Source organism: Salvelinus namaycush, chromosome 4, assembly GCF_016432855.1.
Source record: "Salvelinus namaycush isolate Seneca chromosome 4, SaNama_1.0, whole genome shotgun sequence".
In the NCBI taxonomy this organism is placed as follows: Eukaryota; Metazoa; Chordata; class Actinopteri; order Salmoniformes; family Salmonidae; genus Salvelinus; species Salvelinus namaycush.
In genome coordinates this window covers 16,109,798-16,181,886 of record NC_052310.1, presented here as the reverse complement: position 1 = coordinate 16,181,886, position 72,089 = coordinate 16,109,798, and the positions used below count along the sequence as shown (strand labels likewise).

The 72,089-nt window shown below is 42.8% G+C and overlaps 2 protein-coding genes across 8 annotated transcripts; one reads left to right on the top strand and one right to left on the bottom strand.

Annotated features, from left to right (window-relative positions):
* Window positions 1–39,808: 39,808 nt before the first annotated feature.
* LOC120046230 (histone acetyltransferase KAT7-like) lies at window positions 39,809–54,263 on the bottom strand. Of its 6 annotated transcripts, XR_005476784.1 has the most exons (15): window positions 51,788–53,217; window positions 51,080–51,230; window positions 50,629–50,877; window positions 50,382–50,464; window positions 50,179–50,259; window positions 49,588–49,686; window positions 49,161–49,271; window positions 48,821–49,024; window positions 46,761–46,850; window positions 46,271–46,411; window positions 46,021–46,114; window positions 45,552–45,698; window positions 44,807–44,913; window positions 40,660–40,826; window positions 39,809–40,607 (listed from the first exon to the last, which is right to left on the bottom strand). XR_005476784.1 is itself a non-coding variant. In XM_038991291.1 (14 exons), the coding sequence occupies exons 2-14, from the start codon at window positions 51,135–51,137 to the stop codon at window positions 40,725–40,727; spliced, it is 1,566 nt and encodes a 521-aa protein (XP_038847219.1). In that variant the 5' UTR covers window positions 51,138–51,230; window positions 53,979–54,263; the 3' UTR covers window positions 39,809–40,724. The 6 variants fall into 6 exon arrangements, 5 of the variants coding, with proteins under 5 accessions (XP_038847219.1, XP_038847213.1, XP_038847217.1 ...); XM_038991291.1 differs by lacking the exon at window positions 51,788–53,217 and adding an exon at window positions 53,979–54,263 and having other exon boundaries at window positions 39,809–40,826; XM_038991285.1 differs by having other exon boundaries at window positions 39,809–40,826; window positions 51,788–53,216.
* A 128-nt stretch (window positions 54,264–54,391) lies between these two features.
* Window positions 54,392–71,672, top strand: LOC120046229 (pleckstrin homology domain-containing family M member 1-like). Of its 2 annotated transcripts, XM_038991283.1 has the most exons (12): window positions 54,396–54,632; window positions 55,618–55,709; window positions 59,183–59,430; window positions 59,848–60,495; window positions 60,823–61,243; window positions 62,086–62,263; window positions 63,616–64,584; window positions 68,049–68,194; window positions 68,447–68,640; window positions 69,215–69,278; window positions 69,441–69,598; window positions 69,691–71,672. In XM_038991283.1, the coding sequence occupies exons 2-12, from the start codon at window positions 55,656–55,658 to the stop codon at window positions 69,797–69,799; spliced, it is 3,189 nt and encodes a 1,062-aa protein (XP_038847211.1). In that variant the 5' UTR covers window positions 54,396–54,632; window positions 55,618–55,655; the 3' UTR covers window positions 69,800–71,672. The 2 variants fall into 2 exon arrangements, with proteins under 2 accessions (XP_038847212.1, XP_038847211.1); XM_038991284.1 differs by lacking the exons at window positions 69,215–69,278; window positions 69,441–69,598; window positions 69,691–71,672 and having other exon boundaries at window positions 54,392–54,632; window positions 68,405–68,521.
* Window positions 71,673–72,089: the final 417 nt, after the last annotated feature.

The window sequence follows — 72,089 nt, the reverse complement described above, 5'->3', positions numbered from 1 at the left end:
TGTATCTAAATAGTGCTCTGGTGGTTCTCCATCTGGGCTTGGGCTTGTTGAGAGATTTCATTCAGCTTCATTGTGATTATAGTCCACCTGTATACAATTAATGAATAATTGCATGTGTAGTATGTATATAAATCCAAAGAAGCTTTCTTTGGCTGACAAGGAGGACACTGACTTACAATAAACCAGCTTGTAGTAACTTATGAGAGCTTACAGTAATGTGCATCTACCATGCCCTATGGGACTGGCTCCCACCATAGCTGGCTTGTTGTGGCTTTATAATTGAAAAATTCTGTCAATGTTACAAAAGTCTTGTTGCCTCACAAAGGATTGGAGTTTTCAGCCGACCCCCACCAAGAATCCACACTGACACACAGACACACTGCCCCACACAGGATGTCCAAGACCAATGGCACTACCCAAATTGCCACAAGCATATGAGAGCACTTACGCAGGGTAGGAACCGCTCGGGGAGACTACCCCACACCTGGCAGATGAAATGGGGGCTAGAGCTAAGGCCTTTTGGGGTTAAATGAACAGACCATGTCCCTCACCCCCAGACACAATCCCAGTTTAGTCGCTGTTATCGCGGTGCCAGCCAAAGGCCATGGAAGAACAGAGCTGACATGACACGCTGACTTATGTTGACTCCTTGCCAGGAACAACAAAGGCAGTCCATCACCATTGCCACGCCCCATACCACACAGGCTGGCGTTGGCAGTTGGCAAATGGCAAGCCTGTTGTGTGCCTGTTGGGGGGGGATGGGCGATGAGAGCTAAAGAAAACCGCTTTTGTCTCCACGTGATTACCCTGAATTGTTGTGGATGTGTTTATTTTCATGGTAACGTTTACATGGGCCTATTGGGATGGGAACTATTGAGCTGAATGTTCACAGCAATATCTGTCTCAAAACTAACCCGAGACAGACTTGGGAGTGAAACTTGGGAATGCTCTGTAAATCAATATTTGGAGATCGGTTGAAAGGGTTACAACAGGCAAAAGGTGTGTGCATGTGTGTGTGTGTGTGTGTGTGCCTCCATGCCTGCGTGTGTTTATGCATAATGTTTGTGTGTGTAACGCATGTGGCATTTGTGTGCGCATAAGTATGTGTGTCACCGCAGCGCTGTTGAAAAGGTTAACGCCTCTCCTATCAGTCAGTCAGCAATGCCCTGCAGCCTGTTCCCAGCCTGTCAGACTGACTGGGGCTGGCTGCCTGTGTGTGTATGCGGCCCTTCATACCCAGGCCCTCCTATCTCCACTCCCTAGCTCCCGCCCAGAGTCACTGGTGTGGCTCTATTCAATCATTTAGTATCTGGGAGTTTCTATCATTTCAACGTTTGAAGAACATTGTGATGACATTGATATCCATTTGGAATTCAAACTCAGGCTTCTGCTATGCAGAGGTGTGTTGTTTCACTCTGCGGACTTGAAAGGATTTTACTTATAATTGAATAGAGACTAGAGAAGTTAGATCCAACTGCAATATCTAGAGGCTACAAATAACCAACATATTAACCAACACAGAACATACATTAAACTACAGTATAAACATCTCCCGACAATATGATGAAATCACATTACACAACACAGTTTATCCAGAGCCTCCTCTGACTCATATACTGTGTATGTGTGTGTGTACCGCGCATATGTGTGTGTCCGCATGCCTGCTCTGATGAGGTTGCGTGACTAGATAGGGAGTGTGAGTACATATTCAAAAGGTTTCTGTCCTGCCTAAGGGAAATAGCAGCAGACTGTGTGCAGGGAGCTAACCTATTTCAACAGCGGAGAACCAGTAAAAAGCCATGTAAAACAGCCCAACCTAAAGGTAGATATACAACTTGGTGGATTACAATGATGGGCAGCCCAGTTCAACACTAGAGTTTACTGGTAAGCTTTTGGGCTGCCGCGGTGTGATATTTCACACATAAATCCCATTGTGTAAAACTTTGAGTATGACAGTTCCCATGTGTGGTTCAAAATTGCCTCACCCTCTTGTCACTTACAGCAACTGATTCGCAGTGCAGTTCAATGGTTGTCAGTCAGTCAGTCAAGTTAGGCTAAACAGCATGGGAGTGCCTCACACCATCATCGTCACATCATCACTGCTGGGTTGAACCGCCCTACTGGACGCTGGTGACTCATATACTGAATGTTGTCTTTAACGACCACAACAGGGTGCCATGGAGAACAGTCCTCAGTAGCCTAGGCTCCGTGCAGAGAAATGGGCCTGAGTAAGGAAAGAAGTTAATCACCTGGGAATTGGAGTCCTGGACCAAACTAGAGTCGGCCATCTTGTTTAAAGGAGAGGTGAGAAGTCAGTATAGGCTGACTTAATTCCCTGCATAGACTATTTATTTTTCTATCTGATAGAGGTCAATAAGGTGAATTAAAAGTCTCATTCCACTCACAATCGTCCTGGATAAGGAATAGATTTAGAGTTTAAAATAGGGAGGCAGAAGGGGTATTATCAAACTGAAGGTTGGGGAGGGAAAGTGGGCGAGAAAGAGAGACCCATCTGGTTCCCAACCCAGTAGTGACAGGTGGAGGAGGGTTGGCTGTGGGTGTGGTGGGGGACAGCATGGGGAGACCAAGGGGAGTGTGCAGCCAGGGGGAACGAGTCTGGCTCCAAGCCCTGTCGGGCCACAGGGACAGTGGGGCTCACCTGTTTCACTCATGTCTGGACAGGTAGCTGCCCACCTACACACACACACAACCACACACACACACACACCAGTACTCTTTCAGCTATACAGGGGCCAACGTCTCCTCACACACAGGAACATGATGGCAGACTTAAAGGTTCCCATCTGCCGGCCTTGACTAGCTGCCAGAGGAGCTGGGAAGTGCTGGAAGAAATACAGGGAATGCATTTAGTACAGAATACAGATGTATTCACACTTCATGGTCTCTCTCTCTCTACACCCACTGTGTGGATTTGAATACTTTTACATTAATTTCAGTGTGGCGAGTGGCGACACTGTACCTTTGCACGTGTCTGAGTATTTATTGATTTTCCTACAGATGTAGGATCTTAATTTGAGCCAGTTTGCTACAGCAGGAAAATAATCATGCAGTAACAGGAAATATTAATTATTATGTGGATTATAATTAATGGACATTTTTGTAGGGTTTGACGCATTTTTTGTAAGGGAAAATCAAGTCTTAAATTTCACAGTGGAAATTACACACTTCTGAAGCCCTTTTAAACCTCAAATACACTACAAGTTTTACATTTCCTGCATTGAAGGAATGTTCTCCTGCAACAGGGTGATCAAATTAAGATCTGTATATTAAAAAAGGGTGTCCTTCCACATAGTACATAGTAATGTGATAATGAACATAGTATATGATCAAAACAGAAATAACTTCGGTTTTGCATGATGCACATACATTGCTAGAAAGCATCCACCTGTATCTTACAGTCCTATGGAAATATTCAGCCAAAAAGGAGACTAAATTCAGCGGAGGTGTCAGAGTGTGCCGGGTGAATGGACCTGTCTTTGTGTTCCTCCGTCCACTCTGCATGCCTGCCTGGTGTGTGGACGTAGCAGTCAAGTGGTGGCCCGATGCCATGACACACACAGGACCTTTGTCTGTGGGAACCGGCCTCAGGTGTGGTTGACCCCTGACCTCTAGAGCCAGCAGGTGGAACAAAGGGCCATTAAGGAAGGAGATGGCATGTCACCACTGCAGGCTGCAGCCGACTGATAGAAGTTTACAGGAAGTGTTCACTGTCCACTTCAGAGGGCTCTTACTTTAAAAAAACCAATGAATGGACATTAACCAAGTGACCTGAATTAAAATATTTTTAGTAGACAAGTTGTGTAAATGAGTATATATGCGTCAAGCATTCATTATCAGCATATTATGACTCCTTCACTCTCATACAGTACTTATGAATGGCAATAACAAAGGGTTGCTCTATTCTTCAGTCACAGACACTACTTCTAACCACTAGGACTGCCCTTCAGAGACATGATGATGTCGACCATCGACACCAGTGAATCCAGACTGGGTCATTCAATGACCATCTGACCGTTCAAACAGGCTTCCACTCGGTTGTCTTGAAAGTGTCCCCCAATGCCGTCACCACTGACAAAGAGGAGAAGTGGCTTCATTTCCCTGGGATGGTGACAGACAGGTGAATCCCCTGGCCACAGCACAGCTGGTCACTGGTCAGGGGACAATGCCTCTAGTCTCTGTGGGTGCTGGGCACTTAGGGAACAATGGGGTCACTCAGGTATAATAGGGGGCAAGGTGGTACGACCCGGGGGGAGGTATTCTGTATTCTTTGAGCGCATTTACACCTAAGATGCAGGTGGTTATTGGGTTAAGAATACATTTTGACCCCAGCGGCATCCTCTTTTGGAAAAACGTAATGTCTACCACTACCAGTATGTAGTGCCTTGAGATTGTCTGGAGAGAAAAAAATACATATAGTTTATGTTTCTTTGTTCAAATATGTGATGGCCCAATTATGTTTGGGCTAGATACAATCTTCTATATGTTGATAATCCACATAGGCATATTCCTCTCCTTTCCTTGTACTTTGCATTACTCGGATCTATCGTCCCGTGTGGCTCAGTTGGTAGAGCATGGCGCTTGCAACGCCAGGGTTGTGGGTTCAATTCCCACGGGGGGACCAGGGTTCAATTCCCACGGGGGGACCAGGATGAATATGTATGAACTTTCCAATTTGTAAGTCGCTCTGGATAAGAGCGTCTGCTAAATGACTTAAATGTAAATGTATCGATACATCCTATACATACTGTAGGTCTTTACTGGCTCAACACTCCCACCAAGTGTTAAAACACTGAACAACATATGGCTGGGAGAGTTGATGCCTGAGGGAGTGTGGCTGTGTTGTGTTAGGTTGACAAGATGAGCTCACTGGAAGAGAAATACACTCTGTAGGACAGCATGGGATTTTCCATTGCAACCTGGAGGGAGTATGCTTAGGCTCTGCTACTCTACCCCGCAAGTTATTAACTAAGTGTCTCTCTCTACATGGTAGAGAAATGGGGCTAGCTTATAGCTAGTATTGCTAACCTAGCCCCATAGATAGGGGATAGCCGATCGAGTCAATGGCATATCCCTCCAAACAAAGAGCTCAAAGTACAGTAAATAGATGCAAAGTGATCAAACGATCAAAGGTGATAGAACGCACGGTAGGAGATGTGTGTAATGTGCGGGTGTCAGTCAGTAAGCGGGGTCAACGAGTCAATTTGCTTCCATGCGCATTTTGTCTCCATTTCCTTAATTATTAAGCCGTGTGCGTGTCTCCTAGCGTCCCGCAGCTAGACTATCTGCTGGTGCATAAATCGTTGTTCCTGGCAGAGATCAGGGGACATGACGTGACAGGACTGGGGAGGGGAGCTACTGATGAATAATAGATGTCCCAGCGGCACCTTAGAGCATGACTAATTCCAGGACGACACATCTTGTCACGAGAGGCCAAGGCTTAGCCCTAGCATTAGCCGTCTGTGTCCTGGCCCTCCCTACTCTACGTAGTAGTAGCTAAATCGGCAAGAAAAGCGCCGGAGGGGAATGTCCTAGGTGTGTGTTTGTGTGTGGGTGCATCACAAATACTTCGTAACTCCCTTGCGTTGTGTTTACCAAAAATGAATGTCCAGCCAGCGTTGCCAGGTGATTGGTGTTTATCCTGACAATAGACACAAGGAAGCACATTAGATATGCAGGACATTTGATTTAACCAGGTGGTTGAACAAGTTACGTTAAGAAAATGTTTGGTAATGACTTGGCAATACAACACACAAAACTCTAGCCTAAAACACCAAACAAGAGAAGAACCCTTAATGAGAACTCAAAGATTCAGAGTAACTCTAAGGACAGGCAAATAGTACAGTATGTTCCCATCCATTCCGTTATTGGCAGCATGGCAAGTGAGGCCTCTTCCTACTGGTCTATGACGCAGGATAGCATTTTTTGTCATGAATCTTGTTCTGGAGGCAGCTCTGCAGAGCGGTCACTAGCTGGCACAGCCACAAAGTCCAAAAATCTGTTTTAAACTATTTTAAGCCGAGCATTAACCCTAACCACACTGATAACCCTAATGCCTAACCCTAACCTTAAATTAAGACCAAAAAGCAAAATTTGGTTTTCATAATTTTTTTACAATATAGACAATTTTGACTTTGCAGCTGGCTTATCCAAGAGGAAATCGCTCAGTGCTGCCTCCAGGACAAGACTCATGACATAAATGTCACACCCGCTCAGACCACAGAAACGCCTTTGGAAATTTGATCATGCATCAGCTATATTTGTGTAAGCGCATATTGTAAACAATCTGCTTGATTCGGTTTAAAGTTTTAATGTCACGTGCACAAGTACAGGGCAATGCCTTTCTTGCAAGCTCTAAACCCAACAATGCACTAATGAATAACAATGTAATACTAAAACTCTGTCAGTTCCATTACCATGCTTGCAATGTGCAGGGATACTGGAGTTATAGAGGTAGACATGTATAGTGCTATGGTGACTAGGCATCAGAATATATGATAAACAGAGTAGCAGCAGCGTATGTGATGATTGAATGTGTGTGGGCGTGCGTGTGTGTAGAGTCAGTATAAATGTATGTGCATATTATGTGTGTGTGTGTGTGAGCAAATTATGAATTCAGTGTTTGTGTGTGTGTTGGAGTGTTAGTGTGCATAAGTGTGTAGGGACCTGTGAGTGTGCATAGAGACAGTGCAAAAATAAAATACAAGGGTCAGTGTAACGGATGTGAAATAGCTAGCTAGTTAGCGGGTACGCGCTAGTAGCATTTCAATCAGTTACGTCACTTGCTCTGAGACCTGAAGTAGGGTTTCCCCTTGCTCTGCAAGGGCCGTGGCCTTTGTGGAGCGATGGGTAACGACGCTTCGTGGGCGACCGTTGTTGATGTGTGCAGAGGGTCCCTGGTTCGAGCCCGGGTATGGGCGAGGGGACGGACTAAAGTTATACTGTTACATTGATGCTGTTGACCCGGATCACTGGTTGCTGCGGAAAAGGAGGAGGTCGAAAGGGGGGTGAGTGTAACGGATGTGAAATGGCTAGCTAGTTAGCGGGTACGCGCTAGTAGCATTTCAATCAGTTACGTCACTTGCTCTGAGACCTGAAGTAGGGTTTCCCCTTGCTCTGCAAGGGCCGCGGCTTTTGTGGAGCGATGGGTAACAACGCTTCGTGGGTGTCAGTTGTTGATGTGTGCAGAGGGTCCCTGGTTCGCGCCCGTGTCGGGGCGAGGGGACGGTTTAAAGTAAAGTTATACTGTTACATCAGTACAGATAGTCCATGAAGCCATTTTGTTAGCTATGTAGTTAGCTATTTAGTTAGCTATGTAGTTAGCTATTTAGCAGTCTTATGGCTTGGGGATATAAGAACATTTGCCTTTTCTTTTAATAGAAAGTTGTCAATCAAAAAAAACGACATCTTACAAAAATCACATGACCTGGTTCACTATCTGTGAGAGGGTTTGGTTGGGGTTGGGAATATCTGTTATTAGCTTAGCCGCGGTTGCTAATAACTAGCTAATGCCATATTAAACGTCATAATATTCAAAACCATTAGCATTAGCTAACGCACTCTGCTAACCACTCAGTGGAATGTAATGAAGCAGGTCTCCTGTCGTTGATAATTGAGGGCAATTAGAGATTCCGTTGCTATCTGCAGTGAGTCCTGAAAGAGCCTGCTATTATTACACAACACCGCTATGTTAGCAGTAGTAGTCACCCCAGGGTGTAGGAGCTACCACCAGCTTATCTTAATGATCATGTCATCTATCACCTCAATTAGCTGAATAGCCTTAGACCATGCCTCTATGGGGCGGCTAATGTAAATTATTGACAAGTGAAAAACAGGTAATTACAAGATAATGACTGCTATTATGAGGTCAATGAATATGCAACCTGTAACCCTTACCACACACACACAAACAAACACACTTTCTTCCTAGTCTATTTCCCTCTGTGGGCTATCTGATTGGCACCTTTTGATAGTAAGGAATGTAAGGATCTCTCTGTTGTAACCCTAGTCAGTGCAACAGTAATGACAAATAAACAGCAGACAGTCAGCCACACAGTGGCTGTTAAGGTGTGTTGGTAAAAATGTGGGTGTAGGTAGGAGTCAACTCTCTGGCTCTGTCTTCATCGATCTTGAGCAACCTTTCATGTTCTGTTTCTTGACAGCCGACGACAATCATGGCCATTGTTTGTCACGCACCGCCAAGGTTCAACGTTACGACCCCTGTACTTTCACACAACCAAACCCTCCTTTTGTCTCGGTGTTGTCACGGAGACCGTGATAAATAATACCTTCAAGTACCCAACCTTGAATTTAGGCCACTAGATAGCTAGTGAAAAGAAGAAAAAAAATGTGTAATGGGAGAGAAAGAGAATTTTGAATGATATAGAAACATTTCAACATGAATAAAAACCAAAAGAAACACAAGTTAAAGTATAGTCTTGTAAGGGAGTGGAAGAAAGTCACTTAATGGGGGTATAAACAACATATGAGGAGAAAAGGAGTCAAAACAATGAGAGATACCATGCACCAAAGCTCTTGTTTTTTGGTACACAGCAGCCGAAGCGACAGACACAGTAAAGTGTTTGTTTTTGGGGCCAGTCCTAAGCCCTCAGTCTATCCTATTTCCCTGACGTCTGCTTTGGTTCTCATGGGTAGGTTGAGAACACACACAAACATCTCACACAAATACGTGTTCCATCCCTATTCACCGCCATGCCACCACCGTCCCGCAGTGGCCACAACAAAAACAGTCATTCTGACTTACACATCGCTCCCCCAACACCAACTGCACACTAAAAGCATCTCCTAATGTGATAGTGTTTCTGGCTGACGCCATACTAAGCCACCCCAGTTCTGCTGAGGAGTATACTTTTGCAAGGCCTGTCGTCTGCGTCTGGCCGTAACAATCATGAGAAAATCACTAGGTGCCTGGATGGGAGAGCTCCCGGGTTACAGGTATGCCTGTTGAAACATGCCAAATCCCTCTCTTTCTTTCTCTGCCGCAGTCAGGTCGGATTCTCGTGAACACAGTGAGACACGGAGAAACGCCCTGTCTCCACCGCAGACATCAGACAAACATGCCGACCAATCCGGAGCAAAGCGAGACTTGTTGGGTCACGTGGTTGGTGGCATCACTTGATTGGAACCTAACGAACAAGCATGAATGTGCGCACAGACACAAACACACCTCTGTTAGTAGAAGTCACACCACCAGTCAGTGAGGCTCTGTGTTGTATTGTGCTGCCCCGGCCTCAGCCATGCCTGCTGTGGGAGAAGAGTGGCTGATGGATGGAGAGAGCAGGAGCATTCCACTGGCAGGTGACTGGAGCAGCAGTCATTTGATCTGCAAAAGAGTGCAGAGAGAGCAGGAAGAGGCTAAGAAAATTCTGTCATGCAGATTTATGTCACAGGTGACAGGCCTGCCTTAAAAAGGATTAGTAGGAGAGAAGTATTGCTTTACAGTAGATACCTAGGCAATAAATAATAACTCTGGACATGACATTGATATGTGTGTAAAAAGTAGCGTAAAGGTTGACCACCATCATAGCTTTTCTTAGTTGTAAGTTGTGTATGGTTGCATCATTGGCACTGACATCGGAACAAATTACTGCCATGTATTTCAGCTGTTTGTCTTTTCAAAACCATATTGTGTCCATTACAATGCACATGAGTGTCAACCAGTCTGAAACCCTGGTACCTTGTATTTAAAAAATAAACAAATGTACCCCCTTTTTCTCCCCAATTTTGTGGTATCCAATTGGTAGTTACAGTCTTGTCCCATCGCTGCAACTCCCGTACGGACTCGGGAGAGGCGAAGGTCGAGAGCCATGCATCCTCCGAAACACAACAATGTGTTGTGCCAAGCCGCACTGCTTCTTGACACACTGCTCACTTAACCCGGAAGCCAGCTGCACCAATGTGTTGGAGGAAACACCGTACACCTGGCAACCGTGTCAACGTGCATGTTCCCAGCCCGCCACAAGAGTCGCCAGAGCGAGATGGGACAAGTACATCCCAGGCCGGCCAAACCCTCCCTTAACCCAAACGACGCTGGGTGCAATTGTGCGTCGCCTCATGGATCTCCCGGTCGCTGCCGGCTGCGACACAGCCCGTTATCGAACAAATCCTGGTACCTTAACAGTGGGTAGAGAAGAGTATGCGGCAGTATCTGTGCGTTAGAGATGTCGACGATGAGTATGACGTGTCTCCTCTCTAACCCCCAGGAATCTCCGATTCAAACTCCCATTAATTAGACAGCTCTGCAAGCATTATAATTTCAAAATACACTACATGCGGACATGTCTTCAAATTAGTGGATTCTGCTATTTCAGCCACACCCGCTGCTGACAGGTATATAAAATCGAGCACACAACCATGCGATCTCCATAGACAAACATTGGCAGTTGAATTGCCTTACTGAAGAGCTCAGTGACTTTCAAAGTGGCACCGTTATAGGATGCCACCTTTCCAGCAAGCCCTGTTAGAGCTGCCCTGGGCAACTGTAAGTGCTGTTATTGTGAAGTGGAAACGTCTAGGAACAACAACGGCTCTGCCGCGAGGTGGTAGGCAACACAAGCTCACAGAATGGGACTGCCGAGTGCTGAAGCGCCTAGCTCGTAAATATCATCTGTCCACGGTTTCAACACTCACTACCGAGTTTCAAACTGTCTCTGGAAGCAACGTCAGCACAAGAACTGTTCATCGGGAGCTTCATGAAATGGGTTTCCATGGCCGAGCACAAGCCTAAGATCACCAATCACCAGCCATCCCCAATGCCAAGCGTTGGCTGGAGTAGTGTAAAGCTCACCGCCATTGGACTTTGGAGCAGTGGAAATGCTTTCTTTGGAGTGATGAATCACGCTTCACCATCTGGCAGTCCGACGGACAAATCTGGGTTTGGCGGATGCCAGGAGAACACTACCTGCCTGAATGCATAGTGCCAACTGTAAAGTTTGGTGGAGGAATAATGGTCTGGGGCTGTTTTTCATCATTTCGGGCTATGCCTCTTAGTTCCAGTGAAGGGAAATCTTAACGCTACAGCATACAATGACATTCTATATGATTCTGTGCTTCCAACTTTGTGGCAACAGTTTGGGGAAGGCCCTTTCCTGTTTCAGCATGGCAATACCCCCATGCACAAAGCAAGGTCCATACAAAAATGGTTTGTTGAGATCGGTGTGGAAGAACTTGACTAGCCTGCACAGAGCTCTGACCTCAACCCCATCAAACACCTTTGGGATGAATTGCAACACAGACTGCGAGCCAGGCCTAATGGCTCAACATCAGCGACGACCTCACTAATGCTCTTGTGGCTGAAGCAAATCCCCGCAGCAATGTCCGAACATCTAGTGGAAAGCCTTCCCAGAAGGCTGTTATAGCAACTAAAGGGCGGACCAACTCCATATTAATGCCCTAGCTTTTGGAATGAGATGCTCAACAAGCAGGTGTCCACATACTTTTGGCCATGCAGTGTACGTTCATTACTCACCAAATATGGAGTATCGCTGAACAACTATCTTGGGAGTTTTTTGCGGTTGCTTGTCATTTTTATTCAGACCAGTTTTTGGAGTGCATACGGACTACTATTTGTTATGCAGCTATGGTGACGGAGTGAGAGTTGATACCTAGGACACATGGACAAGTACAGTCGTGGGTGAAGTAATGAGGAAAAAGGGTTTGCAATTACAAAAGATGTCCTGTAGCACTGTAGTAGTACCAGTGCCAACACAGGTTTTCACCACAGAAGCTATGCCAGACTCTTCATCCTCAGGGGAAGTATGTGAAGTTCCATCAACAACCTTTCTTTTTTGTTTTCAATTGTCAGCTATCTGTCAGACAACCAGTTACACCCCATAAAACATAAGCTATACATTTCCAAGTCAATACTGGAGATATGTTTTATGTAATGTAGCAATATCTAGTCTTAAATATAATTTTCTATGTCTAAATGCAAGTAAACTTCACTGCTGTCGCAGAATGTCACAGTACGCCTGGTAGTTTAGCAGTATGCCTTGTGTTTTTGGACATTGTCAGCGAGGCGTTTAATGAATTCTAGGCTTGTGGCACCGGTCTTTCTGGTAAGCGTGGAATGGCATCACACGCTGTCCTCATAAACAAGGCTGTCTAGTATTTCCTGTTGCTCGGCACGACACCATCCTGTAAGTCCTGATATACTATACCGTTCTGGCTGCAGGGGAGAAGTTGAGATGGATCAGGGTGTGTGGTGTGTGGTGTGCAAGTGTGCAAGTGTATAGCGGGGTGTAGTTGGGAGAACGAGTAGGGTGGTATGTGTGTTAAGGGTGGGGTGGATGTTGGGTTGTGGAGGCAAGGTGGTTCAGCCACCGCCCCTGACTGACTTCCAAGCAGCCCCACATAACCACAAACCCCGGTTCCCCCCTCAACTCGCCTCTGCGACCAGTGCCAGAGTCAACAGAATATCCAAGAAACAAACATAAACTCCCACTGTTCTGTTCTACGTGGCTCACAGAGGTTGTGTACGAAGGGCTTAGAAACCCCTCGTTTATATCCTAACGTCAATATAGATCCATGAAGACGATCTTGAATGCCAACGCTATGTCTACACAAGGAATATACATCAAAACACACAGAACACAACCAAATGAGCCAAAAACGAATAGGCCCAATAGGGCACAACTGCAATATTTCTGCCATCATCTCCTCATAAATTTGTAATTCATCCAAGCATCATTCCAAAACTAAACATCCCTTTGCATGTTCACACAATCTTTTCCCCCTGGGATGTCTATGAGTGTAGGATATGGCGGTGCGTATGAATATTTGGGGAGAGGCATGCCTGTCAGGTTGTTAGTTGCTAGAGGGCTGGTCCCCACTCGGTCCCCCCTCTCTTAAAAACCTCCAGCACACCTCTGAGTCTAGGGAGCCACAGTCTGTAATTGTGGCGAAGCCACAGCACACAGCTCGATATAAATACCCACTTCTCCCAGCCTGGTCAAAGTGAAGCTTATGCATGGAGAGAAGAAATACCCTCTCCTCCACTTTGGTGCCTATTTTTGGCCGGGTTCTACCAATATCCTGAAACAGTGTAGCTTTAAATATGGTATAACTATAGCATGTGTCTATATGCAGTGAATTGGTGAAGGTCTTCAGCCATTTGAGTATTGACATTAGGTTAAGAGAAGTAAAAAAAGATGGAGGACCTCCAACAAACTAGCAAAACAAACAACTAAAAGCAAAGGTAGTTATTCTACTCTTTTATAATATAATAATATGCCATTTAGCACCTTCGATCCAAAGTTACATGCGCACATACATTTTACGTATGGGTGGTCCAGGGAATCGAACCGACTATCCTGACGTTGCATGCGCCATATCTACCAACGTGCAGCGCAATAACATTTACATGATAAATATATTCAAACAATTTCAATATTATTACTCATTTGAAATGAAATGATGCTTTCAAACAATGGAAACCAAACTGACATGGCCACCTGCTGTAGGCCCCATAGTAGTTTCTCAACATGCCTGATTGCAGTTGCCTTTTAACAGTGATAGCAGGTAATTATTTGATTTAACTTAAAGTGCCCCATCGTGGTGGAAATCTAAAAGGTTCCCCATGTCACACTATCATGCTACAAGCTACAAGCCTTCTAACAACAGCAAAGGTTGTTCAACTCTTTTATGCTAACATGTATTCCATGTTTTAGTCTCCATAACGACAGTGGAAAATGCCTTATTGTTTTGTCATGGTGATAGAGGTTTGTAAAGATGACCCTGGGCTGCGTACACACTGGAGCCATTTGACGCACAACCTGCTTTGATCTATGTTATTACCGTGTCCACAGTAACCACGCCTCTAGTTCCCCAGCAGCCCACACACCTGTCAGTGTCTGCAGCATGTCTCGCCTCGAAAACACACACATGACATTCACCCTACAGGGCACCTGCTAGGGAAACGCACACTGTGCCGTTTGAGCAATCAGCCACATATCAAGACACCTCATATCAACATATATCACTTTGTCTTGACATTCCTTACCTTCCTTTGTAGAACTTACCATGACATCCTATTAAAGAAATGCATGTGTGTATCGCCATAGGATTTGGCCCTAGATAGCAAGTACATTAGTCATTAGAGGGTAAACATTCCATGGGAAACTTGTCATGGGAAATATTTGCTTATTGACACGCGGTGCCTCTTTTTCATTCCGCAAACACTCAGCTATCCTACACACCATCAAACACACTCCCTGAGAGAAATCTTGGCCAACAGACGCTTGCACATCAACCAGGGACACAGTATGTTTTGATTAAGCTGGATAGATACTGTCCTGCATCCAAGCCTTACTGTACATTATTTGCATTACCCAACCGCATGCTCATTAACACACACTCTGAGTCTCTCTCACACACACACGCATTCACACACACATTGAGAGCATCTTGACTGGCTGCAGCACTGCTTGGTATGGCAACTGTTTGGCATCTGACCGCAAGGCGCTGTAGCGGGTAGAGCATATGGCCCAGAACATCACTGGGGTCAAGCTCCCTGCCATCCAGGACCTTTATGCCAGGCGGTGTCAGGAAGGCCCTTCTAAACTCCAGCCACCCAAGTCATAGACTGTTCTCTCAGTTACCGCACGACAAGCGGTACCAATGCACCAAGTCTGGAACCAACAGGACCCTGAACAGCTTCTACCCCCGAGCCATAAGACTGCTAAATAGTTAACCAAATAGCAACCAGGACTATCTGAATTGACCCCATTTTGACACATCACATACGCTGCTGCTTATTATCTATCTTGTTGACTAGTCACTTTATCCCTACTTACATGTACATATATAGCCCAATTACCTCGTACCCCTGCACATCGACTCAGTACTGGTACCCTGTGTATATAGCCAAGTTATCATTACTCATTGTGTATTTATTCCTTGTGTTATCTTTCTTTATGCATTGTTGGGAAGGGCTGTAAGTAAGCATTTCTCTGTTAGTCTACACCTGTTGTTTACGAAGCATGTGACAAATTTAAATGTTATGTGACATACACACACACACACACACACACACACACAGGGAAGCCATTGCTCTCTCTCTCTTTTTGCCTATGCAGGGGAGACTCTAGCCTAGTGAGGAGGCAGGAAGCCATGGTAGGAGGGAGGGAGGGGAATTCGAGGAATGCTCCAAACCCCTGGAGTTGGTGTTCTGACTCGTCCCAGACTTCATGCCGTCACCGCTGGGGTCTGTGGCCAGACCTCCCTGTGCCAGACCCACTGGCTCCAACTACCCGCCCAGCCAGGCCAGCAGAGCAAAACTACAGCTACCGACTTAGACCCATAATTAACCAGCACAGTACTGCAAAGAGAGCACAGCTCCAGTCCCCCCTTTCTCCTCTCACTATTCTGCGGGCAAGGGCCCCGGGATGGGAAGCGGAAAGACGGAAAGAGCGTGGCCCACTGTTCATGAGATCGCAATCGCTGATATACAACATTGTTGATATGCCTCCAGGGAACATGATGCATGATTTGTATTATCATTCAACTGTATTGATGATGAATATGTGGGGAGTGGTATAAGCATACGCATCAGCAGCATCGTATGTCAACACACCACGTCTGCTACTTTCAAGTGTAATGAATTGCCGGGTCGTATTTTAGCATGTGACATTAAGTATGTAATTATAGCGAGTGGTGCTTTTTGGGTCGAGATCAAAGGCAGTATAAAACTAAACGTTTTTCTGAGGGACTTTATGAACTCACAAGCATGGATGGGAGAGGAAAGTGTGTGTGTGTGTGTGTGTAGAATTGTGTCCCCCCCACAAGGTTAGCTGTACAAGACTGTGCGTGTTTGTTCGCCGTGCATGCGTTTGTACATGTGTGTGTGTCTGTCTGTGAAGAGGTACAGGCGCTTGTCTGTGTGTATCAAAAGTAATGGCAGGTTTACCTTTGATTCTCCACCACTGGCATAATTATGGCACAGCAGCAGACGTCTGATGCTGTAAACACAGCAGGAGTAAGCAGTGATCATCATCATTCTTTTAAGGCCGTGGTTCCCAAACTTTTTATAGTCCCGTACCCCTTCAAACATTCAACCTCCAGCTGCGTACCCCCCTCTAGCACCAGGGTCAGTGCGCTCTCAAATGTTGTTTTTTGCCATCATTGTAAGCCTGCCACACACACACACACCATACGATACATTTATTAAACATAAGAATGAGTTTTTGTCACAACCCGGCTCGTGGGAAATGGCAAAGAGCTCTTATAGGACCAGGGCACAAATAATAATAATCAATAATTTTGCACTTTATTTAGGCATCTTACATATAAAACCTTATTTGTTCATCAAAAATTGTGAATAACTCACCACAGGTTAATGAGAAGGGTGTGCTTGAAAGGATGCACATAACTCTGCAATGTTGGGTTGTATTGGAGAGAGTCTAAGTCTTAAATCATTTTCCACACACAGTCTGTGCCTGTATATAGTTTTCATGCTAGTGAGGGCTGAAAATCCACTCTCACATAGGTACATGGTTGCAAAGGGCAGCAGTGTCTTGACAGTGTGATTTGCCAAGGCAAGAAACTCTGAGCGCAGCCCTATCCAGAAATCTGACAGTGGCTTCTGATTAAATTCAGATTTCACAGAACCGCTTGTTGAAATTTCAAGGAGGCTCTCTTGTTCAGATATCAGTAAGTGGACTGGAGGTTGGGGCATGAAAGGGATAACGAATCCAGTTGTTTGTTTCGTCCGTTTCGGTAAAGTACCTGCATAATTGCGCACCCAACTCACTCAAGTGCTTCGCTATATCACATTTTACATTGTCCGTAAGCTTGAGTTCATTTGCACACAAAAATCATACAATGATGGAAACACCTGTGTGTTGTCCTTGTTAATGTAGACAGAAAAGAGCTCCAACTTCTTAATCATAGCCTCAATTTTGTCCCGCACATTGAATATAGTTACGGAGAGTCCCTGTAATCCTAGATTCAGATCATTCAGGTGAGAAAAAAACATCACCCAGATATGCCAGTCGTGTGAGAAACTCGTCATCATGCAAGCGGTCAGACAAGAAAATGATGGTCAGTAAAGAAAACTTTATTAAGCTCGTCTCTCACTTAATAAAAACGTGTCAATACTTTGCCCCTTGATAACCAGCGCACTTCTGTATGTTGTAAAAGCATTACATGGTCGCTGCCCATTGTCACAAAGCTGTCCAGTGCTTTAAAAATATCCTCTCATGTTGTCCTGGTTTCCAGAAGAGGATGTCTTCCTTAATTGACCCCCCATAAACGTAACGGACATATACCAGGAGCTGTGCCAGGCCCACCACGTCTGTTGACTCATCCAGCTGTAACGCATATAATTCACTGACCTGTATGCGACGCAGTAATTGTTTCAAAACATCTCCTGCCATGTCGCTGATGCGTCGTGAAACAGTGTTGTTTGATGAAGACATTGTCTGTATAGTTTTTTGGGCCTTTTCCCCCAGCATTGTCCCAGCCAATAGTCAAGCCCCATACAATAGTATGGGGCTTGCCTATCTTAGCCACTCGGTAGCTCACCATATAAGACGCTTCTAGCCCTTTCTTATTAATAGTATCTGTCTTACTACTCGAAAGTCGTCTTTATTCTCGCTCAAAAAACTCCCGTGGTTTATTTTTCAAATTGTCATGTTTCGTTTCTAAATGTCTGCGCAAGAGTGAAGGTTTCCCGCAGAGAGTAATGGTTAATTGAATGTTAATTATTTGACTAGGCTACCTGTATTTGACATTGTGTTGTTATTTCGCTGAACACTAGGTAGTTTAATTTTATTTTTGGCAGCGAAATGAGGCTACTCAGGCGAGAAAGAAAGAAAACTCACCCAAATGTTTAGCCCCGTTGGAAAATAAAAATGGACTGTTTGAAAATGTGAAGAGAAAAAAAATACATTTTTGTGTGAATCACATTTTTAACTGGAGTACCCCCGACGGCATTGTGCGTAGGGGTACGCATACCCCAGTTTGGGAATACCTGGTGTAGATGGAGGAGATAGATGGCATTGTTTTTTTTAAAGGATTTTTAAAACACAATTGAGCCTTAGCTCAGAGGGTGAATGGGCAAGACAAAATATTTAAGTGCCTTTGAATGGGGTATGGTAGTAGGTGCCAGGCGCAATAGTTTGCGTCAAGAAATGCAACGCTGCTGGGTTTTTCACGCTCAACAGTTTACCATGTGTATCAAGAATGGTCCACCGCCCAAAGGACATCCAGCCAACTCGACACAACTGTGGGTAACAATGGAGTCAACATGGACAGCATCCCTGTGGAACGCTTTCGACACCTTGTAGAGTCCATGCCCGGACGAATTGAGGTTTTTCTGAGGGAAAGGGGGGGGCAACTCAATATTAGGAAGTTGTCCTTAATGTTTTTTACACTCAGTGTATAACATTCATTCCACGAAGCAGGTAGCAAGAAAGCTTTATTTGATTCATTGCCAGTTTAGTATAAAATGTTGACATTGCTTTAGTTTTATGTCTATTCAAGGCCCCCTGATAACAAAATCTCAAGCGATTTTAATAGTCTCACTGCACTAATATTGTTTTGAAACTTACGGATACCTGTTCTGTTTGATAACGTCCCTATAACTTCTGAGATCAACCGGTGCCATAAAGCTGAGTAGTTAGTCTTGTCCTGTAAGGGTAACTGCTCTTTCAGACGATAGACCGAGAAGCTCCACGGACATGTCACATCAGCCCTTTGAGAGGAGCGGCACGAGCCCCATCCCATTGATTTGAGGTCAACTATCTGACCAGAGGGCTCATAAATTGAACAGAGCTTCCTCGAGGAATACCTCATCCTTTGAAAATAGAAACAGGAAAATTATACGGTGGAACGGCCCACTTCTGATTTTCTTTTTCTTTTCTCGTCTCTGTGCTGTAATTTTCTTCTGGAGCAAGGCAGGGGTTGCCGAAAATAACCTTAACCTAATATTCACAACCCGGAGAGACTTCTTTGGAGTTGCGGGAGGTCGTACCCACTTGGGTGGTTTGCGTGTTTAAGGTGTAGGCGTTTGGGAGTTTATTTGGTTGCTTTCGTCTTGGATAGGCATTCAGGGGAGGAGGTATTATTTCAGCTAGAGTACTGTAGATGAGTAAAATTACATTTTATTTGCAGTAGCTAATTTACAGTTTAAGTATATTTGGCAGAAAAAAAATCTGTTAAGTGACTGATTGACCAAATATTTAGGATGAGGTCATTATTTCACAGAGTCTGTGCAGGAAGAAACCAGTTGGAAAAAGTTGTAAGGAAGTTAGATCCCCAAATTTTTTTTTCACAAAGTCAAATGAATGTATTGTGTTATAGGTTTCATGATGCTTGTATCTAAACCAAAGTAGGTCGTTTTAAGACTGTGTTATACATCAGTTGGGGTCTCTATAAGCTATAGTATGAGGTCATGCACCTAGCATGAAAGTGCATCCTTGTAGCGGTGTGGGCTAACATAGTCAAAATGGTTGCTTTGTAGTAAATTGTGCCGTTTAGCCAGGGGCAAGTTGAGCCAACGGCTCAACATACCCCATACGAATGATGACTACATGCTGTCAGTTTTATGCATAATATGCATATGAACTCAAGATAGTGCATTTTTATTGTTACAGAGCAGACATCATGCCCCGTGTATACAAACGTAAAACAAGCAGGGGTCTGGCCCACCTTGAAGTTCTTGAAAGAGCAGCCAAGGAAGTGAGAGAAGGGAAGAAATTCATTTGAGCAGCAGCAAGGGATGAAAAACAAAGAAATCAAGACACTGAAGAGGTACATTGACAAAAAAGAAAATAAACATGTACCTGTGCGAAAGAGAGGCTACGATAGAGTAGCAGGGGGAAAAAATTATTGTGATTGTGTTGAACTGTGTTTGTGAAATAAAGATATACATGGTTTTAAAAAGGTGGTGGTAATATTTCATTCAGTACAGAAATGTACCCCAAAGCGGCTCAACTTACCCTGTCTATATAATGCTCAATTTACCCCATACCTAGGTCCATATAAAATCTGTGTTGCCGAGAACGCGGATAGAATCACGGAATCGCGACATTAAAATGTAATTCAACAAAATAAAATAAGTTGAACTTAGTGGGAAATCAACAAAATGTGCTGAACTTATTAGGAAATTCAGGAATTTGCCCGAGTTAATCATAAGACATGAACAAAATGCATCAGCTTTCTGAAACGGCACAGGAATAACCCTCCCTGTCTGTGCATGTGTGCGGTTAGCAAGGATGCTAATGATAACTTTCTGATAGAAACGAAAAGGCTTTCCCAAAAACCTTCTCAATTAAATCTTAAAGACCCAATGCGGCTGTTTTTATCTCAATATCAAATCATCTCTGGGTTACAAATAAGTACCGTACTGTGATTGTTTTCAATTAAAATGGTCGACAAGAAAGAAGCGAAGTGTGGATGATAATGGATGACGTGATAACAAGATAATAGGTCATTCTATGGAACATTCCATTCATTTCAAACATTTACATTATGCACTCAGAGATTGTGCACACAAGTGCATGCGCAAGCACACACACACACACACACACTCCGCCCCCCCCCCCCCCCACCACCACCTCAAACCCCCTTCCCACCACACAACACACACTGGTTCTCATATGGAATATCGTGGGTGGCACTGGACCGGTACAAGGCTCTGTAAATAGCTCAGGAGCAACCCCTCCATTTGAGAAAAGCCAAATCTCCTTTTCTGAGGTGAGAGCCCAGCCTGGATGTTGCTGTGCAGCAAGCATTCAGTCGCCACAGTCGACCGCAGCGGCTACGCTGACAGCACTTCACAGGGACCACGGACAGCGATGGCGGGGTGACCAGATGGCCCTCCCCACTTAGGGAGGACACCGACACTAATGCACACACAAATATAAAACACACACACACACACACACCACCCATATAGACCACGCTTTAGCTTCCATCAAAGACACCAGGATAATGTGTGTGGGGGGGCTGTTTGTGTGTTTGTTTGTATGTGTGTGAGTGAGTGATTGCATTTGAGTGCCATGATGTGTGTGTCTGTGTGTGTTGGGTGGCATTGGAGGTTTTATGTGAGTGTGTGTTTACAGATGTAAGATCTTAGTTTGATCACCCTGTTGTAGGAGAACTTTCCTGCAATGCAGGCAGGACATTTTAGTGTATTTTAGGTTTAAAAAGGATTTTGAAATTTGTAATTTCCACTTTGAAATTTCAGACTTGATTTTCCTTTACCCCTCCAAAAATATCAACCCCTACAAATCCATTAATTCAAATCCACATTTCCTGTTTCTGCAGGATTATTTTCCAAACTGGCTCTAATTAAGATCCTGCATCTGTATATGTGTTTGTTGGAGATAAAGTTCCATAGTAGTGGGATGGAAAAAGATGGCAATGCGGAGACTTTGACTACAGTTCCACCACATTTCAAGTCACTTTCATGGCTAGGCATTACTATTACAGCTAGAGCGTGACAGACCTGACCTCATTATGAATGAAGTTTCTCTTTCCCTATAAATCCACAAATGCAACTACCAGCAGACAAGTGACGATGGAATACAAACACAAGTAAACAAACAACGTATAAAAAAAGTGTCGTTGCAGTAGATACAGTATATGAATCATACACTGTATTCACATTAACTGTTAAATAAAAGAGAAAATGAAAGTGTAACTGTAGCAGAAACAAAAATGAAACTGCACATCTCTTTCTCTCTCTGTCAAAGTCCTTTTGTTTGTAGTGGATGGGGGCTGAATGTTGCCATTCAAGTGGCCATTTTTACCCAGGACAATATTTTCGGAGCTTTCGGAGGGTTCCGGCTTCCCTTTCCTGTGGTTTATGGGGCGACCGAGCAGACGGGAGGAGGGAACAGCCAAACCCAAATGTAGATGCTCAACTTGGCAACGCCACAGCAGAGTATCCTGACCAGACAAAAGAAGAAGAAATACAGCCATTTATTTAGATTTCTGTGGCGGTTTTGCGTGTTTTGAGTTCTAGACTTCCAGACCCCGGGAGGATATTCCGACGGAGGACGAAGACAGATGAACACTGACTGACATACTCATAGAGCTTTCCGGACTAATGTCATATCCATGTGTGTAAACAGTACGACTCAGGGTTTTATGTGTCGTCCCCCTCTACCGATCCGATGTAGGCCCGACATCAATTACAGTTCATTACATCCCACTGGGCTCAAACTGGTTAAATCAACGTTGTTTCCACGTCATTTCAACCAAACCCGCAAAAAAAAATCGATGTGATGACGTTGAATCAACGTGGAAAACTGATTGGTTTCGAAAAAAAGTCATCAACGTAAGGGCATTTTGTCTTTTTTTTCACCAAACTTTTAACCTAAATCCAATGACATGGTGAATTTTATTTTTGATTTCACGTTGAAGTCATGTTAGTTGACAACTAAACCAAATGTAATTCAAGAATAGACGTTGAACTGATGTAGGTGACCAGCGGGAACGTTGCGTTGAAACTATAATGATGGAATTTGGGGACGGCTGTGTCATTGTCACCAGCTCACTATCTATCACCAGTGTAGGCCATTCTTCTCAGAGCTCAAAAACCTAACCACTGTCAGCCAAGGTATGGAACCAATTTAGCAATGCTCCCCCTGTCTTCTACTGTGTGGATTGGTCCAATTCCTGCGGTGCACATCTTGGCCTGCCTCCAGCTCAGTAACAAGCAGACTCCACCATAGGGGTTGGAGGGGGAGAGAGCTTATTACCAAAAAAAACGGACAAAACCGCAAACTACCAAACATGAGACTCTCTGACTCACCTAGGCTCTGAGGAAGAGCTCTACTTGTAGAAGGGTGTTTCTACATCAGCACATGCACACACAAACACACACAAACACATACGCACCTCTTCACAAACTCTCATTCTTTCTTTCCCACACACACAGCGAGTGCCGCCATTGGCTGGACCCCTCTGGTCAGGGTGAGTGCCAAGCCCCAGGCTGAACACTGGAACACTGGCAGCCTTGTGCCTGCTTTTGGAGCCGCTGGATCTCTCAAGCTCGTTTCAAAATACACTGCGGCTTCAAGGAACAGCACTCTCAGCAGTTGGGAGGCCAGCCGCGGAAAATGTAGATGCAACTAGATGAGGGGGGAAAAAACGCTGGTGTAATTTATGTTCTTATTCACGTTTGTTATAGTGAGCATTTTCCTGATGTTTTTAACACGCTTTAGGGAAGAGTTGCTAGGGGCTTCGACATAGAAAAGTGAAGAAAAAACAACATTATTTCAACATTATTTTTAGACAATTCAATACTGTTTCATGTTTCAAAACAAGCGCTGGATTTCTCTGTACGTAGCGAACTATCGGCGCTGCGTGCGCGGCTGTAAGTGTAACATTAACCGTCTCAATACATCTGATGAGAAAGTACCATGAAAAGTCATATTTTGACAGTCTAACATGAAACGCCATTGTGAATTCCCATGAGAATTCAGTCCGAGAACACAAGGCTATCCCCTCTGTGATGAGAGCGCTGGTCTCGGAAAGCCCGGGTCTGACATCTCACCTGACGACTACTGCATAATAACACCTTGTCGCACTAATGGTTTGTGTAATGACTGCTTTACCCTGTAATCTCTCCCCAATGTGTCTGTGGTAACGGCTATCATATCAAACCAGGCTACGATGGTATCAGTGACGCAACAAACCCCACTGTAGGCATGAGATGGGTGGAGAGTCTGGACAGCCACTTCTGGACAGCCACTTCAGTCGATAACTGGTATGATGCATTCTTAGAAAGTCAGGTTCCTAGGTTTCTCTCGAAGCTACCCTTTGATGGCGGCGTGGGAATCGACCTTGTTGGATGTTTTCCCCGGAGAAGGTTTTAGTAAAAGATAGGCAAACCGACACACACTCTCACTCATTCACATACTAATTGCAATGCATCAACACAGACAGTCTGAGTCCTGTTAAGATCTCTCTTTAGTCACTCCGCCAACTGACATTCACCTAATAACAATGGGTAGTGATGTTCTGGATGTTACTTTCCAACGATGGTTTGTAGAGTAACACCCAGGGCAAAACATGACATAACCCACAGTAAAACATCCAGGTAAGGTTGAAGAAGTAACATGAAACAACTGTTCCATCAGAGGCGGCAATCAAAGTAGACCAAACCCTCAACAGACTTTCATTTCCCTTTCATCCTTTTATTTCCATGACTGGGAGATATCAAGGTGTTTCTACTGCCTTTATAGTGTGTAAACTGTTCAAGCCCCCATAATGCTAACAGAGTAGCAATTGTCTGGAGGGTTTGTTGGCCTCTGTAATCCCTACTCTTTTTTAGGCACAACACAGAGATGTAGCCTAATACGGTTTTGCATACATTTTGACAAGCTTGGGTTTCCCCCCCAAAAATGTCAATAGCAAGCTTTTTTTCTCACAGACATTTGTTTTTGATAATTCGTCAACAATGGCCTCAGTGTCAGGTGGTGTGTCCAGCTCCGTACATGACTACAAACACAAACCTGCTCCACTTTTGGAAAAGTACTGTTGATTTCCTCACTCTTCTTCAGGGGTGTGTAATGCCTGAGGATCTGCATTCAACATGTTCGGTCTGTTCTGCTCATTCACACCTGCCCATTCACACACCATTGAGCTATGAGAGACAGGTCGTCACGCCCAGGAGAAAACAGAGGGGGGGGGGGGAAACTACTTTTGCAACCATTCGTCTAAAATCGGATTTCACACACAGTTAAAATGTGGCCCGAATCTGAGAGGGAGAGAGAGGAGAGAGAGAGTATGGTGGGAGGGAAAAGGGGGGAGACCGGAGAAGGAGTGAGAGAACGAGGGAAGGAGGATGAGGTGGGGGGGGGGGGTTCTTCCTGTCGCCATTCCTCACTGCCCACATAGACAGCCAGGGAATCTGGGCGGACTGCAGGCCACATGACATTTCAGTCCCTCTGCTGCAGAGTGATGTGTTCCTCCGCTCTCCCGCCCTCCTCCTGCCCTTCAAAGCTTCCACATGTCATCTCCCACCACAAAAACAGAGGTGGGAAGACTCACTGGCGCTACTGCTGCCTCAGGGTGTCTGGCGCTAAAGCTGCCTGCAAATATAGCAGGGAGAGGAGGGGGAAGGGAAGGAGTGAGAGAAAGAGAGAGACGATGTGTACTAAAGCCAAGGGCATCAACGTGTGTGGATAGAAGCTGTCTGTTATTAAGGTGAGAGCAGAGAGACGAGAGCTGTCTGTTATTAAGGTGAGAGCAGAGAGAAGCGAGACAAGAGCTGTCTGTTATTAAGTTGAGAGCAGAGAGACGAGAGCTGTCTGTTATTAAGGTGAGAGCAGAGAGGAGAGAGACGAGCTGTCTGTTATTAAGGTGAGAGCAGAGAGACGAGAGCTGTCTGTTATTAAGGTGAGAGGAGAGAGACGAGAGCTGTCTGTTATTAAGGTGAGAGGAGAGAGACGAGAGCTGTCTGTTATTAAAGTGAGAGCAGAGAGATGAGAGCTGTCTGTTATTAAGGTGAGAGCAGAGAGGAGAGAGACGAGAGCTGTTTGTTATTAAGGTTAGAGCAGAGAGGAGAGAGACGAGAGCTGTCTGTTATTAAGGTGAGTGCAGAGAGGAGAGAGACGAGAGCTGTTATTAAGTGTCACTGCCCCAACCACACTGCCTGTCTCTCTCTCAAACAGACACGCAGCGGCTGACTGAAGTCAGCTAAGTCTCATACACCCACCCACACACTGGTAAAATGAAGAGACACTAAGACACTGTCTGTGTGGCCCTAGACCCCATCACAACCACAAAGACAAGGATGATACCCATAAAGGTTGAGGAAATGGAATAGATCGCACTGATCCTCCAATGTAGAATTCATGTGACTTAAATCTCTGTCACATTCTGTATCTGTTCCAGTTAGACAGCAATTTTCCCCAAGATACAGAACTTTCTGTGACTTTAAATGCCTACAGTAGATGGCCATTCATGGTGAATTGATGACTCTGGGCCAACTGATTGCTGCTTGAAGACCACTAAATGTGCAGATTGATTTAAGGCGTAATCATGCACTTGGCTTTTAATCTCCTGAGGGTTTCTGAATGAATTTACAAATGAATGAATGAGTAATTGGGTCAGAGACGAGCACATTTTGACCAAATGAAGCTGAGCTATCCGCTGCCTGCGAGACGACGACGCCACGAGATTTGGCAACAAGCACATCTCTGACTGGTCCAATTATGACCTAGCAATGTAAGGACAGACGCTGGAGACGAGAAGCAGGTACAGGGAGTGAACATTTAATAACCACGGACAGGAACATAATACGGACAGCATCCGGACAGGGGAAACGGAAATGACAATAATGGCGACACGGGGAACCAACGGAGGAACAGACAGTTATAGACGGGGCAATCAACAATGGGAAGGAGTCCAGGTGAGTCCAGTGAGCGCTGCTGCGCGTAATGATGGTGACAGGTGTACGTAATGAAGGGCAGCCTGGCGCCCTCGAGCCCCAGAGAGGTAGAGCGGGAGCAGGCGTGACAAGCAATAAGCACATCTCTGACTGGTCCGATTATAGGCCCTGGGGACCAAGTGGTGCTTACCAAGCAATTAGACATACTACTTAAATCAGGCAAAAAGAACATGTACACAGATGACTCAAACAGATGAGAGAGCCGATTAAATAACTAGCTTACAGCTGCTAATATGAAATTGACCTGACTGAACTATTCTGAATCTAGGTTCAAGTTCATGAGTAGAACCGTTTCATACATTGAAGCGCTCCACATTGATATTACCTCAAGTTAAAAATAAATAAATAAGCATTTCCAAGCAACTGTTTGTTGGCTGCCTCTTAAACTCTCACTCCCATGACAGCGTTATGTAGGCCTATGGGCATTCAGTGAGACAAACAAGCCTAAAGCGTCTCCAAATACTTGGACAACTTCAAAGCCTGTAGGTCATCTATACTTCGCTGGCCTCCGACAGAGCTCTCCAAATCAGTCACCGAGGATACTGTTGTGTTAGGAGGGTTTGTTGTGTTTGTGTCGCTCCAATGGAGCTGCACGCACCGTCATACAGCGTAACTGAGGAGATAAGGCGTCCACACGACCAGCTCCTGTCTGAGTGTGTTGCCAGGGGTCACCTTCACCGTCTACTGCTTGGTGATGACAGGTGCTTTCAGTTTGACTGGTTTGGAAGCTGCTAATTGTCTTAGTTGTGCGAAATAGGACCGTAAAGCATAGCGAAAACACCAGTATCTCCTCAAGAGAATCAAATCAACCAAATGATATTAAACAACACGTGTAGACTGACAGTGAAATGCTTATATACTGTACACGGGGTATCAGAACCGAAGTCGATGTGCAGGGGTACAAGGTAATTGACTTAGATATGTACATATGGCAACAGGATAGGTAATAAACAGTAGCAGCAGCGTATGTGATGAGTCAAAAAACGTTAGTGCCATAAGGGTCAATGCAGATAGTTCAATAGTTAACCAAATAGTTAACCCAACAGTCTATGACTTGGGTGGCTGGAGTTTTTGACAATTTTTTGGGCCTTCCTCTGACACCACTTGGTATAGAGGTCCTGGATGGCAGGGAACTCGGTCCCAGTGATGTACAGGGCCATACACACTACCCGAATGCCAAGCAGTTGCCATACCAAACGTGATCCAGCCAGTCAAGATGCACTCAATGGTGCAGCTGTATAACTTTTTGAGGATCTAAGGAACAATGCCAAATCTTTTCAGCCATTGTCGTGCCCTCTTCACAATTGTGTTGGTGTGTGTGGAACACGTTAATTCCTTAGTGATGTGGTCACCTAGGAACTTGAAGTTCTATACTCGCTCCACTACAGCCCCGTCGATGCGTATGGTGGCGTGCGCAGCCGTCCGTTTCCTGTAGTCCACAATCAGCTCCTCTGTCTTGCAGACGTTGAGGGAGAGGTTGTCGTCGCTCTCTGACCTCCTCCCTATAGGCTCTCTAATCGTCGTCGGTGATTAGGCCTACCACCTTTGTGTCATCAGCAAATTTGGTGGTCCTGCGCGGCCACGTAGTTGTCAGTAAACAGGGAGTACAGGAGGGGACTAAGTACTCACGCCTGAGGGGCACCCATGTTGAGGGTCAGCACGGTGGATGTGTAGTTGCCTACCCTTCCCACCTGGGGGCGGCCCGTCAGCAAGCCCAGGATCCAGTTGCAGAAGAAAGTGTTTAGTCTCAGGGTCCTGAGCTTAGTGATGAGATTTGAGGGCGCTACGGTGTTGAACGCTGAGCTGTAGTCAACAAACAGCATTGTCACATAGATTAAGTGTTCCTCTTGTTCATGTGGGAAGTGTGGAGTGCAATAGAGATTGCGTCATCTGTGGATCTGTTGGGGCGGTATGCGAATTGGAATGGGTCCAGGGTGTCTGAGATGTCAACAGAGCAAAGTAAGGCCAACAAAAGTATGTACAGATGTAGGATCTTAATTTGAGCCAATTTGCTACAGCCAAAATATAAATAGCAGAAACAGGAAATGTGAATTATTATGTCGATTATAACTAACGGACATTTTTGTAGGGGTTGAAAATCAAATCTGGAATTTCAAAGTGGAAATTAAAAACTTCAGAAGTGTTTTTAAACCTCAAATACACTACACAATTTATATTTCTCCTGCAACACAGTGATCAACCTAAGATACTACATCTGTAACATGTTGTAATAAACTTGTGAAAATAATACTCTCTCATACACCAACACAGCCATTCCAGAATGTTTTACCAACGGTTCTGTAGCCCTTTCTGTAAGGGTCCTTGCTATCTGGAATCCTTGGGAATTCCCTACCCCCATTGAAAATGAAATATAAACTGGTAAAGGTAAGGGTTAAGATAAAGGTTAGGGTTAGGTAAGAGTTAGGGTTAGGTAAGAGTTATGGTTAGGCTTAGGTTTTACAGTAGGGTCGTCACAAGGATCCCAGATAGCACTAAACTTTCTGTAAGAGCAGTACGCCTGCAGCGGTCAAGTGTCTACTGGTACAGGGTAGAATGAAGTCGTACACAATAGACACTGACCTCAGGCCAGTTTGGCACTTTATATCCTAAAGGCTTTGGGGTGGGTCAACTGATCCTAGTTCTGTACCTAGAACCACAGCTTCCCAGAGCAGTTCCTCCTACGCAACATGGGAGCAGGAGCAATCACAAAGAACCAAATTGGCCCAGCCTGCAGTGTCAGACAGTTGGGCTTTACCCTGACACAGAGAGCCTCAAAGTCCAAATTTATGGCTCTCTGGAGGAACCACACAGAAGTGCCACAGGGCACCAAACGAGAAAAACAACTTGAGGAACAAGAGAGCCGAGTGAGGCATTTAGGCCAACTCCAACAGTGAAAACTAAGATGATCATTTATAGTCAGAAAGCAGACTCATTCCAAAGCCTACCATTGTGAAGGATGAGAGTTTTTCTTGAAAATGTCAGTCTGTGTAAGATTGTTAGACAACAACAAAGCAATGAATGTGTAGTGGCAGCATCAGAGGTAATGCACACCTTTAATTGAGGGCACAGTAAATATTACAAATATATATGTGGTTTGTGTTGTCATAATGCAACAGTCATTAAGTGATTGGAAAAGCAAGAAAAGAGTTCAATTGTCTCCATAAACTTGAATCATGATAGTAGCCATAGTGTTTGAACTTGAGAAATGTCTGTTTTGTAAAGCTCTGAAATAAGAGGCTGATATAAGAAGAGATGGAAATATGCCGACAGTATGATGTCACAGAGATCTCCAAAAAGGGTCACAACCACAAACAAACAAAAGTAATAATACATGCCTCATTCTTACTCATCTCTCCTTCCTATTCAAAGTTTAGCCACATACAGAAGAAAGTTTCAAATTGGTTTGTAGCCTGTATGGGAATAATGTTGAGTTCAATTTTTAAGAATACATGACAATGAATGAAAGCCACACAGACTAAGACCTATTTAAACAACTACCGTCAAGACAAACAGGCTTGTTTTAGAAGTATGAATTCAAATGTCGGGTCGTAGTATTTTATAGGTTTAAATGTTAGACAAGACTGCCCTCTTCTGGAGAACTGAAGAAATACAAATTAATGGAAAGACTGGCCAACAAGCTCAATCTAAACACACATTCAAAGTGTTGTTGGACCATGAATTGTCCGTCACTTACATTTACAATTATTAATCAATCCATTTATCAATACTGTATTTTTAAAAAAAACGAATGAAAACGCTGCAATGTATTTAATGTATTCAATCTTATCTAAACATAGTTTTTCTTTTAGGGCTCCTAGCAGTAAAAGTGCATGAAGTCCTATTTTTTGTTAGTGTTCCGATTATTCAGTTATTTCTTTATTTTCAGACAATAACTCAACAACCAATTTGTAAAAGGTTGTAACATTTGGCATGAAGGTGAAACCCTGAAAGAGTAACTGGCATGCCAAAAGTGGCATTGATTGGCCCCTAGGTGGCGCTACAGTAATCAGTCAAATTCTAAAACACACAAAAAAATCCCATCTAAGCTGAGATGAGCTGGGTGAGCAGGGCATGTGAAAAGCAGGTGAACAGAAGGTCAGGTTCACTACATCTTTTACTAGATGCAGCAGCACAGAAGTCTACGGAGGAAACAATTGACTCTGCTCTTCTTCAACTTGACCACATCTCCTGGAAATTACACAGAGGATCAATGTCTCATACACACTAACCTTGCGAAAGAATCGAACACAGGCAAGTAGATGAGGTATATCACAGTGTGAAAAGACTTAATGACAAGGGACTCTGTGCAAACTTACCTGACTGGAGGTCAGCTGTTACCTCATTCATTTCTCAGTGTATAGAGGCCGTGCTCAGTGGAGTTGACCCAGGAGTCTCAGGTGGTGTTGTCAGCAGGTTAGTTGACACAGGAGTATTCACGCGCACAACAGACTGAAAGCAGAAAAGACACAATACCATTTTTTACAACCAATTTACTAATAGTGATCATTTCTATAAAAGTTTGAGAACTCAAAAAAGTTGTGTTGCTCACCTCAATGGTCTTTGGAGCTGGTGTTCGATTCAATCACCTTGCTCTCCTTCTGTCTCTTACTGGATGGGTTCAGATCAAAGTGTCACAGCTGGGGCTCGATGTCAGCCAGACGTTTCTCGACCATCATGTTGGCCACCATTAAACATCTCTCCTCATCCCCAGAGAAGGCTTCAATTCCCAGACCACTGGAGTGGGTGATAGTTGACACACTTCAGGTACTCCCAGTAGCTCTTACTGTCAGAGTCAGTACACTTCTCCAGCTCTGTGGATCTGTCAATGACTGTGGGATCTGTCAATGACTGTCTGAACCAGCGTGCAGAACTGCTTGGCCAAAGGGAAGGACGTTGACACTTTGTCGTTTGGTGCAGGAGGAGAGAGCTTCTCCAGGAATCGGACGACAATTTGCCTCAGAACGGCCTGTGCCGGGGGCAAAGCCTGGTGGAGGGCGCAGTGCCGGGCATACATAGTGTACATGACCAAGCTCACCTCCATGGTATTCATCATTACCAACTTTTTTGTTGTTCGAAGAGTCCTTGGCCTTCTTAATTTCTTCAACCACAAGATGAACCATGTGCCTCGTTAGCATGGTGGTGCTGTAAGTTGTGGCAAACTTTAAGATCTTCTCTGTGCCACCATAGTGAAGGTCGGTATGGATGTTTGTCATCTCAAGGATCTGGTCCCAGCCCAGATGCCAGTTGGCTTTCCGCTTCTTCTTCATAACTGACCCCCCACACAGCAAAAGCTGGTTGATGATGTCATCTGTGAGGGGCCGGTCATGAAGGTTGATGATGCCTTTCTCCAGTGTCCCACCATAGATTAGGATGGTTGTCAGACCAAAGCTGGTCCTCAGGAGCTCTGATGGGATCACCAGCTGGTCAGGGCACTTTGGAGGAACCTCGTTCCAATTGGCCACTGCTTTGGCCTCTGATAACCAACCATGAATAGAGCTGAATGTAATATAATCAGTGGGCGCTTCAAACAGTCTCTGGACTTTAGTGGTCACAGCTACAATGTCGGTGCTGATCAGAGAGAGACTTTGGATGAAAAGAGTCCTCTTCAGGTTCTCTGGGCTGCCTAGGCGCTGGATCTTATGGTTGAGTGAGTGGACCATCCTGACACCAGTGGAACGGGAGTAATAGACCTGAGGTGCAGGAGGGGCCTTCAGACCTGTTAGAAGTTCTCCACCACTGCCTTCACCATGGTGACAGCCAGATCACTCAGGGCCAGTCACAGGGGCCTTTCATCTGGTAGGGCCACAGGGCCTGAAGCAGCCTCGACAAGATGTTCACCACCACATTAGAGGAACAGCACAGCTTGGAGTAAGGATGGAAGGTTAAGCTCTGGGAAATGCTCGTCAGAATTCTTACGACCTCGTCGCAGACCTCAGGGTTGCTAAAAGATACGAGCCAGAGAGAAGGAAGAGGTCCCTGCACTAGTCATTTCACATACTGTAGCATCAGGGTATAGAGCAAGGAGCTGTAACAAAGAGAGTGAATGTGACTTGCAGGTTGGAGAGATCAATAGTATCGATGGCTAAGGTTGGGGGTTGACTGAGGTTTTTGGTCAAATCGCTGGAAGCCTGATGTTCAAGGTCCCTCATTCTGAATTAAGTTTGGGCTGCCACAGAAAACAGGAAGTGCCCATTGCAATGAGGAAAACATTTTGACATAAAAGATCAATGAGAATGTCAAAATGAGCTTGTGGCTACGTAAGACAAAAGAGCTCACTAACTATACATTTCCACTTCATTTATACTGTAGCTAAGTCTCTTAACAGGTTAGCTACGTCATTCCCTTTCTCTGCTTCCTTTCTGAGCCGTCAAATCAAATACGGAGCAACTCAACTTCCCAGCTATTTTTGTCCCCACTAATCTCACATAGATTTTTTTTATTGAGCCTATGACAGGGAATCACAGTGGTATTGTACATTCGTGTCAGGGTGCGTTCTGACGGTTCAAGAATCCAGATCGATTTGAAAATGCACAATGTCTGTTAACGAGATTGAACCATCATATAGGCCTAACTATAGTGTATGTTTGTTGATTTGAAGTTATTGCCCAAGCTAACAATTACAACAATTCTGCAACATGTTATCTTAAAAAAAAATGATATCAGAGAATATAAGCCGGACCAAAGTTATTATTATACATATTGTTTTTGTGTGATGTTTTTGGTTATAATGCGCATGGAAGATGTGTTTTTATGCTGATCCAAGGTCAGTTTGGCACTCTCACTAACTGTTTGTTTTATTATTTCACTTTGTCCTGCATTGTTGGAACTCTGAGCTTAATTTCACTGTACCATATAGTTACATCTGCAACCCTGTACATGTGACTATTAAACCATCACTAAGTTTGCTGACGACAAAGCAGTGGTAGGCCTGATCACCAACAACAATGAGCCAGCCTAGAGGGAGGAGGTCACAGAACTGGTAGTGTGGTGCCAGGACAACAACCTCTCCCTCAATGTGAGCAAGACTAAGGAGCTGATCGTGGACTACAGGAAAAGGCGGGCCGAACAGGCCCACATTAACATCAACGGGGCTGTAGTGGAGCGGGTCGAGAGTTTCAAGTTCCTTGGTTTCCACATCACCAACGAACTATCATGGTCCAAACATACCAAGACAGTCATGAAGAGGGCACAACAAAACCTATTCCCCCTCAGGAGACTGAAAAGATTTGGCATGTGTCCCCAGATCTTCAAAAGGTTCTACAGCTGCACCATCGAGAGCATCCTGACCGGTTGCATCACCGCCTGGTATGGCAACTGCTCGGACTCTGACCGTAAGGCGCTACAGAGGGTAGTGCAAACGGCCCAGTACATCACTGGGACCAAGCTTCCTGCCATCCAAGCCCATAAAATTGTCCATTCCATTCTCCCAAGTTATAGACTGTTTTCTCTGCTCCCGCACGGCAAGCTGTATCAGAGCGCCAAGTCTAGGACCAAGATGCTCCTCAACAGCTAAAATCGCCACCGGACTATTTACATTGACCCCCCCTCCTCCCTTTTGTACACTGCTGCTACTCGTTGTTTATTATCTATGCATAGTCACTTCACCCCCACTTACATGTACAAATTACCTCAACTAACCTGTACCCCCACACACTGACCCGGTACCGGTGCCCCCTGTATATAGCCTCATTATTGTTATTCTTATTGTGTTACTTTTTATTTTAGTCTACTTGGTAAATATTTTCTTAACTCTTCTTGAATTGCACTGTTGGTTAAAGGCTTGCGAGTAAGCATTTCACAGTAAAGTCTACACTTTTTGTATTCGGCGCATGTGACAAATAAAGTCTGATTTGATTAAACCCTAAACCTAATAATTTACCCCACTAAAACAGGAACTTTATCTAAGACCACTTGAAATAATGTCAGGCCTACTGAACAGAAGGCTACATTCCACAAGAGCCAGCGTGACAAGTTGTAACCCTGCCGCATTTTGAAAACGAAACAGGCAAGCGGGTGTCGTCATTTAATCAGGATTTGATCTGTTAACAAGCTAGCACAGAAAAAAAAGTTGTCTAGTCTTGAAATACACAAAGCAGTCTAGATTGTCAGTTTGTTACATAGAACAATATTTGAACACAGTGTGATATAGGTAACACTAGTTGAAATCCATTCATAAACATTTCTCACCTCAGTAGTCCACTAAGCCATCCCTACTCATTTGTTCCTGTTAAGATGAACCCCGGATTGTGCTAAGATAATCAATGAGGAATAAAGACAACGAGCCTTAGGGGCCATTAAAGCAGCTCTGTCAAACCAATGGGAGGTGAGGATAGGCTGCGTCCTGACTAAACTCACATGTTACGATCTGTGGCAGCCTGCCCATCTGATAACACACAGTACCTGTCAACACCAGATTACAGGCCACAACTCAGACATTTGGTGTCGTATATCACAGGTTGGTTGGTAGAGGCCTCTGTTTTGGAGAATGTACAGCGCCTTCTAGATGCAAGTGTCACGGGGTCGAACGTGACAGTTTCTAGGTCTGGGTTGAGCAAGCAGAGTGGAAGCAGAGGCAGACAACAAAAAAGGGAAGTTAACATTTATTTCCTTAAGGCATAGTTTTCTCCACAAGTTGAAATCAAAGTTCAGACACGTTCTCAGTTCACATTCCAGTTCCATAAATCATGTCCACACTTCGTGTCATTTTCTTATTCTTTTAGCTTTACAAGCCATGCTATTTAAAATACAACAAACCAACACAAACCAAACAAAAAGAGGCAGAGGAAGTGACACAGTCCAGCAGGCAGGCAACCATTTCTTCATACATTCTATTTTATCATACTCCATTTTAGCCATCTTCTCTCACTAAACAAAGCCATTACATGCTCTTCTCAAAAGTTCCACCATGCCTACAGACTGCATCACTTCCTGTTGACAGCCACTAAGAAGCACAAAACAGGTGGGTTTAAATACATGCAGCTTAAGTCACATGGCCAGGCAATGAACCAATAAAAATACTTGTTAGATTAAACATTGCAAATGAGTCACACCTGTGACATAAGTACAGGTTTAGTATATGATACCTTGGTCTACCCATATGGGTTGGCAGCGTGCAGGTTGAGCAGAGTTTGCCATTCTGGGACTATTCCACTGGTTGGTTAAAAATCAATTCTCAAAGTAATCATTGAATGTACAACCCCCACATCATCAAAAGAAAGCAATAAGTTCGAATGAAGTCAGGAACGCACAAGTCACATTTTTGCAAAGAGGGCTCAAATGTAATAATAGCCTACTTCCAGAGGACTATTGGAGGCCATTACCGGGTACAAATCAATTTGGCATGTCCCATTACTTAGTCCATGTACATGGTGAAGGATGCAACCAATCAAGAACAAAAATCTTTGAAAGAGAACCAATTCCAAGAGAGCACAGACTGTTCCTACTGTACTTGTCAAAGCAGATATACTTCATATCAACACAGGCACTGAAGAATCCTCCCATATTTCAGGCGTGTAAAGATGTCAGAATATCTCTAGTATTGGGCGAGTCTCAGACCACCAAGAAAGTCTTTTGAGGCAAAAGTAACAGTTTTGCAGCTAAGTAACTGGGTTCAAGGGGTTCCAAGGCAATACATTATACTTGAAATCGGATCCTTTCTCTACGGAGCAAAGTCCAATAGCACTGCATCCCTCCCTTTTCATTGAGAAGTTCGGCAGCTATGAACGTAGTGAAGATAGCAGCCTCCCGTTGACTTTCTGTTGGAGAGTACTGTACCCAGGACATTCTGAACATGGTTATTGTAGGGACATGATTGGACTTTGAAGTAGCATGACGTGGCCATGTTCATAGAGTAGTGCAGCGGTGCGCCTGACGGAAAATGTCACCCTTACCGTTAGATGAGAAGACATTCAAATGACACAGAGGCAACGCAGCAAACGGGTGAATTACCATGTCGACATCCCATTGAGTTTCCGAAATTGTAATGACACGATTTCTTTAAAAAAGCGTGAATAGAAGGAATGCAGTGATCCATGTCAAGTCAAAATCAATCCCCAGTGGAAGGCTGGGGTTGTTCGACTGCCACTGGTTCACTCTGTGTAACATGGAAATATAACGGCCAAGTCATCATAGGAAGTAGGAAGCCATTTCACATGCAAATGAAGGTCCTCCGATTCCTTTTGATTTGCCACTCAGCGTTAGCCGTCGCGTCTGTGGGAACAGGACACGAGGGTTGTTCTGGTGTAATTGCCTTTCAGCTCAAATTGCCCTGTTTTCCTTGCTTTGTGGAGCACCTGTGCAGAGTTCCAAGCATTTGATGTGTGTGTTGCCCACATTTCAAGAGGACATCCTTAGAACACCCGATTGACAAGTAATTGCTCCTTGAAAACATTTTGTAGCCGGATTATACTGGAAAAAATGTATTGCTAATAATGAAAAGGTTATATGATTGAAGTAAAACCACAAGCATTTGAATGACTAAGCAGTTATTAACGTCAACCAAATATCATATAAAAGGCTTTGTTACACTAATTATCCTCTAGAGATAAATGGATGGCTTTTTTAAAACAATTATTAGTCGATTTGTGTCTCAAAAATAAATATATAAAAAAACATTTCAGCTGTTCCAGCACAACATGACATTGTGGTTCGAGAGCGTCGCTCTCAGCTGGACATCACACTACCCTCAGTGCTGTAAGGAAAAACCATCTGCTCGCTATAGCCATCTCTCTCAAGAAAAGCCTGAAGTAGGTCACTAAAATGTGGCTTATTATTGAAGTGTAGAACCCATATGAGAGCGTCCGATTCTCTGGTGCTCTGTTCATCTCAGCTGAACCCACTTTGGCTGACATGAGACACGGTCCCAGAGCAGTATCCAACCCGATCACTCACGATACTATACCATGGTGCACACTGCTTTCTCAAGACATACGGCTTCAAGTTCAGATGATTGAACGAGCCATTTAGCTATCCACTTGGTTTGTTTTTATGTTGGTTTTTTAACCTTATGAGGTCTATATTGGGCTGACCTGTCCTAGGTATGATTCACTGAGTCAATTGATGAACAGGCAAACACTGACTGCGCAACAGAAGCCATTATTAACAAGACATTGTTCAAAGATGTCAGGCGGCAGTTTAAGCGCCCTCGCATCAAAGATCAGAAGGTCAAACATGAGGCTGCTGACTCACGTTTCTGGCAAATATAGAGTTCTGGTTGTAGGTTTGACAAACATGGAAATTACAGAACCAAATAAAAAAAATGCTAATATTTAACTGTGAATCACATACATACAGATCAGATAGTGCTTTCCACACAGCACATTCTAGGAAATATAAGGCAAATCACTTACACAAATTAAACTCAGATCCCAATCAAACCCAAGGAAACGAGGTGAGCACCAGGTTAAACCTTTAAAGCAAACCAAGGATTATAAAGTACAAGCACAATGGCCCTTTCTGTAAATTGGATATTGGGCATTATGCAGATATCATCAGCCCAAGTGCTCAAACTGGACTACAGCTTGTTGCATTCACCTCACCTATATTTTGTTTACTTAATGATGTACCTGTATACTACAAGTACCCAAAAATATATTTCATGCATCTCTCTGCATGATGTGAAAAACACGTCATATTTGTTAAACGTTGCATAATAATAGTATGAGCTTGATGATTTGATGGCGTCCAGAGGGGAGGGAACATGAGGTTGTATGGGGTACTGCATTATAAAATGAATGTTGTATTCAGTGCAGGATCAGACCGACAGGGAATAGACTCAGTCCACAATCCATCAGAGAAGATAGCAGACCTTCTCTGAGCTCACTCAGCAGCCAACTATCATTATTTCGTGCAGATATATACTTCTGAAGTAAAAGAAAAGAAGAAAAAAAGTCTTATTTGAATATAGTTTTGCCTAGTATCATTACATTCAATGGATATCTTGAAATTCCAGCTGGTAATAGTTACCCTGTTTGCACTGGTGTATACATGTCAAGGATTGTCGTTTAGTGTTGACAAGGAACACTGGGTATCCAAAGACTGGCAGGTAAGTGGAACATTTGGATTTCTATTATCAAGATGCGTTTGTATAATTAGTATCCTGATTTGAACCAAGAACAAAAAACATTTGGGAGTAATAATTGTCACAATTGAACACTTCTTTTTCACAAATAAATCAAGGGAAAAAATGTTGTGAAAAAGAAATCTCTTTAATCCTTTCCCCAGGATGAGCCACTGGAAGAGAGGTTGTCCAGCCAAGTGGCTAGTCTGATAAAGAGATCCAAAGCCCGTCAGTTCTACGGGCTCATGGGCAAACGCTCAGGTAAGCACTATAACGTTCTGCCTGTCCATAACAAGAATGAAAGACTTGAAAGGGATCTTGAAGGAGGTAGACTAGAAAACAAAATTGTATGATGCGTACTGCATGTTGAGTACGTATTATATCTAATTGACAAGAAAAGCAAATATTTTGAACTCAAATACATGAGTGCTTATCAGGTCCCTTTAATTACAGACGATCAGCCGCAGCCTATTAAAGTGGATAGAAAACGTGAGTATAGCACACTGGACTAACAAAAAAAATACTTTTTAGAATAGTGGTAGTCTGTACAGTACACTCTGGTCCATATACTATATAGTAGATTATTCAGTATCAAAAATCATAACACAACAACGAGCAAATTTTCTGCATTATATGGATTTAAAACATGTTTTACATTTAACATGAGGAAAAAATACGTATCTCCTTTTAAATGACTCTTTCCTGGGGATGTCTTCAACAGGAAACAAAGGGGATATGTTTGTTGGACTTATGGGAAGAAGAGCACTAAGTGGGGGTAAGAATTATTACACTTCAGATAAAATCCTCTGTAGCTCAGTTGGTAGAGTATGGCTCTTGCAGTGTGGGTTCAATTCCCAGGACGCCCCCATACGTAAAAAATGTATACACGGATGACTAAAACGCTTTGGATAAAAGTGTCTGCTTTTATGATTTATATTATTGATTTATATTATTTGAAATGTCAAGGCATTCATTTTTTTGGACAAAACACACAGCAGAGTGAAGTAAAATTTAAAACAGGTATCAACAATTGCAGTCGTGTGTCATAACCAAATGCAATGTTTTGCGCTGCAGAATCGTTCACGAGGATCATTCCAGATGCTCCAAGCACTGCGGTCGATGTCGCTGAGGGATCAGACACACAACCAGGTCTGTCGTATACATTGATGTTACGGTTAAAACCAGAGAGCACTTTGTAACATTGTAATGTACAGTTTGTAAAATGTAATACAAGTTTTACTGTGCAATTTAAAAACATACATGCAAAACTTGTATTCGTGTTGACTAAATGCAAACCAAACATTTGAACTTGTATGTAATATTTTTATTTCTTCATTTGGCAGATTCACAAGAGGAATGGGACCAACTCCAATATTACTAAAGCTAGAAAAAAAATGTTGTTTTCATGACCTATACAATTTTGATATCGACTCAAAAAGGACTACCATACAAAACGAAACTGTATCTCATACTTGTAAGAAACAAAATGCTATATCTAAAGGTATCAAAGTTCATGCTGATGATTATTGTATATTTTATCCCAAAAAATGTACTCGTCTCCGCAAACAACCGCAACTGTGTTGAATGAAATAAAATAGCCAGGAACGCTGCAGCCGGTCAGAGCTACATATTTTTTTGTGGACAAAGAAGCAAAAACACTCATGTGATCCACTAGTGTCAGAGCTCAGACAAGATGTATCTACATTCATAGCTCATCTTTAAGTGGATCTTTTAAAACAAGTCATCAACTCAAATTCTGTAACCTTCATTGTTTAACAATATTTCAGCCAAGAATTGATTGAATGGTGACATGGTGACATATTACTAAAATATAAATACAGGTCGAAATGTAAAAAGGGAAGGGAGTTCCTCCAGACACAAAAGAACAAGTAAGGGGCAGCTACAGGATGGGTTTAGGGATAGAAGATCACTGTGGTATTGACAGGACTCCTATCCCGGCAGGTGTGGTAGAAGAAAGATCACTGTGGTATTGATAGGACTCCTATCCCGGCAGGTGTGGTAGAAGAAAGATCACTGTGGTATTGATAGGACTCCTATCCCGGCAGGTGTGGTAGAAGAAAGATCACTGTGGTATTGATAGGACTCCTATCCCGGCAGGTGTGGTAGAAGAAAGATCACTGTGGTATTGATAGGACTCCTATCCCGGCAGGTGTGGTAGAAGAAAGTCAAGTTTATTAAGTGGCTCACGTGTGAGCCTATAGCCTATGTCCCTTTGGGTGGGGTCCATTTAAGCGAGCTGGGGTCGATGGTTTTGTTGTTGCTGCCTCTTTTGGTCTCCTTGGCTTTCCACTCATCGATCAGGTCCTGTGAGGGAGAGTTCAGTTCAATTCATTTATTGGCCCTTGAGGAATTTGCCTCGCATTCAAGAGCACCGAGTCAAAGACATAAAATGATCAACATTTACAGATATAACATACAGTGGGTATAATAAGTATTCACCCCCTTGGATTTTTTCACATTTTGTTGCGTTACAATGTGGGAATGGAATAGATTGAATTGTGATTTTGTTAGTGACCTACACAAAACAATCCATAATGTCAAAGTAAAAAAATATATATATATATACACAAAATTACTCAAATATAGGTCAGGTATTCACCTCTTTAGGCAAGCCTAAATTAGTTCAGGAGTAAAACTTGGCTTAACAAACCACAAGGGGTTGAAATTATTTTGGAATGACTACCCCTTCCACTGTCCCCCATTCATGTGTTAGGTCTCTTAGTCACGTATTGAATTTAAAGCAGAGATTTAACTACAAAGACCAGTGAGCATTTCGAAAGCCTCTAAGGGCCATGATTGGTAGATGGGTAACAATAACAAATCAGACATTGAATATCACTTTAAGCATGGTCACGTTAATAATTATGCTGTGGATGATGTATTAAGCCACCCAGAAACAAAGATAATCGTCCTTCTGAATTGAGCTACAGAACAGGAAGGAAACTGCTCAGGGGATGTCACCATGAGGACATTGGTGATTTTAAAACAGTTACGGGGTTCAATGGCTGTGATGGGAGAAAACTGAGGATGGGTCAACAACATTGTAGTGACTCCACAATAATGACCTACATGACAGAGAAAAGAAGAACACAAATAAACAGAACAAAAATATTCCAAAACATGCATCCTGTATACAATACAATAAAGTAATACGGCAAAGGAATACAGTTTTTGGCCTAAATACAAAGCCTTATGTTTGGGGCCAATCCAACACGTCACCGAGTAACTGCCTCCTTATTTTCAAGCATGGTGGCCGCTGCATCATGTTATGGGTATTCTTGAAATCGGCAAAGACTGGGGAGGTTTTTGTGAAAAAAGAAATGGGATGGAGCTAAGCACAGGCAATATCTTAAAAGAGAACCCGCTTCAGTCTGCTTTACACCAGACACTGGGAGAGGAATTCACCTTTCAGCAGAACAATAACCTAAACCTACAACACAAGGCAAAATATATACTAGAGTTGCTTACCATGAAAACAGTGAATGTTCTTGAGTGGCCAAGTTACAGTTGACACAGCATGAAGAATTAAAAATAATAAGTGGGCAAATATTGCACAATCCAGGTGTGCAAAGCTCTTAGAGACTGACCCAAGAAGACACACAGCTATAAATCGCTGCCAAAGGTGTTACTAACGTGAATTGACTCAGGGGGTTCAATACTTATAGGTACAGTATATTAGTGTTTTATTCTTCGTTAATATAAAAAATATATACAGTACCAGTCAAAAGTTTGGACACACATACTCATTGAAGGTTACATCTTTATTTTTACTTTTTTCTACATCATAAACTATGAAATAACACATGGAATCATGTAGTAACCAAAAAAAGTGTTAAAACCAATCAAAATATGAGAATCTTCAAAGTAGCCACCCTTTGCCTTGATGACAGCTTTGCACACTCTTGGCATTCTCTCAATCAGCTTCATGAGGAATGTTTTTCCAACAGTCTTGGAGTTCCCACATATGCTGAGCACTTGTTGGCTGCTTTTCCTTCACTCTGCGGTCCGACTCATCCCAAACCATCTCAATTGGGTTGAGGTCGAGTGATTGTGGAGGCCAGATCATCTGATGCAGCACTCCATCACTCTCGTTCTTGGTCAAATAGCCCTTACACAGCCTGGAGGTGTGTTTTGGGTCATTGTCTTGTTGAAAAACAAATGATAGTCCCACTAAGAACAAACCAGATGGGATGACGTATCACTGCAGAATGCTGTGGTAACCATGCTGGTTAAGTGTGCCTTGAATTCTAAATAAATCACAGAGCGTCACCAGCAAAGCACCACCATACCTCCTTCTCCATGCTTCACAGTGGGAACCACACATGTGGAGATCATCCATTTACCTACTCTGCATCTCACAAAGACACGGCGGTTGGAACCAAAAATCTCAAATATTTGGACTCATCAGACCAAAGGACAGATTTCCACCGGTCTAATGTCCATTGCTCGTGTTTCTTGGCCCAAGCAAGTCTCTTCTTCTTATTGGTGTCCTTTAGTGGTGGTTTCTTTGAAGCAATTCGACCATAAAGTCCTTTTTCACACAGTCTCTTCTGAACAGTTGATGTGGAGAGATGTGTTTGTTACTTGAACTCTGAACATTTATTTGGGCTGCAATCAGAGGTACAGTTAACTCTAATGAACTTGTCCTCTGCAGCAGAGGTAACTCTGGGTCTTCCTTTCCTGTGGCGGTCCTCATGAGAGCCAGTTTCATCATGGCGCTTGATGGTTTTTGCGACTGCACTTGAAGAAATTTCCTAACCTTCATGTCTTGAAGTAATGGACTGTCATTTCTCTTTTCTTATTTGAGCAGTTCTTGCCATAATATGGACTTGGTCTTTTACCAAATAGGGCTATCTTGTCACAACACAACTGATTGGCTCAAATGCATTAAGCAGGAAAGAAATTACACAAATTAACAAGGCACACCTGTTAATTGAAATGCATTTCAGGCGACTACCTCATGAAGCAGGTTGAGAGAATGCCAAGAGTGTGCAAAGCTTTCATCAAGGCAAAGGGTGGCTATTTGAATAATATCAAATATAAAATATATTTTCATTTGTTTAACACTTATTTGGTTACTACATGATTCCATATGTGTTATTTCATAGTTTTGATGTCTTCACTATTATTTTACAACGTAGAAAATATAGTAAAAATAAAGAAAAACCCTTGAATGCGTAGGTGTTCTAAAACTTTTGACCGGTAGTGTATATATAAAAATGTTCTTCCACTGACATTAGCATTGTGTAAATCGTCGACATTTTTTTTTTTTTACAATTACATCACACTTTGCAACACAAAATGTGAAGAAATCCAAGGCGGTGAATACTTATGATACCCACTGCAGATGACAACCACATAAAACAGATGGACAGGGCTACATACACACGAGCTACAGTAAATACATGACATACAGTGCAAAATCAAGGATATCTCAAATGTTCACAGAACTCCTCCTTCACAGCTTTTAGGTGCCTAGTCTAGGGTATTAACTGACAAACTGGCCTGAATGGGATATTGTGAGGTCACACACTGATGTCACACACTGTTGGGTACGTGATGGGGGATAGGCCCCAACTGAAATGATTAAAAAAAAAAAATCTTTGAAGGATATGCATAATCACCTTTTTGCAATTGAAAAGGAACACTTTGGAGAATTATCTGAAAAAACAGTTCACCTGAGACAGGAACCGAATTCAAACATTACACTGTTGATTTTATGTGCAGTTTACTGTCACTGTACTTTTTGCAGCCATTTTTTCGCTAACAGAAAACCGGGCAATACTAAAACACTGAATAGATTCAATAATATATAAGAATATTCCTGCAAAATCTGGGGTAGATACAAAATAAGATAACATTACAGGGGTTTGAGTGAGAGGTCTGTCTGGTGTCTTCAAGTGGCCACTCCAAAGTGTGCACAGTCATTTCAATACACGTAGGACTCAGGCGGTAGAGCTTTCAACTATTAGTTTATTTTTTTTAATTTTTTTTTTGCTTTCCTGGCTGTGCCTTTGGAGGAACTGAACAGAGCACAGTTGTAGCTAGATGGTGGTAGTCCCTTTTAGAACACCTGTCAGTTGAAAGCTATACACCGTAAAGCGGACACCCAGAGTTCTGATGTAATGTATATAGTATGTTACTGTACAGCCACCACGTTCCAATTTAATCTCTTATCAGTGACCAAATCTCCCATTTTTGATCCCGTACATGGGATCAGAGTATAAAGGGTTAACCGATGTTGATATTGTCATGACACACACCTTCATGAAGGGGACACTTACCTGTCTCTTCAAGACGAGGTGCTTTCCCTTCCAGTACTTAAGCATCTGCAGTGACTGCAGGGTGCTGACAATGTCCACTGGGTTCACCGCGGTCTCCTGGCTGATCTCTGAACACACACGAGTACAACACACAGCTCTTCACACACTCATTCAAAATACTGAATCGCGCTGTTCCTAATCATTCAAATGCTTGGTAGAAAAATCATCTCACATGTTCAAGTGAAACTGAGGCTAACCTGAAGTAGCTAAATAATTAACAACATTAAATCATCAACACTTACAGACTTGACAACCATAAAACAGATTGATAGGGCTGTAAACACACAAGCTACAGCGAATACATGACAAATAGTGATAAATCAAGGGTAGCCTTCTCAGGTTTAATGCTTAGTGCATGTTCGTTAAGCAGTTTGATGCTCCACCTATGGGCTAATTAATTATGAGAGGATAATTAGCCTATATGGACAGGCCCAAATTAAAATGTTTCGAAATGGGGAAAAAATGCGTATGCTTAACCATGGGAGAAATTTAAAGAGGACACTTTGGACATTGTGTGTGAGTGTCTGGTGTGTGTGTGACCGGAACAAGCTACATAATTTACCAGGGTAATTTTAAACACTCACCTTGACCCTAAACTAATTGCAGATTGTTTCAAAATATTTTCTCAACAGTCAATAGCGGCATTAAGCACCAAAACATATTTGCAAAAATGTAGTCATCAGTTCTTTGTAAAGTCCTCTGTCACCTTTGATGGAGATCTCCTTGCCCTGGAAGTTGTACATGTAACGCAGCAGCACCTCTTTCCAGTAGCTACGGTAGCTGATGAGGCCCAGGTCCGAGAGGGGCCGCTCTGGGGAGCCCACCTTCTCCTCCACCTTGGACAGCAGGTAGCCTACAGAAAGAGGAGAGAGCCGGCAGGGTGGTCACTAGCAGTTCTAATAAGTAATGAAATGGACTGCACTTACATAGCAATGAGACCTGGTGGAGAAAAGCATAAAAACTGCTAAATGAACTGTAGTTTCTACTGCAATAACCACGTAATGACAACACATAAAGAAGTCGCTTTCAGGACATTAAAAGCAATTTTTGACCAGCAAGACTCTGTTGTCATTCCGGAGAGGCATAACAAAATAAATCAGCATCTCGAAATGCCACCTGGCTGTAGTTTCAGTAGCCAATCTAACAAGGGGAAAACAGAGCTAGTCTATACTTACTGAAGTCAATCAGCATCTTCCCAAAGCCCTGCCTCATGTACTGAGGCATTGTCAGGATGCAGGAGACATTGTAGTTGAGGAAAGAGTTCTTCTCCTGAAAGAACAGAGGACATGCGTCTGAATCGCATCTTTAAAACTAAAGTAATGACAGAGACGTCCCTAATAATAAATAAAAAAAGCTCCGTTATAAACCATATCAAAAAGTTATGGTAGACACTATCAATGTGAACGGAGTATAATGGATGGGTACCTTAGAGAAGTATCCCACAAGATGGCAGCCTGTGTTGTCTGCCTCAGTCATAACGTAGAACAGAAAGGGTTCCACGTCGTAGTACAGCGTCTTGTGATCCAGGAAGAGCTTGGCGAGTAGACACAGGTTCTGGCAGTAGATCTGGAAAAGGAAACCACACACCATTTAAATGTATTTAAATTGTAGGGGCGAAAGGTCGTGCCGTACTACTATGGCCGACCCTGTAAAACAACACATTTCACTGCACCTATCCAGTGTATGTGACAATAAAACCATATATTTATATTCTATGTAGCTTGTTTTATAGGAGTGCAAGGCCCCCCTGGGGTTAGGGTCCCTGAAGAAATGTGAGACATGACAAAAGCGAAAGGTAATAACTCAACCATGATTATTTCTTTGTTCTTAAGATCGGAGAATAAAATGGAGACAGGAAAAAAAGCATTTGTTGTGTACGAGTCCAGGGTTAGTTCAAGTGTATAGGCCCCCTCACCTTGTTCTTCTTGCCGTCCACCTCAAAGACAGAGATGGCGCCCTTCCTGTAGACCTCATCTCCGGGCGGATGCTTCCACACACACTTGGCCTAACAAACACACAGGGAGACAACACTATTGATTTGCTCATTCAAACCCCATTAAAAAGGCCTCTCTGAACAGTTTCAGCTGAAATTGAAGACATTGGGTGAGTTTAGAATTCCCAAACATATGACAAAAGCAGCTTAACATTTGATTGGCTGTTGCATGCAATTTCAATCACATTTGAGTTGCTTCGAGTATCAGCAAAAGTTGCTTGAGAGGATGTCACTTGCAACAAACATTGTGTGAAAGTTGATTCATGTAACCCCATCTTAAGAGGTGATAGGACTGGATTTTCTACAGTGCCTTCAGGAAGTATTCATACCCCTCGACTTATTCCGCATTTTGTTGTATTACAGCCTGAATTCACAATGGATTAAATCGATTTTGTTCCCCTTACCTATCCATACACAATAACCCATGACGACAAAATGAAAACATGTTTTTAGAAATGTTTGCAAATGCATTGAAAATGAAACACAGAAATCTCATTTACATAAGTATTCAAACCTCTGAGTCAATACTTGGTAAAAGCACCTTTGGTGGCGATTCAATCAAATGTATTTATAAAGCCCAGCTTTGAGTCGTCTTGGTTATGTCTATGAGCTTAGAACAATGTTTCTTTTTGTACCATGATAGGACCCTATATCATTAACATTGTACTCCGGTGTTGGTGTTCAGGAGAGTCAACATTTGTCAGGATAAAAAAGAAAATACTTTTCCTCAAAAGGAGTGCGGCTGCGGGAGTTGTACCGTAGACCATTTGGAAGAATCTTTGAACATCTGCAGATTTTCTCAAAGCTCTGTTAAGCTAGATTGCTGTTCATCGCCTCTCCCAAGTCTATCCACAGATTTTCAATGGGATTTAAATTTTGGCTTTGGCTGGAACACACAACGACTTTCACATTCTTGTTCTGAAGCCAATCCAGCGGTGTTTTGGCTGTATTTTTGGGGTCATTGTCCTGTTGGAACGTGAAATCTATGCCCCAGTTTAAGTACGTTTGCACTCTGAAGTAGCAGGTTCTCATCAAGAATTTTCTGTATTTGGCTCCAAGCATTTTCCCCTCTATCCTTACCAGTCTCCCAGTCCCTGACGCTAAAAGCATCCTACATAGCATGATTCTTCCCCGTTGGGTGATGAGCTGTGCTTGCTTTTCTCCAGACATAGCGCTTTGCATTCAGGCTAAAGAGTTAAATTTGTCTCATCAGACCACAGAATATTTTGCCTTATGCATGCTGTCATGTGCCTTTTTCTCAGGAGTGGCTTCCGTCTGACCACTCTCCCATAAAGCCCAGATTGGCGAAGTGCTGTAGAGACCGTTGTCCTTGTGGCCGGTTCTCCCATCTCAGCCAAGGAATTCTGTAGTTCTGTCTAGGTCACTTCCATGACCAAGATCCTTCTTACCCAGTTCGGTCTGACAGCCAGATCTAGGCAGTTTCATATTTTTTTAATTTGCCAATGATGGAGACCACTGCTCTCTTCAAAACTTTTAACACTAGAAATGGTTTTACACCCTTCCCCAGACACAAGCCTCACAACAATTCTATCTCGGAGATCTACAGACAGTTCTTTGGACTTGAGAAGTTTCTGCTGACATCCACAGTCAACTGTGGGACCTTTTATATAGACAGGTGTGTTTCTTTCTAAATCATGTCCAAACAACTGAATTGGCCACAGGTGAACTCCAATCAAGTTGTAGTGACAGCTCAAGGATGATCAAAGGAAATTGGATGCACCGGAGCTACATTTTGCGTGGCATAGCAAAGGGGTGGGAATACCTATGTAAATGAGATATTTCTGTAATTCATTTTCAATACATTTCTAAAAACATGTTTTCACTTTGTCATTATGGGGTATTGTGTGTAGAAGGGTGAGTGAAAAAAAAATATATTTAATCTAGTTTGAATTCGGGCTGTAACAACAAAATGTGGAATAACTAAGTCGAGGGGTACTTTCTGAAGGCACTGTATATCTTACCATGTGTCGTCTCAGAATGGTCTGGCTCTTCATGTACTTGAGGCAGAACTCGCAGACGTAGAGACGTCCCAGGCGGGCGTACTCCTCGGGGTAGGGCGAGTGGTACCATGTGTCCAGCTCGTAGCGTCCAAACAGGATAGTCTTGATCATGTTGCTGCCCTCCGTGATCTGTCCCTGGATCCGCAGCTTCTCCTGTGGCGTTTTCAATAAGCGCGAAACAAGAGAGGAGAAATATGAAATTCTTCTAAACTACCAAGAACATCTTATCTACAATATAATCTAAATCACTATTGGTTTATTATGCATGAAGGAGGAAGGTGCACTGAGGTTTTTGTCTTACCAGATCTTCAGATGCGCGTGCCTGGGCTTTTCTGAAAAGCTCCAGGTCATATTCACTAGTGATGTTCTCCAGAAGAGGTTCTCTGGTGTTGCCGTGGCTCTGTCGATGCTCCTGTAGACGAGATGGAAAGAAAAAGAGTTGGGTGACGGAGTGCCGATTGTGTCAGTAAATGGGCTTTATTGAATATACTCTTTGAAGAGGTAGCGTTTCAGACTTTTTCGGAAGATGGGCAGGGACTCCGCTGTCCTGACATTAGGGGTAAGCTTGTTCCACCATTGGGGTGCCAAGACAGAGAAGAGCTTTGACTGGGCTGATCGGGAGCTGCCCTCCCGTAGGGGTGGGAGGGCAAAGTGGCCAGAGGATCCCCATAGCAAACATGATTCTCCCTCTAGTCATTTGAATGGGGGAGATCTGTCCTGTGTCTCACCATGTATTTCTCCTTCTGCTCCTTGGGAAGCCCAGAGTTCCTCCCCTTTCTCATCTCCGTCACCTGCTCTTTGTATCTTGTCTGTTTTGATGTGGGCATCTGGTGGACACAACAGGAATTCATTGTGATTTTAGCTTTTTTTTTTTATTTGACCCCCTTTTTTGATCTTGTCTCATCGCTGCAACTCCCCAACGGGCTCGGGAGGCGAAGGTCGAATCATGCGTCCTCCGAAACGTGACCAGCCAAACCGCACTTCTTAATACTCGCCTGCTTAACCCGGAAGCCAGCCGGCACCAATGTGTCGGAGGAAACACTGTTCACCTGACAACCGAGGTCAGCCTGCAGGCGCCCGGCCAGCCAGAAGGAGTTGCTAGAGCGTGGTGAGCCAATTGAAGCCCCACCCGGGCCAAACCCTTCCTTGATCCGGGCGACGCTGGGCCAATTGTGCGCCACCCTATGGAACTCCCGACCACGGCCGGTTGTGAGACAGTGCCCTAGACCACTGCACCACTCGGGAGGCCCTTTATTTACTTTTACATTATCAAATGAATCACCTTAAAAAGTATTCAATATTAATGTAATTAATTTTACCTGATGTCGTGTGGCGTGTCTGTTACTTTCCTCCTGCACCTTTGATTCTTCTTCGTGTTTCTCACGAGTGGTTGCTTTCACCTGTCAATAAAAAGGATGAATAAACGTATTGGGCATTTGGTTCTCTGTAGCTCTCATTGTACTAGACAATGAAGTTAATGTACCTCAATAAGCAATGCCAAATATTTTAATGACATATTTACCTTGCAATCGTCAGCTGAGAGGTTATGGTAAAGAGGGCATCCTGAAACCGCAAAATGGCGTTCATGTTTCCCTGTAAGATGTCCTGCAAGGAACATGAGAGACAGAAAAGCAATGAGTTTACATATAATTAAATTAATTGACCAGAGATATTTCATAATAAGAATCTTAACAAGAATCATGACAAGTCTTGTTGAGCATCCACTAAACTAGCAGTGGTGCCACTAACCAAATGGTCACTTGTCTTACCCAGTGAGTTGCATCCCGGTGTGGGACACTTCATATTAAAATTGTAGGTCTCATGGCAGCGGCGGCGCTTGGGCCGGTGGGAGAGGTCCTTGTCTGAGTCTCTGAGGGCGGGGTCTTTGGCCACACTCTCATCATGGGAGGCGTTGGGGCTGGAGATGTCCAGCTCAGACTCAGATGATGGGGCGTTGCCTGTGGGCGTCAATGGGGGAGACTCGTCATGGTCGCCGACTCGCTTCACATCTGGTGTGTCTACATTGGCATGTGGGAGAAACAGCACAACATTCAACTACAGTGACAATGTAGGATAAAATAATGAAATATTCTAGCAATTGTTAGCCCTCACAAGTTCTCCTATACAGGTGATTGACTCATTGTTCGCTAACCTAACTACTACAGTTGCAATGTAGATTTTGATTCACAACTAAAGCATCCATCCCATGGCTTTCTTTACCTTGTGAGCTTTGGCTGAGGCGTAGAGATGCTCTTGTGAGGCGTGTTCTCTTGGGCATGTTTCCATCACTCTCTGAGCTGTTTGTCTGTTCTCTCTCTGCAGAAGAGTCTGAATCTTCAGTCCCATCAGAGCCGCTCCCCAAATGCACACTCTGTGATAGAATGAAAAAAAAGTAAGACTGGTAGGGCTAACGCGTTAGCCAGGTAACTAGACGATATCTAGCTAGCTAACGTTAACTATTTACTTGTGATGGCTCTAACTAGGTTATAGAATTGTTGCTAACGTTCGCTCCTTCAAATGTATCCATTTCTCATGAATGAGATATACAGCTAGCTAATTACTCTATAAATCTGAATGTAAACACAGCCTTAATAGCTAGCTAGCTAGTCAGTTAACATTAGATAGCCAAATAGGCAACGCAACATTAGCAAAACACCATTGTAGCATTAGCTAGCAATCTACCTTGAAAGCGTAAAAGAGGCCATTTTAGCTTACTAACTTCCGTTACCTGCAGTAGCTAACTAGATAGTTAGCATTAAGTTATCTAGCTAGTTAAAAAAGATACATACTTTCGAATGCATAATAGAGACCACTGGCTAACAACTAGCTAACATTTTAGCAACGTTATGCTAGCAGCATAGCTAGTCAAGTTAGCTTATCCAGCTAGCTAACGCCGTAACGTTAGCTTCCGACCTACATGTTTCGTACCTGTCGTCTACGGGGCATATTTGCCTTGATGAACGCCGGTTCCTATGCCGCCCGTCTCATAAAACAACGTAGTTCCCAAATTGTATAATAAATGCAGTGGATGGAACTGTTTTAGATTAAGTTTTTACTTTAAAAAAAAAACGTGTATGTACACACAACATTGGCTATGTCTCGCGCCACATTTTCGGTACAACACACTTCCGTTTGAAACCTCTGTGTAATGTCACATGTGGTACTGTCTCCACTGGGTGGCACTGTATAGGTGGCACGCCAGTCTTATTTTCAACTAATTTAACATCTGATCTACTTATCAAAAGGCACATCTCAATCGCTGGTCCAGATAAATTCAAATCAAATTGTATTGGTCACATACACGTGTTTAGCAGATGTTATTGCGGGTGTAGAGAAATGCTTGTAAATCATGAAATAGCACAAGTGTGGGGGTGGGCCTTCCCTCTTTTGTTCTATATTTCCCCTCTTTTGTTTTCATTTTTGGGGAGAAGATAGATTTTTGGCCCAGTTGTCCCTCGCTTCGCCTCTTTATTATTATTATCATTTTTATTTTATTACACTTCAAATTCCAATACAATAACAAAAAAACATCACCACTACAAAAACCACTACAAAAACTACAAATCATCATCACTACAAATATATTTTCTCTGAAGAAACATTATATTGTTCTTCAAGCAAAGGGAGGCCTATGACATTACGATTTACCATCAAACCAAAGCCTTGAATGCCCTACTCCTTGAAGTTTGCAATTGTGTCTAAAAACACTATTTTACAGAAGAAACAATAATAATAATAATAATTACCCTTTAGTGTGTGTACTTTACTGTATTAATACTTGGGATATCACTTTTCAACAAGAAAAGTCATTTTTTCAAGGGTAAACGGCCTGATTGAACTATCTTAATTTATCTGCCATCTTTGCTAACACTTTCTGTCACATGTGGGTTATAGATCTCGAATATATTTCTAAGTCTTTGTTTCTTTCTAATTTGTATGACTCTTTTACAGTTCTACTAGTTTACATAAATTGGTGTGAGTTTTAAAGCTATCTGTACTATGGGATAACTATGTGTTGTCTCATGTCGAAAACCAAAGCAGACATATCAGTGATGATTAAATGGATTATTGCATTATCTATGTAAAAATAGAGTCTATATGGTAACAAGCCTATCTGTTATTCAGATCACTGCTCATCAAAGGATAAATAAATACATTAGCTGCTACTGCTTGGCCTCTATTTGATATTGGTCTCTGGACCATTGTTTGTGGTAAATGTCTTTCATCAATATAAGAGATTAGTATTATTGCGAAATAGAAACTGTCTATACACTGATAGTGTATTTCAATCAACCAGTAAATACCATGGCACAATCATTCCTACTCAGCAGAAACCTAAAGCAAGAGAGAAAATAACTCGTAGTGCTGTGCAACATTTCCGGGAATACTGATTATGAACAGATTTTAAAAAAGCTATGGTATGTTACAGTAATCACTTGAATTCAATCAATCTAATTTATTTCTCATGCTTTTTTACTTTTCTAATTTTCTATTGCTTAACTGTGCACACACACATCCTATATTTTAAAAAAGAAGAGAAGAAAACACACACATATAAATGCTTTAGAAAAAACTAGGACAACACACTACATAAAACAAACACAAATCAGTAGACCTAATAGCATGACCAAATCCAAAGCATTGGGCAAACCGCCAAAGAATTCAAAGAAACGATCATGTGGAAAAGTGAAAAGCTTTTATTAATGGACAAACATAGCATAGGGCCCTAGGCCTATATGACAGACAGCAATAGCCTATACAGAATATAGGGGTAAAGGTATGCTAGAGCGGAATGTTGTCCTATATTGCTCAATTAAAATACCAGAGCATACCTGGTTCTGGAAGACTTCTGCAGCCACACTATTTATCCAACAAAACGTCACTGAACAGGAATGAGAATCATTTTACTTTTTACTTGAAGCTGACATATTTTGGGGACGTAGTGGGGCACAGTAGGTGATCCCATCTGGTTGCGTGTAAGCGCACATATAACTTTGCTACAAGCCCGTATGTTCTGAAGGAATGTAGAGCCAGACATATCGCCTGATGCATTTGTCCCCTCAGCTGAGCTGAACCTGAACCAGAGACACTTTTGAGGAGATGGAATTGTATACTTTACCCATACGTTGTCAATGGGCCGCGCAGCCTATTCTGGGCTATTCTGGGACAAGGAGAGCTCTCCTTCAAGGAGTAAATGGGAGTCAATTGGGCGCTAGCTCAAAAACCCAACATTAGCATGCATTTCGTGAACAAGAAGTACAACATTGCAAATATTTTCCGATATGTGAGATACTTAGCTTGTTCCATGTAATATCGTATAGCTTTGGAATCGTAACGTTGCGTACTTTTGAGGAAAATAGCAGGTTTCTCGACTCATACCCGGACTTTGAGAAGGGATTGCGTGACGATTAGTTTAGCAACCGTGTGACGCAACATAACAACATTAACGCGAGTGGTCGACAGGCTGCTGGGTGGAGGCTTATACCTAAATCATGGTCCAATGGGATTCCGATCTCCTACTTTCTCGAACATCTCTGCCTGAAGCTGAGCTAAAGGTTGCAGACACATTCGATTCGACTTTTCTTCCTGTCTCCGATTCAGGAATGTACATGTGAAAGAAACGATTCTGTGAAATGGCATCATGCGATACAATGTTGCTGTCCAAGTAGGAGTCAAACAAGAACGACAAAGCAGCGGGAAAAAATCCTGTAATATCGCTTGTTTAGGATATCGCTAACTAGCTAGTTACGGACGTTGGCCCAACAATAACACGGTATGTATCTAGCTAGCTTGTTAGTAACGCAATGTTCCTTGTGTTTTTTTTGTATTTCTTGTCATCTATACATGCATTTTTGTATTTATGTAACTATATTGTTTATTTAGCCTTCTATTAAGAGCATCTCTTTACGACAGTACCGGGGGTTTTCAATCAGCTGATTTGTAGACGTTAACATTGTTATTGGGAATTAGGGTTTAGGAATTATATATATGTTTTTAAAGGTATGTTGTTTTTGTCCACTAGATAGACACAGCCGTTAGATAAGTGTCATACAAATTGGGATAAAGGGATGGGCTCCAGTGATCAAGACAAAGCTTTTGACAAACACATGTTAATGCTCTCGTGAGCACTCACTGTACGTTCACGTTCCATTCTTCCAGGAAGTTCTATTCCTCACTGGTATCATTTTTTCCTCTGTGGCAATTTGTCTTACTGTCAACAAAACCTCAGTAGACCCTGTGATTGATTTCTGAGCTGGTGTCAACACACCATAAATGTAGATGTAAGCTAAAACAGTCTTGTGATCTCTAAATTGTGTGACTCGGCAGGATGTGGAAATAATCTTTTAGTCAGTCTCTCTTCTGTCAATGAATGTCACTATCACTAGAATATTGTACTGACAGCCCTTGATGTGTTTGTTTACTTAAATTATGTCAAATGCCACCTAAATGGATAATAAAGGGGGCTGGCAATTTCAGAACTACAAGGAGCACATGTGCGCCTAAATTGAAAAATGTAGTCCCACACAAATACATTTAGGAGCACAAGGACAAATATTTGAGGTAATAAAGCTAGAATCGTAAATTTTTCTAGACGCACTGGTGCTCCTAAAATATAATTTTAAGTACAGCAAAATATTTATATGCAAGTAAAATGGTCACACTGTAGAGCCCTGTAACAATGTGTTTTTCATGGGGTTGTTTGTTCAGCTTGTTGTTGTCAGCATAACCACCTGAGATATCTTATGTGTATGTCACAGCGTGTCATGTGGGAGTAACTCTCATCCCTGGAGGCGAGATGTTAGCCACACAGACCCCAGATACAGGGCCAGAGGCAAAAGACGTCAAGCAGGTAGGCTAAACCTTTTTTACTGTTAATGGCCCACCCAATCCCATAAACCACTTCCATGTGACTCTGAAAAGGTGATCAGATCTGTCTCACAGATACTGTTTTAGTGACACATCGACCCTGTCTATGCGTGAGCAATGTTAGTATTTTAACAATAAGCCTAAGTGAATATTTATTGCTTACTGGGATGCCCTGATTTCCAGTTCTTACAGTCATTGAAGTCCAGGTTACTATGTCAAACACCTTAGCCTATATGACATGGCATAGTTATTCACGTTAGTGACCGTGTGGACAAGTAGCTGGGGTTGCGTTAAAATTCAAAACTTTGCATTTTCAAAATGCAGACCATCAAAAAATCTGTGTTTTAAACCAGTTCACCAGCGTTTTATATTGAAAGAAAACAGTGTTTTTTTGCTTCAATAGAGTCATCAGGTGTTTGCAACTATAGTTTTCCTTTGCAGAAAATACATTAGTGCAACTCATTCGACAGAAAATGGCTTCATTTTCATCAGATGACAATAGAAGTGCAATACTATTTGGCTAATAGTCACAAGTAAATGAGCTTACAATGAAAAAGCAAGGTATTTTTGGCAAAAACAATGCATGGCCAGATCTTTAGAATGTTTATCATAGAAAAATGCAGCCAGCTACATTTCTTAATGTTTTGCTTGAAGTTAATCTTGCATTTTACTGGAGAAAAGTACAGGAGAAAAGTAGCGACGCATCAGTCAGAGCCCTGTCTGCTGATAGAATGCCCGTTCATGAATTTTCATCCAAGTGAAGTGCAACTGAAGCACAAAATTAGTCTGATGCACAGCAGAAATTACAATAAGAAGCATTTTAGATCTGCGTTCACTAAACACAACAAGATATTTCTTATTCGTTTTTTTATCCTTTTTTTGCGTGAAAAAACAGAATTCTGCTTTAATGCGGCCCCTGATGTAGTGGCGTTTTTATGTCACAGTTTGTGATTGCACTACTTTATAACAGACGGTTTAAACTAAGTGACTAAAATAAGTTTCAGATATTGATTTTATGTTTGTTTAAGTGGTGTAGGCTATCTTTGCTGTTCTAGTAATAGACTGCAAAACACACCATTATATGATGCAAAATGTCTCATACCGCCTTTGTTTCTGTATTTTTAAAGTTATACATCTTGAAAACTTGATTACTGACATGCAAAACTATTTGGGTCTATATCAATAATGGGCTATGAATCAAATACTGAAAGATAGTTTTTGGGTGGAGTTTTCCTTTAACTTCTTCGGGCTAGGGGGCAGTATTCGGAAGTTTGGATGAATGAGGTGCCCAAATAAACTGCCTGTTACTCAGGCCCAGAAGCTAGGATATTCATATAATTGGTAGTATTGGATAGAAAACACTCAAGTTTCCAAAACTGTTAAAATAATGTCTGTGAGTATAACAGAACTGATATTGCAGGCGAAAACCCGAGGACAATCCATCTAGAATCTTTTTTTCTTCAGCTCACCACTGATTACAATGGCTGGGAATGGGAATATAAAAGGAAGACCTCCCAGATTGCAGTTCCTAAGGCTTCCACTAGACGTCAACAGTCTTTAGAAAGAGTTTCAGGCTTGTTTTTTGAAAAATGAGCTAGAATTTGTAGTTTTCCTAAATGGCTCCCATTTTGGCTGTAGTGTTTGTTGCGCGTTCCGGTGAGGGCGTGCACTTCGTTATTTATCTCCAGTAATGGTCTCCGGTATTCTCCGTCTTAAATTTTATTGTTTATTTACATATTAGGGTACCTGAGAATTGATTAGGAACGTTGTTTGATATGTTTGGAAGAAGTTTATTGGTAACTTACGGTATTCATTTGTATGCATTTTGAACGAGGGAAACCGGTGGATTTCTGAGTCAAGCACGCCAATGAAACATACTTTTTTGGGATATAAAGAAGGACGTTATTGAACAAAAGGACCACTTGTTATGTAGCTTGGACCCTTGTGATTGAAGATCTTCATCTGGTTGCAAAGGTAAGTGATTTATTTTATCGCTATTTCTGACTTTCGTGATGCCTCTGCTTGGTTGGAAAATGTATGTAATGCTGTTGTGTGCGGGGCGCTGTCCTCAGATAATCGCATGGTGTGCTTTCGCCATAAAGCCTTTTTGAAATCTGACAAAGCGGCTGGATTAAGTTAAGCTTTTAAATGATGTATGACACTTGTATTTTCATGAATGTTTAATATTACGATTTCTGTCATTTGAATTTCGCGCTCTGCAATTTCACCGGATGTTGTCGAGATGGGACGCTAGCGTCCCAATTTAGAGGTCGACCGATTAATCGTAATGGCCGGTTTAATTAGGGCCGATTTCAAGTTTTCATAACAATCGGAAATCGGTATTTTTGGGCGCCGATTTTTAATTTTATTTTTACACCTTTATTTAATCTTTATTTAACTAGGCAAGTCAGTTAAGAACACATTCTTATTTTCAATGACACATTCTTATAATTCCTGTAATAACTTGCGGCTGAACTTGAAAGGGGTTCCTTCGTTATTTTACCGTTCATGTCTTCCATAGAGAATGTCTTGATCTACTTCAAATAAGGTCTGTGTTTCGCGGAGGAGCAGACTGACAGGGGACCATGCAGATAAGCTCTGCTTTCTGCACTACAACCTAAAACTTCTTAACTGGGAATATTGAAGACCCATGAAAGCTGGTGGTTCGTTTTAACATATGTTCTCATGTTATTTGAGACTAAATTGATTTTATTTGTGTATTATATTAAGTTAAAATAAGTGTTCATTGTTCATTCAGTATTGTTGCAATTGTATGATATATATATATATATATATATAAATATAAATACTTTTTAAAAATTAAATGTTTTAAATCGTCCGATTAATCGGTATCGGCTTTTTTTGTCCTCCAATAATCGGTATCTGTATCGGCGTTGAAAAATCATAATCGGTCGACCTCTAGTCCCAATGATCTGTAATTAACTGAACTCTGTTGATGTTTGATTTATGCTAGATGTTGTGCAATGTAGTCTGTGGGATAAATATCATAGATAATCAATAATATGCTGTCATTGTCAAGTTTTACCGACAACGTCAATGAGGCAAAGGTTTGTTTTATTAATTCAAATTGTAGGCTAGTGTCCACTGTTCCTGTTTTCTGGGGGAAATAAAGATAAAAATTGTTCCTATTTGTAGTCGGGTTGGTAGAACTTCTGCTCATGCAAGTTAAGTAGGTTATGGCATAAAATTGATTTTCTCTGGCCCTTTTGCCAGTGTCAGCTGACATCAGGCGACTAGTATGTGTGTCAGGGTGTTTCATATTCACATGGCTAATGACCCACCTCGAAGTGATGACACATCTTTTCTGCCATCATTTTGTTTCCAATATCTGGGGAAGTCCATTGTGAAATTGTGTCACTTCAAACAGTTGAAGACATTTGGAAATGTTTCAGCTGTTGGGCTATGTGATTTAACCCAATCTTACAATTTCTTTAGTGGATTAAGGAGAAGTTGGCGTGGTCACTCAAGGCGTTGCAGAAGCGCTACGTGACAACCGATGTCGTGGTGACCAGCGAGGATGGTGACGCCAACCTGCTGTGCTGCGCACTGGAGGCCATCTTTATCCATGGCATCAAGAGCAAATATGTTCGCTCCGAGGCCGGGGGACGCAGCAGGAAAGGGGGGTCCCGGGGACCCCTACCCCAACCTGAGTTCTGGAGCCTGCTCAAGACGGTCACTCACGGGTGGGTGGATGCCTGAAGCTGTACAATGATAATCCCACTTCCCCTATAGATGGCCCTACAGGCGCATCTCGTGCAGTGTCTCCACCCTCAATCACTTTAGTGTGCTAGAGAAGTTGAAGTTCAGATAATGGGATGTTTATATCCTCTTATGTTGCAATAAGTGTGTATAACAAATCACAGAATGTTATTCAATTACAGTAGTAAAGCAGAATGCTATTTATTTACAGTAGTTAAGCAGAATGTTTATTTACAGTGGTTAATCAGAATGCTATTTATTTACACAAGTTAAGCAGAATGACAATAGTAAAGGTTTCAGATCAGATGGTGTAGCTTGTTTCAATATGTGTAGTGTATACTGTACATGAAACAATTCTCTGTAATGATAAATTATGTAATGTCTCCTCCTGGTGCCCTCAGTGATGTGATCACGGAGCTGGAGAAGCTGAGCTTCGTGGGTACGGACACGGGTCGCTGCCGGGCCTGGCTGCGGCTGGCCCTCAACCACGGCCTGATGGAGTGCTACCTGGCCTCCCTGTTCCGCGAGGGCTCCAAACTGCAGGCCCACTACCAGCCCTCCGCCCTGCTTCTGGACCCTGAGGAGCGTGAGGTGCTGCTCAGTTACATCCAGGGCCTGGCCTCCCTCACCTTCAACCTCTCTTACAAATCGGCCGTGCTCAACGAGTGGACCACCACCCCTCTGGCTCTGGCTGGCCTCTGCCCTGCCGCCCAGGCTGAAGCGCTCGACCTCCCCTTTCTCACCAATCGCAAGGAATCCTGGGATACGGTGTCACAGTCGTCCGGCGGGTCGGATACGGTTGAAGTGCAGCGAGGGGGGCCAGGGGTACTGGGGAAGGGGATTGGGGGGGTCTCAGGGTTTAAGACCCCACTGAATTCATCCAATTTGAGCCTGGACACCACAGGGTCGTCTCAGCTCTCCTCCAGTCTGAGCTCTGACAGTCTGCTTCAAGGTCACGATCCCAAGAGCCCAGACAAGGAGACCTGGCCATGTGACCTGGAAATCTCCAACATGGAGAAGAATGGCAATGCCAAGAGGCCTCTCAAAGAGTAAGTAATGTGTGGGTGTTGTTAGTGTACCTGTGCTAATACATGAGGTCCTTGGCAGATCACCAAAGCAGTATAAGACATGGCCCCAAATCATTTCTGCATTTAGCAAATGCTTTTATCCAAAGCAACTTGAGCTCAATGCCTGTAGGCATACTCATGCAAGAATGAAACCCACCGCAATTATGGTGATGCAAGCATCATGATTCGACGAACAATGTTTGAAGAAATGTATTAAATACTTAAAGGAACTGTCTAACATTTTGTCCCTTGTTTCATTTGGTGATTTCTGACGACCTCTGACATCTCCTATTTTCTGTAACCATGCAGTGTTCTGGCAGACTTCAGGGAGAGTGCCCATTCCAGTCAGGACTCCATGCGCGAGGATTCGTACGTGTCCACCCCAGGCGCAGACCACCTCTCTGAGAACACTGCCTTCAGTGGCTCCGACAGCGAGACCCAGGGGCATGTCACACATCTCACTGGCCCCTCTAACCCTGCTTCACTGGGGTCAGACCAGGAGGAGCCTTCCACTAAGACCCACGTCCCCTCCAACGTGTACTCGCACATTGAAGGGCCCTCCAGTCTCAGTGACTGTGTAGAGAGCACATCGACAACTCCTCACCTGCCTGTCACTGAGACGCCACAGGAGAAAAAAACTGAATATTCTGCCTCGGAGCCTTCAGCCCACATGAACCTACACCGCACTACCAGCGTGCTCAGTCGGACGGTGTCTACAGACTCAGTCGCAGTAAATTTAATCTCTCTCTTATTCCCTCCCATCCCTCTGTCTTACTTACTCGTCATGTGATTTACCTTAAAGAGCGACTGCCTTTTAAAAGCAACGAATCCCTTTGAAAATGGCCTATGTGGCATCGATATGAGTCAGAAACAGTTATTATCGTGTCAAAATTGACGACGAAGTGTAAGTATGATAATTTTGGTCATAAAGTCAGTCTAGCCTAAAACGGAGTTTGTAGCATCCGTGCGTATAACAGGTAAGTTACCGTTTGGTTTTGATGATGTCCATTTGCCTTTAGCATGGGGTGAACAGCTGCGGTGATTACTCTCTATCCAAAAGCATAGACAGTGAGACAGACCTGCCCAGCAGCTCTGACTTTGTTTACATAAGACATGTTGCACATTTTTTAACTTGAGAAGTACTGCACCAAACATCCTTTAGTTAGTTTTGTATAATTGTGCAACTAAAACATCTTCGACAAAAACATCTAAATTAATTATCGATTTCTTGAGTTGTCTTAGATTCATTCTGGGGATTTTAAGGAAGTAAAATAGGCTTCCACGTCTACCGTGTCTAATTTGTCTAATGAGTAACAGAAAAAAAACGTGCCAATCGGCGTGTTCAGTCGCTCTTTAAGTTATTTGAGTTCTGCTTGACCTTTGCCCTAGATAATGATATAATGATATATTTTCCACTGTAGTCTAGGCTGCATTAGTATAATTGATATTGTGCAAAGCTTTGCTAAATAGTAAAGCATCTGTGGGCTTATATGGTTACAAGCTGAAACAATTATTTCCAGATTTGCTAAATTAGTAACCAATCACCACTAAGACCCATTTACCCTTTCTTAGCATTCCCACTCCTGGATCTCTGAGGATGACATCTATAAGCCACACCTTGAGGAACTGGCTGACCCCGATGACTCTTTGCTAGGGTCTGGCCCAGCTTGTGTGAACGGATTTACCTCTCCCCCTCCAGAGCCCGAGACCCCCCAGTCTCCCCCCAGCGTGGTTCACCGCAGGCAGATAGGTAAGCTCCCAAAACCAGGCACACCAACTCTTCTAGTACACAGAACACCTTGTGATGCAGTCTGTTGTAACCACCATACGAATGGCCTTGGTCATGAGGTGACAGTATGCCAAAGGATTGTTCCTAGTTTTCAGCACATGTTGTTCTGGTCTTTGTCACACTTTAGTTCAAGGAAATGAAGACGAACCAAAGACTTGTTTGTTCAATGGCAGGGTTTGTGAGTCATTGGACAGTCCACAACTTCCATAATTTACACTTTGCTAAGCGTACTATTGCAACCTCGGCCAAAATATTCCCAGGAAGCTCCGTTCCTCATTCAGAAACCCTACACAATGATCTCAAACTGTGTTTTTTATATATAATAAAATTCAACACAGACAACCCCTTGCTAACCAGGAGACTGTTGAGTATGTTATGGTGGACTGTCATTACAATTCCTTCACAGGAACCTGGTACAAGTAAGTTTAATGTGGCTAGCTAGCCACTGAATGGCTCTGAATGCGCTGTCAGGCAGACAAAGCTACTACTAACCACTTTTGGAGCTAACTAGTTCCCTCAAGTCGTATCCTGATGTCAACAACAGATGATGTTGTAGTTCTATTCATAATATAGCTAACATACTGTACATTTCAAGAAAACAAGTTATATTAACTGGCTAGCTAGCAAGCGTTAGCAACGTTTGGTGGTCAATGAGACTGAGCTAGCAAACAATGTAACAAAAGTACAATTTCGGATTAGAAAAATACTCCAACAGGCTCTACATTTCAGGTACCCCTGGTGCACTGTTATTCAGCCATGTAAACCATTGATCTTCTTTTTCATGAAAGCTCTCTGTTTTTCCATAGCTTTCAGTGGCTTTAATGCGTTTGAAACGTGAGCTTGTCCGATGTGTCCATTGGAGCACTGCGATTGGTTGCTCAAAATTATGGGGCGGGGCTTAGCAAAGGGTCAATTGTGAAACAAATATCTAGGCTCAAACCAGGAAGAACTTTTTAGTCCTACCAGTAATGTTAATGAATTCTCTTACCTTTTTGGTATATGATCGTGCTTCCTCGTTTTTGCTGACAACTTCACAGAATTATTGGTACTTCCTCCTTATGGTATGTTTGAACCTCAGTGTTGAATATAATTTTTGCCCGGTGGTTTCATGTTCAGATAAAACCGGTTATACCGGTTTAGGGTCATTAAAAAGAAAGAAAAATTGGTGGCATGCAAATTTTTATCTGGACAGATAGACAGATTAGACCCACGCACTTTAGAGATCTGTTGTGCAGTTTTTCTATAGCATCCTTGTTGACTTAACTCATTCTTTCTCTCCCTCTTCTCTTTCACTCTTTCTCTCTGTCCTTCAGGCCTCTCCAACCCTTTCCGCGGACTGCTGAAGCTGGGCCACCTGGAGCGGCGGGGCACGGTGGGCATGTGGCGCGACTACTACTGCGAGCTCTCGCCCTTCGAATTCCGACTCTACCAGAATGCAGAGGAGCGTACCTGCTGCGACAATTGCTCCCTGCTGCGTTGCGAGGACGCACGCGTCACCTCGGCCGAGGGCCGCTTCGACCTTTCCTTCCCCGGGAAAAGGCTCCTCATGCGGGCGGCCAACCGCGATGAGGCCGAGGACTGGGTAGACCGCATCGCTGAAGCCGTCAACAAGTGCCGCCCGCTTAACCTCATCGATGACCAGTGGGAGGTGCTGCAGCTCTCTGACAGCAGTGTAACCCCGGATGAATTCCCAAAATCTTCCCCTTCATCCGCCTCCTCCGTACCCACCAGTCCCGAGCGAGGGGGGACTGTGGTTGAGCAGGAGCAACAGCTGGAGCTGGACTGGACGCGTCCCACAGACCCAGAGTCAGACGCCATTAAGGAAGCGGTGCTGTACTTCTGCCAGGACTCCGAGGCACGCAACTGGACTCCTCTCGTCTTCTCCCTCTCCTTAGAGACTCTCAAGGGCTTCCGGATGCAAGACGGGCAGAAGGTGCTGCGCTTCTCCCACCCAATCGAGGGCATCCGGGACGTGGTCCCAGACGTTTCTCTGGGTGGACCAGCCTTCTTTAGGGTCGTAACGGCCAGGGATACGCTCAAGCTGAGGGCCAAGAGCTCTGAGGAGGCACGTGCCTGGAGGGGCCTCATCAGGGGAGCCCTGGACTCCTACCTGGAGAGTGGAGAAGACTGGGAGCCTGAGAGCCCCGGGGTGGCACCTGGGGCGGGAGGGAACATCCACAGACTGGTGCAGCATAGACTGAAGGGGGACGGGGTGCTGCTGGCCCATCTATGCACAGTGCCCACAGAGAAGGGACTGGACCTTCAGGGCTTCAAGTGTGCAGGTAGCTCTAAATCTCATCAACCTTAGGGTTGATACAGGCAATACCACAGTAACAGTGACACTGATGCTCAGATTTTTCATTTTAAAATCTAAGTCAAGCAAAAACAAAGGATTGCAAACAATGCAAATGCAAAGTTTGGTAACAGGATGCCGGCACAAACTGTCATTCTGTTACCAAACTTGCATCTGCACTGTTTTTCAAGTGTTTTTTGTAAAATTTTCAGTGGAAATTGCTAAAAGTGGACCTTGTCCATAGAGTTGTATGGTTTGTTTAACTTTGCAATCATAATTATTTTTTAAAGTGACAAATCTTAGTCTGTGTCAATCTGTTACCGTGGAATTGTCCTTAACCAGGCAACATTCCATTAAGTTACCCTTACCATGCCATTAATGGGAGAGACCGTGTATGTACAGTTGAAGTCGGAAGTTTACATACAATTAGGTTGGAGTCATCAAAACTCGTTTTTCAACCACTCCACAAATTTCTTGTTAACAAACTATAGTTTTGGCAAGTCGGTTAGGACATCTACTTTGTGCATGACACAAGTCATTTTTCCAACAATTGTTTACAGACAGATTATTTCACTTATAATTCACTGTATCACAATTCCAGTGGGTCAGAAGTTTACATACACTAAGTTGACTGTGCCTAACTTCTTATGGCTGAGATCCCGTTAACGGGATCGATATGACAACAGGCAGTGAAAGTGCAGGGTGCCAAATTCAAACAACAGAAATCTCATAATTAAAATTCCTCAAACATACAAGTATTGTACACCATTTTAAAGATAAACTTGTTGTAAATCCAGCCACATAGTCCGATTTCAAAAGGGCTTTACGACGAAAGCACACCAAACGATTATGTTAGGTCAGTACCTAGTCACAGAAAAACACAGCCATTTTTCCAGCCAAAGAGAGGAGTCACAAAAAGCAGAAATAGAGATAAAATTAATCACTAACCTTTTGATGATCTTCATCAAATGACACTCATAGGACTTCATGTTACACAATACATGTATGTTTTCTTCGATAAAGTTCATATTTATATCCAAAAATCTTAGTTTACATTGGCGCGTTATGTTCAGTAATGTTTTGCCTCCAAAACATCTGGTGATTTTGCAAAGAGCCACATAAAATTAACAGAAATACTCATAATAAACATAGATGAAAGATATACATGGAACTTTAGATAAACTTCTCCTTAATGCAACCGCTGTGTCAGATTTCAGAAAAACTTTACGGAAAAAACGCACCATGCTATAATCTGAGTACAGCGCTCAGAGCCCAAACAAGCCATAACAGATATCCGCCATGTTGTGGAGTCAACAGAAGTCAGAAATAGTATTATCAATATTCACTTACCTTTGATGATCTTCATCAGAATGCACTCCCAGGAATCCCAGTTCCACAATAAATGTTTGTTTTGTTCGATAACGTCCATAATTTATGTCCAAATACCTTCTTTTGTTTGCGTGTTTAGTTCCAAAATCCAAATTGATGACGAGCAGGTCAGACAAAGTCAAAAAATTCCATTACAGTTCGTAGAAACATGTCAAACGATGCATAGAATCAATCTTTAAGATGTTTTTAACATAAATCTTCAATAATGTTTCAACCGGAGAATTCCTTTGTCTTCAGAAATGCAATGGAACGCAGGTCGCTCTCACTGGAGCGCGAGTGGTCAGCTCATGCCAGACACCTGACTCAAAGAGCTCTCCTTCCCTCATTCTTCACAGTAGAAGCATCAAACAAGGTTCTAAAGACTGTTTACATCTAGTGGAAGCATTAGGAAGTGCAATATGACCTCAAAGACACTGTATATTAGATAGGCAAACCTACAAACCTCAGATTTCCCACTTCCTGGTTGGGTTTTTGCCTGCCATATGAGTTCTGTTATACTCACAGACATCATTCAAACAGTGTTAGAAACTTTAGAGTGTTTTCTATCCAAATCTACTAATAATATGCATATCTTAGCTTCTGGGACTGAGTAGCAGGCAGTTTACTCTGGGCACCTTATTCATCCAAGCTACTCAATACTGCCCCCAGCCATAAGAAGTTAAACAGCTTGGAAAATTCCAGAAAATGATGTCATGGCTTTAGAAGCTTCTGATAGGCTAATTGACATAATTTGAGTCAATTGGAGGTGTACCTGTGGATATATTTCAAGGCCTACCCTCAAACTCAGTGCCTCTTTGCTTAACATCATGGGAAAAAATGTAAAAATCAGCTAAGACCTCAGAAAAAAAATACTGCACCTCCACAAGTCTGGTTCATCCTTGGGAGCAATTTCCAAACGCCTGAAGGTACCACGTTCATCTGTACAAACAATGGTACGCAAGTATAAACACCATGGGACCACGCAGCCGTCATACTGCTCAGGAAGGAGACGCGTTCTGTCTCCTAGAGATGAACGTACTTTGGTGCGAAAAGTGCAAATCAATCCCAGAATGACAGCAAAGGATCTTGTGAAGATGCTGGAGGAAACCGGTACAAAATTATCTATATCCACAGTCAAACGAGTCTAATAGCGACATAACCTGAAAGGTGGCTCAGCAAGGAAGAAGCCACTGCTCCAAAACCGCCATAAAAAAGCCAGACTACGGTTTGCAGCTGCACATGGGGACAAGGATCGTACTTTTTGTAGAAATTTCCTCTGGTCTGATGAAACAAAAATAGAACTGTTTGGCCATAATGACCACCATTATGTTTGGAGGAAAAAGGGGGAGGCTTGCAAGCCGAAGAACACCAACCCAACCGTGAAGCACGGGGGTGGCAGCATCATGTTGTAGGGGTGCTTTGCTGCAGGAGGGACTGGTGTACTTCACAAAATAGATGGCATCATGAGGAGGGAAAATTGTGGTTATATTGAAGCAACATTTCAAGGCATCAGTCAGGAAGTTAAAGCTTGGTCGCAAATGGGTCTTTCAAATGGACAATGACCCCAAGCATACTTCCAAAGTTGTGGCAAAATGGCTTAAGGACAACAAAGTCAAGGTATTGGAGTGGCCATCACAAAGCCCTGACCTAAATCCTATAGAAAATGTGTGGGCAGAACTGAAATAAACGTGTGTGAGCAAGGAGGCCTACAAACCTGACTCAGTTACACCAGCTCTGTCAGGAGGAAGGGGCCAAAATTCACCCAACTTATTGTGGGAAGCTTGTGGAAGGCTACCCGAAACGTTTGACCCAAGTTAAACAATTTAAAGGCAATGCTACCAAATACTAATTGAGTGTATGTAAACTTCTGACCCTTCTGGAATGTGATGAAAGAAATAAAAGCTGAAATAAATAATTATCTCTATCATTCTGACATTTCACATTCTTAAAATAAAGTGGTGATCCTAACTGACCTTAAACAGGGATCAAATGTCAGGAATTGTAAAAAACTGAGTTTTTAAATGTATTTGGCTTAGGTGTATGTAAACTTCCGACTTCAACTGTATCTGCCTCTCTTATCTGCAGGTTGTCCAAAGGTGATGGGCGTTTCCCGAGGGAAAGCCAGACTGTGTGAGTACTCAGGGCAGTACTACTGCGACGCTTGTCACCAGGGCGACACCATCGTCATACCCTCCCGCATGGTGCACAACTGGGACCTCGCACCTCGGGAGGTGAGTCTCAAGGGTCTATGGACCACACACACACACACATACTATTTGTGCCAAAGTATATCCATGGTCAATAAAAATAAATAATTTTCCAACATAATCATAATGGAAACATACCGTAACTTCCTCCTTGCATAACTTTTTTTCTTTTACCTTTGACATTGAACTTAACCAGTACTGTTGTCCTTAATATTATTTGTGTTTGTTGTTAAGATGCTCTTGTATGCATCCTTTGCCCTGGTTGTGTAAATGTAGGTCTCCAGGCGTGCCCTTAAGCTGCTGGCTCAGATTGAACATGAGCCCCTGCTGAACCTTGACCTTTTGAACTCTGACCTGTGGGAGCATGCCGAGGCCATGGCCCAGGCACAGAGCCTCAGACAGAGGCTGCGTCTCCTAGGAGACTACCTGCTCACCTGCCGCAGCGGAGCATGCAAGAACATCCAGACCAGGTGTGATGCACTTTTGTATGTTTGTATTTTTTGTTTAAAGCTGCAATATGTCACTTTTTGGATGACCTGACCAAATACACATAGATATGTATGTTATAGAACTGTCATTCTCATTGAAAGCAAGTCTAAGAAGTGGTAGATCTGTTCTATGTGCGCTATTTCTATGATACCCTTAAGTTGCGTTTTTGCGTCTTTTACTTTCGGTTTTGAATACCAGCTGAAAATAAAATAGTTTGGGATATGGAAAATATATTTCACAGCGGTTTAGATGGTACAATGATTCTCTAAACTATGCCTGCTTGTTTTGTCACAAACTGAAATTAAGCGAACTATTTGAATTTTAGCAACCAGGAAATGGCGGAGCGATTTCTGCATAGTGCATCTTTAAGTATTGCAAAATGAAAGTTTATCAAAGTGAGCTGGTTAACATATTGATCCTGCTTCCTGAGAACTCGGGTCATCTAGGTCATTCTTCAGGTTATCTGGACTTGGGCCAAACGGCAATAGATTAATGATTTCCACATACCAGTAAACCTTTATTGTTTAACTATTGTGTTGTTATTTTTCTCTCAAGACTGGGTCCAAGGACATACTTATTAGAATCAAGCCATCTCTACAGTGTCATGGACTTACGACAGGTATCAATACAGTCATTACTTAATTATCCCTGTTAGTCAATTCACTTTTAAATGAAATAATGCACATTATTTACCTGTAAAACTACACCACCAGAAACCAAGTAGATGTAGGTAAAAAGTTTGAATTAGCTTTTTCTCTCGTGTGTGTCTGTGTGTGTTTAGATAGCGGAGGGAATGTATGTGGCCTACCTGAACACTTTGATCCAGTTTGCCTCCAACCACGTCCACCACTGTGACCTTTGTACCCAGAGGGGCTTCATCTGCCAGATCTGTCACGCCAGTGACATCATCTTCCCCTTCCAGTTCGACACTACCACCAGGTAGGGCCCTGGCCATTTATCACTTCAATACACTGAAATGGGATCACTCACTGACCCCCCCCTCACATACTCTCCCTCTGTCTCCCACACAGGTGTAAAGAGTGTAAGGCCGTGTTTCACGCAACCTGCAAGGCCAAGTCGCCTTCCTGTCCACGATGCCTGCGTCTTCAGAGGTACCTCGAGAGAGATCTGCAGGACTAACCGGCAACCCTGCAGGAATGCTCTTTGTGACCCAGTGGGCTTCCCATAGCTGCAGAGACCTATGAAATAACAAACGATAAGAACAGACATTGACATCCTGCTTCTAGTTTCTTTTTTTCTACATGAACTAACCTCAAGTGCAATTAGGAAGTGTGACTGGACCGACCACAGACCAAACGTGATCAACCGAACTGGATGGTGGTAGAGCCAGGAGCTATTCGTCAACTTGCACTAACATAGAGAGGTTTCTGCTATTGACATGATTGACAAGGTGAAGCAAGCTGATATGTTCTTACCTCTCTGAATTAGCTCTACGTCTTGAGTGTCCAAGCCAAGGAATCATATGAACAATATAATCCAGTAAAGGATGATGCCAAGAATCTCCTTGATGGAATTTCTATGACATTTATACATTGATGTTGTCATTGTTTGGGGGCTTGTGGTGTTTTGTTACCTAGTTATTTCATGTTTACAGGAAATGCTCGCTGTAAATTTGTACAGAACTTTCTGGGAAGCTCAAAGGAGCAAGTCACTCATAAAATAAATATTAAACTGCTTCCAGTTCCACAAGACGGGATACATATATACACCTGCACTTGAAAACGTTCTCAAACTTAGATCGTGCCTTCATTTTGATTTTTAACTTTTACACTCAAAAACGTAATGTTACATTGATTGTAGAATTGTGCATCATCCAACATCACTGAAGTTGTGACACAAACAGAACATTAAGAAACGGGCGATTTTAGGTACTGTAGGGTCAAAGCGTAGATTGTCATTATTGAATGTTAGTTGCCAAATGTCAACATTTGTGAGTACTTGAATCTTGATACAAATCCATTAATTCAGAATGGGAATTTCTTAATTAATGCCTTGATGTTATCACCATCTGATATGTTCTGACCACATAAAGAAACATTATTCTGCCCAAGTTATAATAGCTAGTCATTAATTAGATGCATTGAGTTAGGATTTATTCTCCACTTTACCCTGAAACCCTAGTTCCAGGCTAACATTGAAAAGAAGCTTATAGTCTTGAGAAATTTGTTCCCCACCCATTGTGGTATCCTACCAGTATGATAAGCCATATGAAATAACAGAATGTTAATTAGCATAACAAAAAATGCTTATGTTTCAGCAAAACCAAAAAGCAGCTTTGTAGAGTGACTGTTGGTTCGTTAATGTTCTTGCTTCGTAACTGAACTTCTCAATGTTTCAGGATATTCTAAATACTTTTTCATACTTGCACCTTAACACATTGGTATGACTGTTTATCCTGTAGTTATTTTTATTCAATAGTTTCAGCCAGTTATCCTCCCAGAGAAATCATGATTCTTTCAAAGGGTATATGGCCTTTATAATTATTTAATGTATAATTTTGTGTGGGAATGCTTTTACCATTCAACCATTGTGAGAAGATGTTATTATTTTAAATGTTAACTGAAGGAAACTGATGGCTTTCCTGATATCTGATGCCGAGATCATGTAAGACGATGTGTAAAGCAGAATTACAAACTGAAAGCAGAGTCCTGGAATTATGTTACACTATGCCACACTGGGCTCCAATGGTTACTCACGAGGTGCCAGAATATCATTACATCTCTTTTTCCCCATGTTTTTATGACATATATCAAGGTTTAATTAGTAGTTAGACTGACATGTACACATTCACAGCTAAAAGCTGAATTGCAGTATACAGACAAAAAAGAAAGAAAAAAGTTGAAGCAAAAAATAGGGCATGAAGTCTCTAGTCTTGACAGCTTCCGATGGGGACTGTTCTTGGTGTGAAGGTCTCTATTTGTTTGGTCATTTTATAAATGCTAATTATTATATTATGATCAACATAAGAATAAAGACTATCTAGTTATCGTTTGCTTTGTAGTTCCATTGCATCATTCACATTTTCCAAAATAGTTTGTGTAGAAAGTGTGTACTATTGTACTACCAGTGGTGTAAAGTACTTAAGTAAAAATACTTCAAAGTACTACTTAAGTCATTTTTTGGGGTGTCTGTATTTTACTATTTTACTTCACTACATTCCTAAAGAAAATGATGTACTTTTTACTCCATACATTTTCCCTGACACACAAAAGTATTAGCTACAGTTGAAGTCGGAAGTTTACATGCACCTTAGCCAAATACATTTAAACTCAGGTTTTCACAATTCCTGACATTTAATCCAAGTAAAAATTCCCTGTCTTAGGTCAGTTAGAATCACTGCTTTATTTTAAGAATGTGAAATGTCAGAATAATAGAATGATTTATTTGAGCTTTTATTTCTTTCATCACA

Excerpts from the sequence above, each read along its gene's own strand:
- LOC120046230 (XM_038991285.1), bottom strand. Across the intron at positions 50,878-51,079 it reads CCTCAGCCAAAGCTCACAAG|ACACACCAGATGTGAAGCGA; the intron begins GTAAAGAAAGCC and ends ATGCCAATGTAG. Across the intron at positions 46,412-46,760 it reads TGGACGGCAAGAAGAACAAG|ATCTACTGCCAGAACCTGTG; the intron begins GTGAGGGGGCCT and ends TTCCTTTTCCAG.
- LOC120046229 (XM_038991283.1), top strand. The coding sequence starts at position 55,656 with ATGTTAGCCACACAGACCCCAGATACAGGGCCAGAGGCAAAAGACGTC. Across the intron at positions 64,585-68,048 it reads TCAGGGCTTCAAGTGTGCAG|GTTGTCCAAAGGTGATGGGC; the intron begins GTAGCTCTAAAT and ends TCTTATCTGCAG. Across the intron at positions 68,641-69,214 it reads TGCAAGAACATCCAGACCAG|ACTGGGTCCAAGGACATACT; the intron begins GTGTGATGCACT and ends TTTTCTCTCAAG.